Source organism: Musa acuminata, chromosome BXJ2-9 (genome assembly GCF_036884655.1).
Source record: "Musa acuminata AAA Group cultivar baxijiao chromosome BXJ2-9, Cavendish_Baxijiao_AAA, whole genome shotgun sequence".
Lineage (NCBI taxonomy): Eukaryota > Viridiplantae > Streptophyta > Magnoliopsida > Zingiberales > Musaceae > Musa > Musa acuminata.
Genome location: NC_088346.1, coordinates 8,174,544 through 8,227,719, shown reverse-complemented (window position 1 = coordinate 8,227,719; position 53,176 = coordinate 8,174,544). Strand labels below are relative to the sequence as shown.

General features: G+C 40.6%; 7 protein-coding genes across 17 annotated transcripts; all 7 read left to right on the top strand.

Annotated features, from left to right (window-relative positions):
- Window positions 1-352: 352 nt before the first annotated feature.
- Window positions 353-5,553, top strand: LOC103997692 (protein THYLAKOID FORMATION1, chloroplastic). Its single transcript, XM_009418997.3, has 5 exons — window positions 353-678; window positions 1,237-1,507; window positions 3,321-3,537; window positions 4,593-4,708; window positions 5,161-5,553. The coding sequence occupies exons 1-5, from the start codon at window positions 525-527 to the stop codon at window positions 5,258-5,260; spliced, it is 858 nt and encodes a 285-aa protein (XP_009417272.2). The 5' UTR covers window positions 353-524; the 3' UTR covers window positions 5,261-5,553.
- A 774-nt stretch (window positions 5,554-6,327) lies between these two features.
- LOC135621944 (transcription factor MYB41-like) lies at window positions 6,328-7,947 on the top strand. The gene is made up of 3 exons (XM_065123576.1): window positions 6,328-6,675; window positions 6,758-6,887; window positions 6,981-7,947. The coding sequence occupies exons 1-3, from the start codon at window positions 6,543-6,545 to the stop codon at window positions 7,711-7,713; spliced, it is 996 nt and encodes a 331-aa protein (XP_064979648.1). The 5' UTR covers window positions 6,328-6,542; the 3' UTR covers window positions 7,714-7,947.
- A 1,703-nt stretch (window positions 7,948-9,650) lies between these two features.
- Window positions 9,651-21,057, top strand: LOC103997691 (uncharacterized). 3 transcript variants are annotated; one of them, XM_065125349.1, is made up of 6 exons: window positions 9,651-10,047; window positions 10,339-11,686; window positions 12,058-12,327; window positions 14,142-14,297; window positions 16,248-16,441; window positions 19,880-21,057. In XM_065125349.1, exons 1-5 carry the CDS (start codon window positions 10,019-10,021, stop codon window positions 16,350-16,352), a joined length of 1,908 nt encoding a protein of 635 aa, XP_064981421.1. In that variant the 5' UTR covers window positions 9,651-10,018; the 3' UTR covers window positions 16,353-16,441; window positions 19,880-21,057. The 3 variants fall into 3 exon arrangements, with proteins under 3 accessions (XP_064981421.1, XP_009417270.2, XP_009417271.2); XM_009418995.3 differs by lacking the exon at window positions 19,880-21,057 and adding an exon at window positions 18,130-18,479; XM_009418996.3 differs by lacking the exon at window positions 19,880-21,057 and adding an exon at window positions 18,118-18,479.
- A 1,171-nt stretch (window positions 21,058-22,228) lies between these two features.
- Window positions 22,229-25,127, top strand: LOC103997690 (uncharacterized GPI-anchored protein At4g28100-like). 3 transcript variants are annotated; one of them, XM_018831245.2, is made up of 4 exons: window positions 22,229-23,495; window positions 24,039-24,415; window positions 24,608-24,698; window positions 24,790-25,126. In XM_018831245.2, exons 1-3 carry the CDS (start codon window positions 22,833-22,835, stop codon window positions 24,654-24,656), a joined length of 1,089 nt encoding a protein of 362 aa, XP_018686790.2. In that variant the 5' UTR covers window positions 22,229-22,832; the 3' UTR covers window positions 24,657-24,698; window positions 24,790-25,126. The 3 variants fall into 3 exon arrangements, with proteins under 3 accessions (XP_018686790.2, XP_018686789.2, XP_009417269.2); XM_018831244.2 differs by having other exon boundaries at window positions 24,608-25,127; XM_009418994.3 differs by lacking the exons at window positions 24,608-24,698; window positions 24,790-25,126 and having other exon boundaries at window positions 22,235-23,495; window positions 24,039-24,595.
- Window positions 25,128-26,047: 920 nt separating this feature from the next.
- On the top strand, window positions 26,048-33,816 carry LOC135583143 (equilibrative nucleotide transporter 3-like). 7 transcript variants are annotated; one of them, XM_009418992.3, is made up of 10 exons: window positions 26,048-26,195; window positions 28,709-28,800; window positions 28,913-29,017; window positions 29,716-29,871; window positions 29,956-30,099; window positions 30,198-30,303; window positions 31,919-32,094; window positions 32,188-32,348; window positions 33,113-33,371; window positions 33,475-33,816. In XM_009418992.3, the coding sequence occupies exons 2-10, from the start codon at window positions 28,759-28,761 to the stop codon at window positions 33,580-33,582; spliced, it is 1,257 nt and encodes a 418-aa protein (XP_009417267.2). In that variant the 5' UTR covers window positions 26,048-26,195; window positions 28,709-28,758; the 3' UTR covers window positions 33,583-33,816. The 7 variants fall into 7 exon arrangements, with proteins under 7 accessions (XP_009417267.2, XP_064981422.1, XP_064981427.1 ...); XM_065125350.1 differs by having other exon boundaries at window positions 32,179-32,348; XM_065125351.1 differs by having other exon boundaries at window positions 26,069-26,195; window positions 28,587-28,800; window positions 32,179-32,348.
- A 344-nt stretch (window positions 33,817-34,160) lies between these two features.
- Window positions 34,161-37,489, top strand: LOC135622960 (disease resistance RPP13-like protein 4). Its single transcript, XM_065125348.1, has one exon. It carries the CDS (start codon window positions 34,865-34,867, stop codon window positions 36,794-36,796), a length of 1,932 nt encoding a protein of 643 aa, XP_064981420.1. The 5' UTR covers window positions 34,161-34,864; the 3' UTR covers window positions 36,797-37,489.
- A 5,053-nt stretch (window positions 37,490-42,542) lies between these two features.
- On the top strand, window positions 42,543-44,327 carry LOC135621865 (cyclin-D6-1-like). Its single transcript, XM_065123470.1, has 6 exons — window positions 42,543-42,847; window positions 42,957-43,043; window positions 43,142-43,237; window positions 43,315-43,516; window positions 43,635-43,765; window positions 43,873-44,327. Exons 1-6 carry the CDS (start codon window positions 42,686-42,688, stop codon window positions 44,110-44,112), a joined length of 918 nt encoding a protein of 305 aa, XP_064979542.1. The 5' UTR covers window positions 42,543-42,685; the 3' UTR covers window positions 44,113-44,327.
- The last annotated feature ends 8,849 nt before the right edge of the window (window positions 44,328-53,176 follow it).

The following is a 53,176-nucleotide window of genomic DNA, read 5'->3' as shown; positions in this document are numbered from 1 at the left end:
GAGAGGGTAGACTGTGGGCTTGTTAAGCTGGAATAAAATCTTGGGCATTGAAAGGTCTTCGAGGCTTGTGTTGGTTTCATGGTCGCAGCTCAAGTGACCTTAAGACCATTTCTACCATATTATATAGTAGAATATTTAAGAAGTAATTGAAATACGTGTATTGTAGATATGAGCCGAAAATATTCACAAAGAGAAGTCAAACATTTACTGCGACGAAAAATCATTATCCGAAATGGATAAAAATGAAATTAAAATAATAATATATTTCTTGTTGGATCTTCGGAAAGAATCTGCCAAGTGGCATCATATTACTGGCTGAGATGCTTTCTCCGAAACCCGAGATAAGGCCGTTCTCTTCCTCACAACGGACGCCTCCCTGCTCGCCGTCCCCGTAATGCTGTTCTTGCCGCCGGCGACGACCATCATCCTTCCCTCGGAACCCTAGTTTGTTCTGCCCTTTCCTTTTTTTTTTTTATCTCTCCTTCGGACGTCTCGTAAGAGAGTGAGCCCTAAATAAGCCCTAGATGGCCTCCATACCATCCGTATCCTTCGCTTCGCCTTGTAGGCAAGCCGCCGAGAGGAGACTGTCCTTCGCTGGTCCTGCCCTCCGTGGATTCCGATTTGAAGCCCCTAAGTTCAGCTCCCGGATGGTAGTCCGCTGCGTGGCGGCCGCAAGCTGTGAGCTTTTTATAATTTCTTTTCGCCAACTCTGTTCTTGGTGCTTCTTATCTCGTTGCTTTCATTTCGACTAGCCCGACTCGTTTCCGTGCGCTTGAAGTTCTAATTTTCGGCATGAAGCGTCAATAATTTATATTCCTGTTTGGTACATCTCTGCCCGCTGTAATTTTAGTTTTCTTCGCGGTTTATAGATTCGAAATCTTCTTATTTCAAGAACTAGGGTTATACTTACAAGGCGTATTTTTTCTCTGTATTTATAGTTTCATTTCACTCAATCCCCAAGAAACGCTTCCAGAGCATTTGGTATGTATATCTGTGCTGTAGATTAACTATCCCGACAACCCCACCATGGGGGTTTGGCGATAGTAAAATGCACAAACATAGATGGCTGCAGAAAGCAGCTTCGTAATGGCATGTACATTAATGCTGTTGTTTTCAAAAGGAATAAAACATAACCTTCATCTTTTTTATTTCTTCCTATTCCTTTTTAGTGAAATTTGACATAAATCAGGAGGAAATGTTTGTTTGTAAGTATATGTTATTACTTTTACTGATTAGATGCGCCACCCACTGTATCCGAAACAAAATTGAATTTTCTCAAGTCATACAAGCGGCCCATTCCAAGCATATACAACACTGTATTGCAAGAGCTGCTTGTGCAGCAACATCTGATGAGATACAAAAGGACCTACCAGTATGATGCTGTCTTTGCCCTTGGCTTCGTAACTGTTTATGAACAGCTTATGGAAGGGTATCCAAACAGTGAGGATCGAGATGCCATCTTCCAGGCATATATTCAGGCATTGAAGGAGGATCCTGAGCAGTACAGGTGCTTGATTATTCCAATCTACCTGCTACCTCTTTTGTAATTATGCATGCTTTTTTAAAAATGCACAAATTCGTTTACTTTATCCAGATAACTTTAAATAAATGGTTCTATCATTTTTTATTCCCAGCAGTTAGGAATTATTGAAAGTTTTGCCTAGCCTTTACAAAAAATTTTATGGTCTTACATACCCGCAATTTTGTCAGTTCATTTGTGGAGTTACAAAAGTGAAGGGTGATTCTTTATTAGTGTTCATTTGTGGGAGCTTTATTTACTATTGCTCATTGTTCAGTCAAGAGACGTCATGGTGGTTGTGGTGTGTGGCTATTTACTATTGCTCATTGCTCATTCTTTATTAGTGTTCATTTGTGGGAGTTGCAAGCCCAATTTTGATTTGAGGATATATATATATGTATATAATGTATATATATATATATATGTATATATATATATATATATGTATATATATATATGTATATACATGTATATACATATATATACATATATATGTATATATATATACATATATATATATATGTATATATATATATACATATATATATACATTATATACATATATGTATATCCTCAAATCAAAATTGGGCTTGCAACTCCCACAAATGAACACTAATAAAGAATGATATATATATATATATATGTATATATTATCACTGTTCCTCTTTAAATTCTGTGGATACCAACATCCTTCATCATTGCGAGGCTTGTCACGTATTTTTGTCCTTGTCCGTTCAGATATGCTTTGATCATTCACCTTGTTTAAGTACTTCAACTTCAGTTTCATTTGGTCCTTGTGTCTGCTTTGACCTCATTTCCATTCTTTTGATCATAGTGTATTCTTGGTTATAGCTAAAAGATGATATGATATAAGATTATGAACAAAGGATGAAATAGACCGGAAACTGAGTGAAAGCCAGGATATTAGCGATAGGCTAATTTCAGTGTTACATTTGCCCAATAATCCACTTTGCTATCAATTGATGCAGATTGAGGCTGCTTGACTTGCTTAAGAGGCACCATAGCGTAGTAACAGTTGATTAGGGAAACTAAGGAGAATAGAATTAATTAGGAATTTTTTATGATACAAGCCACACAAAAAAGAATATGACGAAGATGACAAAAGTTGGTCACCATCTAGGCATCTATGGAATAACTTCACATTAATAATATCTGAGGCCACAATCTATTTTGCAGCTCGGTCTATTATAATTCAGGACAGAATTTTTAAACAACGAGATTGTTTTTGCCATTTTTGTGTCAGCTGAGCCTTTTCCAACAAGTTTGTCCTTTATAACACGTTCATACAATCCAAGGGTGATCAGTTTAAATGGCTACTATCCCTATTCTATTTCACACCTGACCCAACTCCAGAACAGTAATACAGTATCACCAAAAGGCCTTTAGGACTGATGTTTAAACAGGAATACCCAATTAATGCTTCTTGACAAGTTATTGAGCCTAAATACATTGCAAGAACACCTTTGGGATGGCCTGATTAATCTTTGCAACTGTGTACCTTAGCAAGCATTTTTGTCTTGCTGCTATCTGTAACTTGGTTTCCAATAAAACCATAAGCCTTGAAGACTGATTTTGTTGCAACTGATATGTGACACATATCGAGACCACAGCTTAGTTGAATGCTTCTTCATACAAGTTACTGTACCTATATGGTTAGAAGTACATTCATTGATGTATATGTGTACGAAATTGGAAGTTTGGTTAGCTTCTATCCAATATTTTATAAATTTGTACCACCAACCTTCAATAACAATGAACTTGTTGATTTTTGGTTGTGCAGAAGTGATGCCAAAAAGCTGGAGGAGTGGGCTCGTGCTCAGACTGCTAATTCATTAATAGAGTTCTCCACTAGAGAAGGAGAAGTAGAGACCATTTTGAAAGATATCTCAGAGCGGGCACTGAGTAAGGGAAACTTCAGCTACAGTCGATTCTTTGCAATTGGACTGTTCCGTCTACTTGAGCTGGCAAATGCAACTGAACCTACAGTCTTGGAAAAGGTTGTACTTTTTCCATCACATAAACTATTTATCTTTTAATTCCTGATGATTTTCTTCTTCCTTTTCTTTTTATTTCCTCTATTGAAAAAAATGTTGTAGATACCTGCTGCTTTCATACTGAACCATTTTACTTTTAGGGTCTATCGTACTGAACTGTACCGCCTGGTACGGCCGGTATGTACTGGTCTGACAGGTTGTCGGTACGCGGACCGTCTGTTACCGGTCCGAGTGAACTGTAGCACTGTAGCAGTGCTACAGTACTCGGCACACCTGGGTGTACCGCTCAGTATACCGTACCGTACCAGTACCGAGCTTAGGTCGAAATACCGGTACGGTACGGTATTGCGAACCTTGGCTTACTTCTAACCTTTTTATTTACTTCTGAAATATCTGAACATTATAAATAATTTTTTTTGGCATTTTATCCACTTCTGCATCCCTATTACTAGGAGACTATGATGACCAGTTCGAGATGTCCTCTTTATTGTTAATATTCATACTGATAGCGAAGATAGAAAGATAGTTTTATAAATTTGGAAATAATAGCATGGTCACTTCATGTTAAGAAAATTTGTCTTGCACATGGTGTAGACAGTTTGATCCATATATGACACTTAGAACTTCCACTACATCACATAATTAAATATGGTGAGGGCATTATTAATGAATGCTTCAAGACATCCATTTACAGGACCCTAAAAATATTTACTTTTAGCTTGCATGGTTATAACTTCTCGAGAAAATGAAATCACACATCCTCATGAACTAAATCTCTAATTGGTAATTTTCATTTTGTAGGACAGTTCTTCTTTTTTCCCCTGAAACATGCTGAAAAGAATGCTGATTCAATTTTGTATGTTCTTTTTGTATGCAACTTTGGTTTCTTCTTTCTGGATTCAGCTACAGTCTCAGCGACAATATATAGCTCATATGGTGCACAAGTTTATCATTGTCTAAACTTATGCAACTGCTCGGTACACTGTGTTCTGATTCATGAAAGCCTAGTTTCCCCTTGTTCTTGGGTTAGCATTGACTCATTTTTTTCTGTTTCACAGCTTTGTGCTGCACTGAATATAAATAAACGCAGTGTGGATAGAGATCTTGATGTGTATCGCAATCTTCTGTCGAAATTAGTTCAAGCAAAGGAGCTTTTGAAGGAATATGTGGACAGGTAAATGATTAGTTTTGGAAGTTGTTCTGTCTTTGTCTTCAAATTACAGATGAAGTTGGGTGAACACTGCATTAAACATCACACAATATCGAGAAGTGCTATTTGTGCACTTTGTTGATTTATTTCTGATTCATACATTTCTTTAGGATAAAACACAGCTTTTCCAGTGAAAGTAATTGTTGAAAATATAAATATCTGGTCTTAGTGAAAGTAATTGTTGAAAATATAAATATCTGGTCTTATATATGTGTCTAGAGCAAAATTTTTGATAAATAGTTAACTGGATTTCATGATATTGGCTGACTCTTGGAAATCGGGAAAGCCTAAAATATTACTAATCGAAGAATATTATATATTTGTTTGCTGTAAATCTTAGAAAGCAGAATTTAAGTTTGAAAAATGTTTGAATTATCTGAATTCTGATGTAGCTATGTCGACTGCCATTCATGCAGAGAAAAAAAGAAGAGAGAAGAAAAATCGGGAACTCAGAAAGCTAATGAGGCCATCACAAAGTGCACAGGAGATTTCCGTTCTGTGACCTTCAAGTTATGAACCATGCCAGTGATTGGTTGACAAAGCTTCAGCCTGTTCAGTACCTTTTTCCTAATTGAATCATGGAAGAAGCCTCAAGAGAATCCAGTACCTTTTTCCTAATCCTGTTGTATATGCAGCTATATTTTACATTCCGAATGTCTTATTTTGAAATAGGAGAATCCAGATTCACAAAATCTATTCGGCTGCTTTCCTTCATTTACTCGACTCCCTTGTACAATCTGCAACATTGATATTACCATCTTCAATTGTCAATCAGCATCTTGTAACAAAAGATTAATCCCTTATCAGCATACAGCATATTGGCAGTGATCTGAAACAGAAAGCTCATGTAAAACATGGCCTGCCGGGTGGGCCATCTCGGTGCATTGATCTATTAGATTTTGCGTGTTGAATGATCTCAAAAGTCTTCGCTGTTGTTACAATATGCAGCTCGTCCATGAGAAGAGGCTCACATTTGAGTCTTCCTAACGCTTTCTGCATCGCTGTGAAGTTTTGTCAAGGTGAGTAGTTCCTGTCGAGAAGTAATTGCGATTGGTGTCTATATGGTGCATTATTCTTGCAGCATGTTTCTTGTAAGAAACCTCCGAAACATTTATTTCTCTGCAAGAGACAAGGAGGTACATCATCGTGAAATCTTCCTAAGCCATGACAGCGGCCCGTTTCATCAACCTTGGTTCGTTAGGTTTGACTCTCAGATCTCTATGGTTCGACACTGCACACTTCCCGGAAAGCTCAGGGATGCTCCAATGGTCTCGCCAGTAATCCTGCTACCGTTCGTACTGGTGCAGACATCATCCCTGCTGTCATCTGTGCCACGGCTTATGTAATCGCACGAGAAAAGTAAAGCAAGACCTCCGTGACGGCGGGGAAAAGTAAAGCCCACGATGGTGGGACCAACCGCCTGTCACTTCTGCATCCCATCAGTCGGCTACGTGTCAACACGTGGTTGAAATCAGCCCATGGTGATGGCCGGATAAGGTTGGAGGTCCCCTCCTTCCTTGATGGTTGTACCCTTCGTCCCAAAACTTTTCCGGGTCTTTAAAGCCTCGAAAGGTTGGCGCCCACGAAGAGAGGTGTCGCCAGCGTGAAACACAAACGCCGGCACGGAATCCGTTAGACTTCCCTGCCCCCTCTCAGCCTTTCGTGGATCTTCCGTTCTATATAAACCATACGTACAGTTAGTCTTGTATCCGTCTGTCCATAATGAGACCAGTACTCGTCTCTCCCTGAAGGTCGAGATCGATTCCACTCGTCTGTCCCGAAATCACACTAGTTGGACATGGGGAGACCACCTTGTTGCCCCAAGAATGGATTGAAGAAGGGGGCTTGGACACCTGAAGAGGACCAGAAGCTCATCGACTACATACAGAAGCATGGGCAACGCAATTGGAGAACTGTCCCCGGTAAAGCTGGTAAGGAAACATGAGATATAAGCATCGATTACTTTCCCGAGTCTTGCATTATTGTTGAACTCACTTGCGGTCACGTGGATAGGCCTCGCAAGATGTGGCAAGAGCTGCCGTCTTCGATGGACGAACTACCTGCGGCCTGACATCAAAAGAGGGAGGTTCTCTTTTGAAGAGGAGGAGACAATCATCCAACTACATGGTATTTTGGGCAACAAGTAAGTTGTAGCCAAGTCTCTCGGATTTAGGCCTCCTGTTAGAAGAAAACCTTGACTTACGTGCTTGCTATTCTCATCTTGGATTACACACAGATGGTCGGCGATTGCTGCTCGCTTGCCGGGAAGAACAGACAATGAGATAAAGAACTACTGGAACACGCACATCAGGAGGAAGCTTCTCGGGATGGGCATCGATCCTGTGACCCACACCCCTCGCCTTCATCTCCTCGGCCCCTCTTCGCTCCACACACCGTCCTTGCTCAACCCGACGTCACAACTCGACGTCTCTGTGTTATTATGTCTCGAACCACACGTCAAAAGCGAGCTACTGATGATGGCCACCAACCTCTTATCCTTTCAATGCCAATACTCAGATATCCTTGATCGAAACCTTCAAGTGCAACAGTACCCGACAGTCCGAGTTGAAGACCAGCTAGCTTCTTTTCAAGCACAACAGCTACAATTAAACCCATCTAAGAAACTACGTTCTTCCACTGCTTCAAACGATCCATTCTTTGATGAGGCACAGCTCCATCCAACTTCAGATGTCAACCCGTTGCAAGATATCGTGATGCAACCTAATTTAGTGGCAGCAGCGGGTGTCAACTGTGGAAACTTGGATCCATGCTTCTTCCAACCGATGGTCAACACCTCCAATACATATTGGACAAACAATCATCAAAATCGTAATGCGGCCTCTGAGTTATTGACACCTTCATCGAGTCCGACCCAGTTGAACTCCTCGGTGACGTACGTGGTGAACAGTATCATCGAAGATGAGAAGGAGAGAGATTTCAGCGGCCTGTTCCAACTATCAAATCTCTGATCTCTCTTGGATGTGAGCAATTACATGCGAAGAAAAAAAAGACGGAGAACAGAAAGGAGAAACGAGAGAAATGAATGTTACTTACTCTCTTTTCTTTCCTTCTCCACCTTTTTTCTTATTCTTTATTGTGTTATACGTATTCCGACATGTCTCTGTCAGCGCTTAGAAATTCTATGTAATCAGGCTGTGCTACTTTCAGCCTCGAACCAAATGAATAAGGTGTCTTTAGCTTCAGTTTATTGCTGGAAAGGGGTGACTTCTTGTTCTCAAATACGAGTGTCACATAATTTGATTCTTCGAGGAGAAGTCCGGAAGCACCTGCACTGGTATATCAAGGCTGGCTAACTAGGTGTTGTCAGATTCACCACTCGATCTGCATGGTAATCGAGAGGAGTACAACGAGACATCCATGGTGTCATACATGCACCAGAAGACGACTCGCAAGAAATTGTCGATGAGATTTACGTGTACGTATGTATGCACTTCGTGGCCTGCATTGTGAATGAGCGCGAAAGGTATACTCTCGTCTCATTATTGCGTGAACGGTAGCGGGGACAACTATTAGGCGGCCATACAGTACGCAATTTTCCACGTACAACCAAAACAATACGTCCCACGTGAAAGATGAGGGTGTATGTTGCCAGGCGCGTGGTCTGCTATCCGTACGGCTAAGCTGTCTGCCTTTGCGACATCAGACGACGTATCGTAAATACTAAGGAAGTTTGCATAGACATGGAGGAGGAGGAGGAGGATGAATCATTATGTCCTTATCTCGAAAATTGTCGTAGGGACGTGACAACAACGTTCGAGCAAATGCCGTAAAATTCTTCGTATGCCAAAAAGTCAAATTGGAAGGGCTTCAGTGACACACAAAGTCCCAAAGGAAAGGTCAAAGCCACCCTCGTTTATTCTACAGAAGCTTTCTGCTCAAAGTCGATGCACTTCGGATTAGAACACGTCGTTCGACCAAAGAAAAATAAAGCGCCTCGTTGGAAGCCCACTGGCCAAGCAAATGAAAAGGCCATCGTCGTCCCATCTGCACGTCTCTGTAGCCAACAATGACTGGTCTATCTTGGCTGCAACTTCTGCGGACGTATTGCGATTGGGATATACGAGACCTCGCCAACAATTCTCTTTAGTCGTCGTATAGGCAAACGCATAATTTCCAGCGGTAACGGTAGGCGATATCGATTTCCTTCCAAAGATAAGTAAGTGGTGAAAGTTTAGCAGGATTTGGATCGTAATGCTGTGAAGCTCTCAACAGGCAGACAAGAAGTTGGTGGGATCATCCTAGCAGCCCATTTCTTGGTCATGTTGTGAAACGTTCTAGGCTTTGTCGCAACAAAAACGAAATCCAATTACCGGATCAGGCCTTCTCGAACATGATCCATGGGCCTTAGTCTCCATGTCAAGTCTCCATTCGGTTAAATAGGTTGCGGTCTACCAAATCTATCATAGCTTTACACTCTAAACATTGATCTTGTGGTATATACTATACCTTCAAATAAGTTATATTTGATTATTATTGGTGTGATGGTTCGTTAAGAATTATCCATTTTGGAAGGTGAATATACTCATTTTGTCCTTTCAAAATTAGTGAACTTAAAAAAAATAATTGAGGATATAAGTGATTTGACAGACTTATAAATTCTTAATTTCAAAAATTTATTACAGAATCTTATATATATATATATATATATATATATATATATATATATATATATATATATATATATATAAACCATTATATCTCTTTGGAATATGTGATTACTTTTCAATATGAAGTGAAAGATACATGAACGTTGCTTGACAGACTGATTAGGGCGGACCCCACGAGAATGAAGTGGTTCGGTCGGACCACGTAGTCTCATTCCCTCGTTTATGCTGTCGAACACCGAACCGTTTGGCCGGGCGCTGTCTGGTGGCCTAGGGCAGACATCGGAACTCTCCGGATATTGGTTGGCCCTGTGGTTTCTTGGAGGGGAATAAACCCTTCGCACGTCCCCCTCTCCCTTCCCCTACCATTACTGCTGCTGCGACCGCCACAACTTGCGTGCTATTTCTTCTTCTCACCGCCATTGAAAACCCGGCCTGGTGGGTTTTGGACGCAGTCATCCGTTCGGTGATGCGCTCTCGCCCTAGCGACCACTTCAGCCGCCGAGGACAATTCAAATGTCTCTCTGCTCCGATGATTTCTCCAACAAGTTTGGGATGTTGTCGGCCAATCTGGTAAACTCTTCCCTGTATCGGTAATCTTTCCAAATCCCGATCTCTTCTCGAGCCGTTGGGTTATGAACTATCCCCAATGTTCCGCATCCTGGCGTTTCATGGAAGGTATTCCCTCCCTCCGCTATCTTATTTTCCCGTCCCAGAACTTTCATTTATTTCTTTGGTTGATTTTGAGGTTTCAATTATGTATTGTTGCAATGGTTTTCTTGTACTTATTCTGTTTCTTTGGTAAGACAGATTTCCTTTTTTTTGTGTAACATTAAAATACTAGTTTATTTGTTCTTAGTTATTTTGAGTGGTTCAAATCGTCGACCTTGATCGCAAATGCGTTCCCGAGAAATTAGAGCATTGAATGTTGCGATTACTTGAAACGACAAACCTTTGATGATCATGTAGGTTATTGATATCTCAAGAAAATAAAAAGGCGGGGTACTTTTTCCAGTCCAATCAGAGAATTGACTTCTTAGCTTCGAGGAGTTATGGGTCGCTTAGGAAGAAAGGGCTACCTTTTCTCTTGTTCAGAGTTTTTTCGCAATTTAGGTTTCCTGTTGGAGGTAATAACGTGCTTGGACGACACAAGGGCATGGGCCACGTTAACAGAAGTAGCTCTAGCTATACGAAGAGCTTGTACACAATGTCGAGGAGTAATTATTCGGTGACCCATCATGCCAAATTGGCTTGGGAGAGGCTTAGTCTAATCTGTTCATATGACGGTCCAGCCTTATCTGTGATAAGTAAGTTAGCCTGTGCTGTGAGCTTGTCTTTCACTCGGTTTCAAGTAGTTCCTGGTGTTCTTGCATTTAGTGTTGGGGAGTTGGCATGGGCTCAGAAGGCATGGGCAGATGGCAATTTCTATAGTTCAAGAAATGGTCTTCTTATGCAAGCAGAAGCTGGCAGCCTTTACTTCTCTTCAGTAATTTTCTCTATCATAGAGGGTTTTATTTTGGTATTGCGAGCAGCGTACTTGTCGATCTTATTTTTGCCAGCTATCTTGTTAGCACCCTTTGCGGATAGTTTCGGACTTGAATTCAGGAAAAGATGGCTTCAGGTTGTCCATCGCACTCTGGAGAGAGCTGGTCCTGCATTCATAAAATGGGGTCAGTGGGCAGCAACACGCCCAGACCTCTTTCCGAAAGATCTATGCCTTGAGCTTACAAAACTTCATACAAAAGCACCTGCTCATAGTTTTGCGTACAGTAAAACCACCATCGAGAAGGCGTTTGGTCGGAAACTTTCTGAAATTTTTGAGTACTTTGAGGAAAAACCAGTAGCATCAGGAAGCATTGCACAAGTTCATCGAGCTTCTTTGAGGTTTGCCTATCCAGGTCAACAGTTGAAGAAACCCATTGAAGTTGCTGTGAAGGTTAGGCATCCTGGTGTGGGTGATTCAATAAGGAGGGATTTTATGATAATCAATCTTGTAGCCAGAATTTCAAGCCTAACTCCTGGTTTAAGCTGGTTGAGGCTGGATGAAAGTGTACGGCAATTTGCAGTTTTTATGATGTCTCAAGTTGATCTTTCTCGGGAAGCTGCTCACTTAAGCCGGTTTATCTACAATTTCCGCAGATGGAGAGATGTGTCTTTTCCTAGGCCATTATATCCACTTGTGCATCCTTCTGTTCTTGTGGAGACATTTGAACAAGGAGAAAGTGTTTCACGCTATATTGATGAGCTTGAAGGAAATACTCGGATTAAAAGAGATTTGGCACACATTGGTACACATGCACTCCTGAAGATGCTTCTGGTAAGTTTATAGCCTATTAGTTATTGTATTCTCATATTGTATGATAATATGAAAAATTGTTTTTACATATCCAAGTGCTAGTACTATATCATGCTTCCTTGTTGTTACGTGTATGGATCTGAATCAAAGCACCAGGATCTTGTAGTTGCTTTATCTGTTTCTTGTGCATTTTGCATGGTCATAAATGTACAATTTTGAAGAGAACATTAGTCAAACTATGGACACAACTTTATTCCAAGCTCATTTATATGATTTTTTTTGTCCATGTGTAAGTTGAATGCTGATGTCTGACATTGCATTTGCAGCTTTTGTCCATTAACTTTATTAGTAAAATTTCAATAGTCCAAAATTCATTTTTTTTCTTGTTTTAGGTTGACAATTTTATTCATGCGGATATGCACCCTGGAAATATCCTTGTGCGGGTACCTCACACCAAGAGGTCGAGAAAGAAGATCTTTAGACCCAAGCCTCATGTCATTTTCTTGGATGTAGGAATGACTGTTGAACTCTCTAAAAGTGACCGTGCTAATTTGTTGGAGTTCTTTAAAGCTGTATCTCTTCGAGATGGTCGTACTGCTGCAGAATGTACATTGAAATTGTCACAGCATCAAGGTTGCCCGAACCCAAAAGCCTTTATTGAGGTGATATTTCAGTTTCAGCTATCTAATTCTTTTCAGCAGATTAATTATTTTGGTCTTTTTTCCTTTTCTATTCAATATAATGTTATTGGCACTTTGATTCAGGCTCTTTTATCAAAATAGACAGGATACTGACAATGTGAAGTAAGAAGAACTTCTTCTTGATTTGTGGATCATGTCAAATGATTATCTTATGCCTACAGGTCATTTTCTTCAGGATTGAGATTGAGCTGTTTGGTTATGGATGGGTAGTTATTGTTGTTGCCATGGTGGCAATTAAAATACATGATTAATGGTAGGGCATGGGGTGGCTAGCACTTGAACTAAAGAGGCTGAGAAGAAGTTTTATAAATTAATTACATGGAGGAAATAATATCAATTTGATGCTAAGAACATAAGGGCATCCAGCGTAATGAGAAAGAGAAAGGGAAAGTAAACTGGAATGCTTATTGCATTTTGTAGGAACCCCAGTTCTGATAATTACCTACTAATAATGGGCAATTTTGGTATTTGTTTTATTTGTTTAATCATATATATTTGTCTGCGAGACTTGGGCAGTACTCTATAACCTTAATTCGAAGTCCATGGGGTTTAGGTGTGGGTCTAAATATAAAAACATTAGGACTTTTGGAACTGGGTTCTGATCTTATCTAAGAAGTCTACCTAAACACATACCTGACTTGAATTTTATCTATGTTACCTAGTTTCACCTTTGTAAATAATATATAACATTAACTTTATACTTCTACAGTCACCTTTTTAAGCATATTTTCATAATTTTTTATAGTTATATAATTGGATGATTGTGTCATAGTTATGTTCTAACAAAAATTCCTTTTTGTTTCCCAAATTATTTATGATACATTTGTCATGGTTATCTATGCTATTATGATTACTCCCAAGCTTGTCATAGTTATCTGAACTATCACTTACCTCTTAATGCTATGCAATATGGTTGCCATGGGTTTGTATTTGAGAGCATTATATTAATTCTTTCACTATTCATGCTTTTAAATCAAACTAGTTGCTGTTGATGAAATTACATGCATCACAATGCAAATTTTGGATGATAGAAAGTCTCTGTGTTTCTTTTCCTTTCATCATGTCATACTACATGGATCAAAATCTTGGTCTGGTACTAATTCCAGTTGTTCTTCTCTTAATAACTGCATTTGAGAAAAAGTACAGAGCATGAAAAACAATTGTCATACTAAATTAAATGTGAGACAGCTGTCACGTCTCAAATCTAAAAAAACGAAAAAATCCAAACCAGGGTACAAGTTTATTGCCCAGTACAGCTTGGTATCAGTCTACTTACCATCCAATGAGCCTGGTACAATGAGCTTACCAGATGGCACAATCAATTTCATACTTGACTGGTAAGTTGTACCAGTTGGTTATTGGACTAGTAAATACCGGTCTTATCAATTTTTAAATCTATGTCATGTTCCATATTACTTATAGTCAACAGAATGATGCCAATCCAATATCAGTTAGTTTTCTAATTAATCATATGGCCTATGTTAATTTGTGGGATAACTTGAATTCAGAAAAAGTTCATGTTGTCTCAGAGATAAAGTAGCACTCATGAAATTCTAGTGCATCTTACAGGCTAATGTATGAGACCATAAGATTTCCAAATGTGAGGTACAAAAGTATGATCTTTGTTAGGAAAATGCAAGTGTCGAGATAAAGAAGTATGAGCTTGAAAACTGTGAAAATAAACTTTTCCTGCCTGTCCATGTAACTAGTAAATCATCTTCTTCATTTTTGACATACTATTCATTCAATATTGACACTTTTACTTCTATCTACAGGAGTTGGAGAGGACATTCACCTTTTGGGGTACCCGTGAAGGTGATATCTTTCACCCTGTTGAATGCATGCACCAACTTCTTGAACAGGTTCGGCATCATAGAGTCAATGTTGATGGCAATGTATGCACCGTGTTGGTGACCATTCTGGTTCTTGAGGTACATTCACTTACAAAGCAGGCACATACACTATGTAACGAAATGATACTTTCCTGTCTAGCATTCATGTATTTCACATCGTATATATTAGCACCGCTTAGTTGCTTTTCTTCTGTGTTCTCTTTATTTCCTTGTGAAATACGTCAGTATGTAATTGCATTTCACATTTTGTACCAATATATCATTGTTACGTTATTTAATGGTCTCGGAATCTGCAACATCAATTTAGTCAAGAAATTTAACTCAATGTGTCAACATGTCGCTAAACTATGAAAAAGTGACATCTCATGGGTAGCAATCAAATAAGTAATGTGTAAAGAGAAGAAAAAAGGCATCGGAAAGATACATACCTATCATTATGCTGTTTATGACTACTCCATCAAGCTCGAAACCATGCATTCAATTTATCTTCAACTTAAGGTTAAAAAGTATAAAAAATGTTTTTTGGATGTGTATAGAAGTATGTGTATATGTATGTGCAACAAGAACAATTTCATCTCCAAGGACACATCCTAGTAGTTAACCCACAGTATACACAATTATGAGTTCAGAAGTTCGTGTGCTATTACAAGTGTATAGTTAGCATCTTATGTAATACTTGAATCAAAGGAGAAATTAAAAAAGTAACAACAACAATTTCATAAAGTCCTATTTCAAGCCAGTTCTATATATATATATATATATATATATAGTTAAACCAAAAGAATTGAAATCATTTCTTATTGTTTCTAGAAGGGTATTCTTAAGTCACCCTCTATCTTTTTTTGGACGATTAGTTTGAATTAGCTTATCCAGTCTAACCATGACATCGATAAGTTTCCGTTCAACATTTATCATCATGAATGATTTTTCTGATTTTATCATTTTGTTATCCCCATCTCAGTATTTTCATCGACTACATTAACTATGAAACATGTTGACATATACTCTATACATGTGTGTATATATTTGTATGCATCTATGCATACATATACATATGTATGTGGTATTAAGTAAATGGAAAATTAGTAATCATTTAACACTGGTTTGGCCTAGGCGTTGGTCTTAGTCAAGTGCCCAGGAACCTTAATCAAGCAGCTGCTTTGTGCTTGATTTAGTCAACGTCTCAATGTCTAGGGATCTAGGGAAGGAGCACTGGCTTTGTGCTAAGGAACTCTCAAGGATGCTGCTTGGGAGCTGGTGGCAAATATGTTCAGGGTGGAAGTTGCTGGCTAAATGAGACGTTGGCTGTTGGGGAGGGGATAAATGCTGCTTTGGAAGAAGGAATTCCAAAGCTGCATATTGAGATGGATGCCTGAATGTTTAGCTCGAATCTTAACCAAGCAAATCATCCTTCATGGTTTTTGACCAACTTGGTTAGTAATATTTTGTTGGCCATGGAATCCTTCGAGGAATTTATGGTAACTCATGTACCTAAGAAGCTACCCAATGTGTCCATTGGTTAGCCTCAAAGGCCAATAATTGTAAAACTGATTTCTTCTGGAAATCAAGTTTTCCCCGAGTTCCTTGATGTGCTACGCTCTGATGAACTGGGCTCTGAAGTAATATAATTTGTTTTATCTTTTGGAAAAAAGGATAAGTGCTCAGGAACCACTTTTGACAAAAATCTTGATTGTTTTCATAATGACATGATTTTTCTATTCTTTATTACTGTACATTTGTCAAGTTGCACTTACTGAGGTAGTTACTTCTCACCTTAAAAGTGTTGCCCTCTTGATGGTTTGTGTTTGTATTGTTTTTGAATTGGTTTATACTGGAAATGTGGGAGTTGAAGGGGTAATGCAGTTACTCTTTTCCTTAAGAACAAATTTGTGGTAGTCTGTCTCCTATGTGAATTCAACAATATTTTTTGTATGTATGTTTTATATGCTACAGCTCCAGATTTTAATTTGGGAAAAAAATGTTTTCAGAGTAAAATGTTTCTTAAAATTTCTATTTATATCTTTGTAGGGCTGGCAACGCAAACTAGATCCTGACTTTGACATCATGAATACACTAAAAACGTTGTTACTCAAAGAAGACTGGGCACAACCCATTGATTATTATTTTTCCTAAATAATTTTGTGTTTTGACATAAAATTCATGAAAGGAATTTATTGGGGTACATTATGCGGCAATCAACAGATTGTTCGAGTTCTTCTTGGGTATGTATTTTTGTCCCTTCTGTCTCCCCATACTTTGTAGTCATTATCTACAGTAATTATATTATTATTATTATTTTGGTTATGGACTATCTGTATTTGCAAGAGCAAACTGCTGAAGTACTAGGAAAATAGACATGTCAGCTGGTTAATTTTTTTTTTTTAATGCCATTCTTTAAATGTTCAGTTCACTGATTTCAGTACAATTATCTTTCTTCTATCATTTGATCAAATTGATGGCTGCCATATGTTATGTTGAATTATAGATGGAAAAAGTTTGTGTTTTGGGGTACTCAGTAGTCAGTAGTATCTTGAATTCACCTCATTGTAGTCAGTTTCTGATTGACATAACCTTCTCAAACATATATACGTAGTAACGTGTGCTAACTTGAAGAAGAAAACTCATTCATGGCTAATGTAGTTGTTCATCATTTGGTGAGCCTTCTAGAGCAGCACAACTGTCAGGACTTGGAAGATTGTTAATCTCAAGTCTCTAAGATGGTTAATTAATTAATTGAGCTGGTATAGGTCTATAATGTTGTTGTAGATAAGTAATCCAAGCATGTAAGTCAAAATTTGTGTTATAGCATCGAAAACTAGCCCACTTTGAGTTTGTGTCAATGTTTTTTTTTAATTTCTAATAACAGTTGTAACCGGTTATTGGTTGTCATGTTAATTGGGTAGCATGGATTCAGGTGTGGAAAAGAACTGATGTTCAGAAGTTTTAGGATGTACAATAACACTATGCAATTTTATGCTAACTTTGTGGATGAAAATTCATTTAATTGATCTGTTTCACATGATAAAGAAGCATAGGGTGAATAATGGGGTTCTTATCCTTGTAAGAAAATTAGGGTTTTGATAGACTGGAGTTGATGATGATGGAAATGAGAAAATCTGTATAGGTTCACTTAAAGGTGGAATCTACTAGTTGGAAACTCACATGTACATCTATCAGGTATCTTTCTTACCACAGTTTGGTAAACTGTCCATAGATTTGAACTTTGCATGAAAAGCACAACTTTATGATTGGCTTTTGCTTTCGGTAAAATATTTATGAATTTACAATCCCATTGGCATATGCTTTGGGAATGGTGGTCTTTGGAAGACTTCTGCACAAGTGAATAGGATTTGGTCCCTAATGTGCAATATATGTTGTTTGGTATTGATTTGGTTCCTTTCTTGTTAAATATATGTCGCTACGTATGTTAATTTAAGTAAAAAATTCACAAAGCCCGTCAGCATCTAGTAAAGTTCTGTTAATATATGTATGACTCAAGTGTGTGTTTTGGCTTAAAAGATACTTGATGGCGATTGTTTTATACCACGGGTCCATTTGACTCGAGCGATCACATATCCTATTGCACTAGTGTCCTGTGAGAATGAGGATAGAAATGTCTTTGAAGATCTGACCTGTTAATGCTAATTGTAAAGAATAATTAGCTACATGCTTTCAAGGAAAGCATCTCAGTAGCACCAAACTTGACCAATGCCTAGTGGTCATGGTTGATATCATTCTAGAAGACTGTCAGGTTGCACATTTTGGATACTAGGTTGTGTTTATTTGTTGTTTCATGGAACAACTTGCATTTGTTTTTATTGTGTAGAGCAATTACTTTGTTATAACCCATTATGTTCTCCATGCTCATCTGTCTGCTGCTCATGGGTTTATTATGTAGATCTTTTGCCAGTAATGCCCAGATTTAGTGACATGAGAGCAACTGCTGTGAAGCACCTTATAGCTTAGGTCTCCATGGACCCAGTTTTACTTATCCACAATTTTGAAGCTGTGAGGCACCTTATAATTTAGGCCTCTGTGTACCCTTTTCGGCTTATCCGCAATTCTGCAGCTGTTCAAGGACCAACAACATTTTCCAAGCATGTCAATAGATTTTAAGAATGTAATGCATATAATTTGGAAACCTGTTTTTTCGAATGGATACCTTACCTCTCTGTTGGTGGTGCCATTGTATTTCCAGCAATTGAACTGCCTACTGTAAGCCTTCATTATTTAAGTAGATCAGTGATCAGTATTCACACATTTCCATGATAGCTTAGATAACTATCATTACTTGGTTAAATGTTTTGTGCTTATTATAAATTTTAAATTATCTATGATAGAACAGAAGAGACATTTGTGTGGGTTAAAAGTTGGCAAGAAAATGCTAGCAAGATAATGTGTCACTTCAAATATGCATTTTCATTCCGAAGACTAATGCAGGAAGTACAATATATCAACAGCTCAAAATGCATGTTTTAACAGTCAAAGTCAGAAAAATCTGATTATCTTGTTGTCATTGATTTTGCTTGACTGGCTCATTGTCTTATTCATGTTGGAATATTAATTTTGTTTCTCACAGTAACTCCTAGTAGAATGGTCTCTTGGTTAAATTAGCTTAAGTTTATGAAGTTCTTTTAATTTAATATTCTGAGTTTTTAGATAGGTCCATCTCTTGTCTAAACTTGTTGTGTCAATATATGCCACCAGTGATAGAGACTTTTAGTAGTGATGGTAATGGGTTGATTGGATGTCACCTACACCTGAACCCAATTCTGATCTGAGCATTGGGTAAGGTGTAGGTCCAGGACATTGCCCATTCATCTTTTTTCCATGTTGGATCCAGAATTAGACTGAACACAGGAGACCGAGTCCATTTTGAGCATGGATCCAAAAATAAGCCCACAACATCTAGTACAATTAATAACAAATGAACCAACTTATGAGTGGATGATGTCTAATATTTTTATTCAAATAAATTAAAGAAATTATTGTGGGAAAACAAAAAATTTAAAGAAATAAGAAAAAAATGCTGCAAGAGACAGTAGTAATAACATTTAGAAGAGATGAATGTACCACAGAAGTCCATCAAAGACAGTGAAGTCAATTATACTGTTATCCTACAGAACATTAAAATATGTAGATATATTTGCCACATCCTACATAATCCATCAGACTAGTGGGTAGAATATATTAGATTTAGGTTTAGTTCGGGTCTGTTTCCAGGTCCAGGTTCAGGTCAAGGTCTCATATCATATCTGGACTCACGATCCAAATTTTCCAGTGGATCCAATGTTAGCATCAACTGCAGGTCAGATTTCTGTAACTGGGTTCAGTAGTATCTCGGATTGGGACTGCAATTTGAACAACCTTAAACTACTTTTTGATGCATAGTTCTACCTTGTTATTTGAGTTTAAACATCACACCAGTTTATCAGAATATTTGTCCAGATTAGTTTATCAACTTGTGTAAAGATAGATATCTTTTTTTTGTTGGTCTAGAGGGAATTGCATCTGGGGAACGCAATTCCATACCTTATTTGCTTGTCTTTTTGAGTTTTTCTTTCTTTCTTCTCCAAGCTTTATGTTATTCAAAAACCCCAGTAGAGTTATGGCAGGTACATGGAGTATATTGTTCAAACGATGCCTTAGTCTCTTTGCAGGGTATTCAGATATAGAACATGATGAACCGTCAAGTTTCTCTAGCCTGCTCCTCCCTATCTTCTAGGTTTTCAGTAGATTGACGTTGGTTGTTGGAGTGGATTAATTTATGAAGGATCATAAATACATGGTTTTAGTTTTAGTTTCTTAATAAGAGTAGTGCCAATTACGTTGATTTCTTATTGCGTTGTCATGTCGCTGATTAATTTGGATGGAGATCTTTTTATCATGACATCTTAGTTTGGCATCCACCTCAGTCCTTTACTTCTCAGTGCTATCTTATTCAGATATGCAGCTGATAAGGTTGGGAGTAGGGCAACGTGGGTTTCGACCTTTGCTGCTAATGATTGACTCACTATGCCTATGGTTTTCCATTGTCATCACCATATACTTTTTACTTGTTAATTTGTTTTTATCTAGTACGAGGAGGAACTCACCATCTCTTATACAGCAGAGGATACTGCATGCTAGATCTTGATCTACCACAATGCGTTCAGAGCTTGGGATGCAAAAGCGAGGTAAAAGTTTTACTTGGTATTTGATTCTGTGCATGATTGCTGTGGAGCTGTTTACTGGGACGCACACCTAATGGGTGTTTCGGACCCAACACTCTGAGGTGGTGCACCAAAACGACTGGACAAAATGATTGAGTGGATGAATGCATTGAAAAGTCGCGTCCTCCCAGCGAGTTGGTCGTGTGTAGCTTGAGGTCTTCCTGGCCTTATCAAGAGCGTCGGATGTACCTTTGTCCTCTGGAACCAGACACCACCCTGTAAGGATACACCTTGAGATGGGACCCTTTTCGACCATTTTCCATTTTCCATTCCCACTTCCACCCACCCTAAGGCTGCTGCAGCAACCAAAAACCCTTGTGGAGAAAAGAAAAAGTTTTGGATTCAACCCAGACTCTGGAGCTGAGACCACAGCACAAGTAGTGTATGGCTTCTGAGGTCTGTTCCCTTTAGTCCCACTACCCCCCCCATGATTGGAACTTTTGCACTGTATCTTGTCGTGATTCTTTCATTTTTTTCTGCTTTGTCGATCCTGTTTGGTTTTCTAAGAGGTTTACCCACCCCACCCGAGGCAACCTTTTCGACTTTCTGGTCACTCCTAAAAAGCTCGAGGCTGGGAAATGCAACCTCACTCGTAAAATAATACAATGTCATTGGGATTTGGTTGAGATGGATGATGGCCTTTTCGAGCTCTAGATTAGAGTTTTCCGTTGGCTGCTAGTACGCTTTGGTTTGGGTGTGAGACAGGATTAGGAATAAGATTCTAGTGGCTTGTCCCTCTGCCCACGCTGCCTGGCCCATCCGTTGGTTTCCCAAGCTATACTTGCTTTCTATTTGTCCTACACCAGTGAATTGTTTTGGAGGAGTCACTGCCAAACTGACACCGGTCTCTTGTCCGTAGGGCTGGGAATAGGGCAGGAGCTGGTTAAAACAAACGAATACGAAAAGTGTAGGTACAAATGGTGGGGGCTCCGAGGTGAGAGAACTTGTCTGGGTAATCTACAATAATGCTGAGGGCTGCACCATCTTCCATGTGAGGGGTCAAATCGCCATGGTGGAGTTTTTACCACAGTCAAGTCTAGCCTCACTCTATCAATCATGGTAAGCTTCATCAAATTTTTTGGTATTCCGTGTTCTGTTCATCGATCAGTAGAATCGTTTGCTACAACCTAATAACGACAAAGAGAGTGGCTGGCATCTTTTTGTTTCTGCTCCTCCTCCCTCCCTCCCTCCCTTCCAGTATAATATTAGCTTCCGAAACCCAAGCCATTCTCGTGAACCAACTTAATCTGAAGCCTTTCTCCGCATGTGACCTTGTAGGATGTCCTCAGTTCTCCTCCATCCGACTCGAAATGTCCTCCTAGTCACCCTTCACTCTGCATCCAAACTCCAGACCTTTTCCTCCCTCCAATCTAGGCTAAAAGGAGGACAGGAATCAGAGTCCTAACACTGTACCTCTCTAGTCTCCCTTCCCTTCCCTTCCCTCGAGTTATGCAGTCGCTAGCAGACGGTTAGCCTTTTACACTTACTTGTGGACTCAGATTTTTATGCTAAGTAACCTGATGTGCAGAGCCACACAGTCGTGGCTTGGAAAAACAAAGATGGTTCAGAAAATTAAATTGGTTTCTTAGTCTTTATTTATTATTTATGTAGTGCCTATCAGATAAGTTTTCCTTGGAAAAACAAGACAGCGATCATAAAGGTGGGTTTTTGCCAACTCTTTTGGAGAATGAAAAGCAATACATATACACACACACACAAGTAAATCAAGTACAGTTTTCTGAAACTTGTGGTCTGTTGGCACAGGGGACCACTGAAGCTTCAAATTTCTAGGGGAGAGTCTCGCTCGAGGCCAGTGCAGCCAATTAGCATCCTGGAGAAGAGTAATCGTCTTAATCTGAACCCGGATTTGCCTTGTTCCTCCTTTGAGCTCATCGCTTTGGAACGGAACGCTCGGTGACAGCGTTTGCTAAGCTTCATGAGCTGCGCTCTGCCATATAACTCTCACACACAATGAGAGAAGAAAAAAATAACAAAAATAGCAATAAAGAAGAGTGATCACAGTATAAACCAAACACAAAAGACACGACATACCTTCCTACCCTCACTCTCACCTATGCCTATGCTTTTTGTTTATGTGTTTCTAAACCTCTCTTTCTCTCTCTCTCTCTCTCTCTCACGCACAAACCTATTATATCCTTTCTGAAGGGAAGGAAGGAGGCGCTTTCTGCTTATAACCTCCACATGCGTACCCGTATCTTCTCCGGCTCCTACAGGAAGAAAGAAAAGCGCAGATCCCAAGACCCAAAGGAGCACACCGTCCCTCTCCTGTTGCGTTCCATAGCTGTTCCTTTCTCAGCACCGGTCACCCCCTGCTTGTTAATCGTTCGCCATAGGAGTATTTCCTCTACCTCCGTTGTTCCACAAAGGAAGCAGAAGAACAATGAGAGCGTCTGCTGTCTCGATGCAGCTCGCTCTCTTCCTCGTCTCCGTCGCCTCCCTGGCGGCTTCCCTTGCCGACGGAGTCACCCCGCAGATCTACTCCGACGAGCAACAACCTCTCACCGCCAGTGAGTTCGGCTCGACTACTGTCCCGGCCTTCCCGTTGGCTCGGACGGACAACCACAGCGCTTGCCGACTTGACCTCTCTGACGAGCTCTTTGGGGGAGTCGGGGACGCCTGTGTCCGCGGCGGCCTCGACCGGAGCCGCTGCTGCCCCGTGCTCGCCGCCTGGCTCTTCGCGGCGCATGCCCGTTCCGCCCTGGAGATCCGCCCGCCGCCTGCGGCGGAGGACGGGCTGGGTGGCGCGGACGGGCCGATGATGCCGGACGACAACCAGAAGTGCGTGGACTCGCTGCAGAGCGCGCTGGAGCGGCGTGACATCCGCCTGCCGCGGCCCAACGCCACCTGCGACACCGTGCTTTGCTACTGCGGCATCCGCCTCCACCAGATCGGGTCGCTCCGCTGTCCGACCGCCTTCAACGTCAGCGGCGGCGCCACCGTCGCCCGTAACGTCACGCCGACGGCATCTGTTCGGCAGCTCGAGCGCGACTGCCGGAATGCTTCCTACGCTGGCTGCAATCGCTGCCTCCACTCGCTGGAGAAGGTACGCTTTCCTCTCTGACTCTGTTCTGTGTGTATATGTATTCATTTTGGCCTTGATCGAACCATGCGTGTGACCCCTCCCATCGAAACGTTGGAGGACAAAGTCTCTGAAGCATCGTATGAGACCATCATGCCTCTGATTGCAGCATTCGACTCGAGCTTATCGTCTTCTCTTAATCTGATCAGTTCCCTGTAACGGAGGACTCCTTGACGATTCTTCCCCCCCTTCAAGTTGACTCTTAAAATGTACTTCATCCTTCGTTGCTTCTGCTTTCAGTTTATGCCCTGCTGAACAAAGGAATCTGCGTGGTAGCGACAGTATATGTATATACATAAATCTACCTCCCGTAGCGCAATAAATGTTCATGCGACATTATTCGACTCGTCGCACTCATTCACTTGACATTCCTTATTGTAAATCTACTTTGTCAGAGTGGTAGTAGTAAACATCAGCACCCGAGTCTATCCGACGCATGAATCCATGAAGGAGCTAAGAATCTGTAATGCAATGAATGGTCTGATGTGTTGTTACTGAATAATGCAGCTGAAGGAGACTGGTGGCGGTGTTGGGGGCGACAACGGGGATCGCGCGACGAAGATGCTGGGACGGGACTGCCAGCTGATGGGTCTGACGTGGCTGCTGGCGAGGAACAAGACGGCGTACATCCCCACCGTGTCAGCCGTCCTGCGTGCCGTGCTCTACAGCGCCCACCCACCGCAGGCCGATGGCAGTGGAGGAGGGTCCGTCTACAAGTGCAGCCCGGACCAGGAGAACATGCCCCTCGCCGTCGACTCCCTCCAATTCCCGCACCAACCTGACTCCGCCGCCGCCGCCACCACTTATCGTTCCGCCTCCCCTTCCGCCCTCGTGCTTTCCTCCGTCGTGCTGCCCATCCTGCTGCTCTCTCGTCTTCCCCTGCTGTAGGTCGTCGCCGTTGGAATACAAGATCGTATCATTGGCGTGCCCTGTTTTTTTGCGTTTTGTCCGCTGTATAGCTTATATCGCTACTTTTCCTTTCATTTCCTATGATTTTTTTTTAGCGAATTTTGCTGATTATGTATTCTCGCTAATCCGACTCTTTTCCCCCCCTGTTTTTGCCACCATCGACGCAGAACTATTTTCCAGAGGACGACGGTCAGTGCAGTCAACAATCATACATAAACTGTAATGTGCGGTGCCGAGCAAACCAAAATTGGCGATTAGGTGAGGTTGATGATAGAATATGACGTTGTCAGAGAGCATTCATGGTGGTGGAATCGGCTGCCTAAACCATGCGTGAATTGACGCGAACCAGATACTGGTGCTGCTACGTTGATCTCTCTGCAACTTAGCAGAAATCGAACCGCGGAGTGTTGTCATGGACGTGTTTTGGGGCCATGAGGGCGCCGGCTTCGTCAGCCACCGCGGGCAACGTCTCAGCCGTCTCCCGTAGCATCCGCGCGACACGAAGCGGTCATTCTCGTCTTTTCTTAACGGCTGCTCCCTTTCCATTGGCAATTACCGCTTAAACTCGAGGTTTTCATTTCATTTTACCAAATATTGGGGCTTATTTTATAAACATTTATTTTTCAAATTTGAAATATGATATTAATATGCCAAAAGACATACTAAATTGATCCGAAATTTAATTGCATATATAGTTGGTTGGAGGATGGTCAGAAAAAAAAATTGAGAATTTGTAGAGATTTATTGTTGTTTTATAAGCATGTGAAATTATGTTTTAAATTATTTAGTCATTTTGAAAATTAATGTAAAAAATAATATTGTATTGAATTTGATGTTCCATTTTTTTTACATTGTTTCTCACCATTTGGTATATATTTTAAATTAGTGAAAACCTATAACTAATTATATGATTTGGTGAAGAAAATTTGACACCTGACACAGATTTACCCAATTATATTTGTTTTTGAAAAGCATTGTTATTTGAACTTTTTGAGTGTTTCTATGCATTGAAAAATCTATCTAAAACAATATGAACTGCATTTAATGTTTCTATATTTTCCAAATTCATCTTAGAACCTTATTTATTATCCTCCAAAATTTTATTATTTATTATTTTCTTTATCTTGATCGTCTTCATCTTTTGAAATTATTCTGATATTTAATTCCTTGAACTGCTGCTTCTTTTTCAATCCCATCAACGAAAAAAAAAAGAACAAACAAAAATCAAATGACAAAAAAATTAAAGAAAGATAAGATTGATATGGTAAACAAAAAAAAGGACAGGAAAAATGATTTTTTTTCGATAATTTACATATATATATATATATATATATATATATATTCGTTGTCAATATTACAATAAATTTTATTTGAATCACGTTGACTAAGAAACAGTGCGGGGAGAGAAAGAGTGTGTGGAGGTAAAGCGGGAGGGACCTCTGCAAGAGGAGTTCTTACCGTCGTTCGCACGTGACGCGTGAGTGTACCTGCATTTTAATTGGAGCAGCGTTGGTCTCGAGTGGGACGAAACGGTGTTCGCCACTTCCTCCAGTAACAACGAAGGTAGTCGTTTGGGTATGACACAAACGGGCGAATAAATATTTTAGTTCCCCACCTTCTTGGCTGGGTGGAGGTCAATCAAATCGAAGTGGGGAATGCTCCGATTCCCGTCACGGTTCTTCTTTTGTGCCCCCCAATAACATATGCAGGACTTCAATCGGTCGTCCACGGGGAATCTTCTTCGGCTCCAAAAAGGTTCGATGACCCAATCGCCTCTCGTGAGAGTATCTCTCAGTCGAGACTTCGATTGGCTACTTTAGAATCATTTGTTTCTTGTCCATTTTCCTTCGAGCGCCGTTTTCCTTTTGCTTGAATGCTTGGTGGCTGCATATACGCTGTGCATTTGTTCTAGTGTTTGGTAAATTTTTCCTGCGCCGGGAAGTACTAAGCTCTGTAATTGGTCGAATCCATGTTATGTTGGTGCTTTGCAAAGTTCAGCATACGTAAGCCATGCCATAAAGTATAATCGCCTTGGCACTATCGCTGTGAAATCTTTGATGATATTATCCGGTTGTTCTTTTGTGGATTTTCCTTGAGATTTTTTTTTTTTTGTTTCTGTAGAATGGATCTTAAAATTTTGATTGGGGTCAATCCCTTGATCCAATTTCTTTACCTGCCTGTGGAGTTTCTTTTTCCTCTGTCTTATATAACCCTTTTTTCTATTTGTCATAGCAATTGCTCTTCTGCACTCTGTAAGAACTGGACGCAACTGTTGCCACTCTTCTTTGTGAGGCTTTAATTTTCCTACTTTCCTGGAAACTAAGAATATGATGTGGTTATGGCCATTTGATCTAATATCGAAGGCCTAATCGGGTAGCGTTTCTGAATTTATGGTGTGAAATAATTAGGAATTCAGGATTGCGGCTTTGTTATGAAGAAATCTAGGTGTTCCATGGAATCAGTATCAGATTTATTGTATGAAACGGCAAATAGAATTATGAACATATAAGCGGAGATGGAGATTGAATATTTTCATGTTGTCCTATGCTTTCCCGGTCTTCTTATGCTTTTTGCAAGGAAATTTTATTCGAGTGGTTAGTACTAATTTCGAGAACCAAAAAGGAGATTGGAACAGCTCCAACAAGATTTGGTTGGTGTCCTTAGATCCTTAGGAGTGCCTGCTTTCAGCTTCCTCTCAAGATCGTTTGCCTTCTTTTTGAGCATTTAGTTCCATTGTATTTGATCTTGTTCGCTTGCAGACCTATTTTTGCATGTCTCTGAGATGATAATTGTGCGTTTTCTTTAATGTACCTTCTCCACAGGCTGTTACAATGTTGCTATAGCCTTGAGAATATGGTGATTGTACATAGTCTCCTTCCTTCCTTCTTTTCTTTCTGTGAGAAAGAGTTTTGGTAGTTTCCTTGGTGCTGCCATAGTTTGAATATCTTGGACTCATTTTAGTTCTTTTGATGTGAATTTCTTGCTGATTCATGCATTCTAATCTTCTCAAGAAATCTTCCTCTAGTTGGCCTAGAGTGAGTAATTCATCATATTTTGCCTTTTGCTCTTAGACTGCTTATAATTTCTCATTACAGAAGTTGTTGAATTAATTTTTTTTTTAGAATATGTAGTATTTTCCGAAGTACTTTTTTTATCTCTTTAATTCTCCTTGTTTACATGCATGTGTATGTGAAGAAATGTTTTTTCTATTTAGTTGTATTTTTTTCATTAACATTCCATTATGGGGGTTTCAACAACACAAGAGTACGGAAAATTGAAATCATCAGCTCCCTGAAGGAGATAAATTGAAATCTCCTGCTATAGTTAGCAAGCTTGTGAGCCAAAACATTACCCTCTCTTGGTATAAAACGAAAATTAATCATATTAACCCTTGTAGCTAGCATCCAGATGTCTTGTATGAAAAACTTTAGTTTCCCAGGTGTAGGAGAACGTCCTGGCATATATTTGATTACTTATTTGGAATTTGAGAGGAACATCACGTTCCTTAGCTGTTCCCTATGAGCTCTCTTCAACCATTAAACAATTGCAATGCATTTCACCTGCTTAGCCTCTAGCTCTGCAAGGAGAGGCACCAACAACATTGATTTGTCCTCTTTCATTCTTCAGAATGTACGCTATACCTGCAACATCAGAGAGAAGAGGAAATAGATCCATCACAATGTAGAGAATACCTTCTATTCTATCAGTTATGTATCTCCTGGAATTTTCTCCCCCTCTAGAGACCACAGAATGCCCCTTATATCAGTATAATCTTTTGTGCATGCAAGAGATTTATACCAAATAAAGGATGGCTTGTCCGGGTACTTGCCAAAAAGGGAATTGTTCCGGTTAAGCCATATAAACCATAAGGAAGTTAGCAGTCAAACTACTTAATTGACAAGCACTACAGTTTTCGATTCATGTCCTACGAGCCAGTCCCAGAGGCACCATGCATCAAATAGTTCAAAAGAGAGATTGAGCTTCCTTTTTAATTTAATTGTATTATTGCTTATCACATTATGAATAGGTTTATAAGAGTAATACTTGGAGCATCTCTCATTGTTATTACCCTCTGAATTCTATTCACTTTACACTGTCATTTTTATTTGGTTGTGCATGTTACTCACAAACTGCTTGACACTGTAGTGGAATTAACAAGTAGAAAATGACGGATGTTAAGGAAAATTTTCTCTTTCCTCAAGTTATTTGCTAAACTCATCTTGCTGCTGACTGAGGGAGACTAAAGATGCTAATGGCTATATCCTCAGGAAGTGTTCTGTGTTGTTTAATTGGTAGAACTAGTTGAACAATACCAAGAATGAGTCAGCAGGCTGAAACTGGAGAAGCGATTAGAAATGAGGTTATCATTCTTTGTCTGACATTTTTTCTGCTAAAGCTATAGTTATTTGGATTTTGATGAACTAGTTGGTCATCTTACGATGTCTTTCTCATCTGTTTGTATTAATGAACAGGGAAAGTATATGGCAATTCTTGTATGCTGGTTACTAGGAAATGGATGCCTTTTTTCATGGAATAGTATGCTGACGATTGAAGATTACTATGTTTACCTCTTTCCGGTATGTACTCTCTAGCATCACTTTGGATACACTGCTATAATTTTTGCTTTCATTTGACATTAAACTTAAGGGGGAATTTGCATGCCCTAAGAAATGGAAATGTAAATTCTACATGTTTCTGCTACCAAATCCAAAATTCTGCTTTTTTTCGCGCTATTGGCTTGGTTGAAGCCCCTTTCTTCTTCTTCTTCTTCTTTTTTATGCTTCTATTATCTTAGGAATCGGTTATCCATGGTGAAGATTTACTTACTTTGCCTTCATATTTTAAAATTATTATACTACTTAAAAGTAATGCCTTTCTGTTTTATAAAACAAAATTTTCAGCTATTCTCATAGTGTACTATTAAAAGAGTTGTCATGCAAGCTCATAAAATAAGGTATATCAGCACCAACGAAGATTTATTGAAAATCAGTAGTTTTGAATCCTAGCCTAGATTAAGAGTTCATGTTGGAGTGGTTGAATGCTAGAGCCTGTTATTTAGACACTCCTGTAATTTGTACCCCCAAAAGTTTGAAATATGCCACTAAAACTCTTGTAGAAGCCAAATCCTGTAAATTCTGAATGCAACTTGCTTCACATTTTTTCTCATGCCTTAGATTTACATGTAATTGCATTCACTTTGGATTGTGTTGAAGAAACTTTAAAAATGACTAATTAGTTTAATTGTGGTCTAACTTAATTAACTCCAAAATCACAGAGCTACCACCCAACTAGAGTACTTACTCTTGTTTACCAACCTTTCGCCCTTGGAACTATTGCAATACTTGCGTATCACGAAGCAAAGATTAACACCAGAAGGCGCAACCTTGCTGGATATTCTCTCTTTTTCTTAAGTTCGTTAGCTCTAATTGTGGTAAGTATTGACGTATTTGTTCAAAATGACGAAACACATTTCACTGTTTGTTAATGTTCACAATGGAACAAGCCTCCATTATAGTTGGATGTGGCAACATCTGGAAAAGGAGGTATTGGAGTCTTTTTCGGTGTATGTGTTGTAAGTGGAGCATTTGGAGTTGCCGATGCACATGTTCAAGGAGGGATGGTTGGTGATCTATCCCTAATGTCCCCTGTGCTTATTCAAGTAAGACGTTTATGACAATCATTTTACAGTTCAAATTATTCTTTTAAGTCAAACAATTATATGGCACACTAGTGTTAATGTTTTTTTTGTAAATGCAGTCCTTCTTGGCTGGGCTGGCAGCTTCAGGAGCTTTAACATCTGCTCTTAGGTTAATCACAAAAGCAGCTTTTGAGAACTCCCAGGATGGTCTTCGAAAGGGTGCAAGTACGTAATATATGATATTTAACAAATCTGCAATCTACACATAAGTTGATACAATTATCTAACTAATTGGATTTTTTTTTTTACAAAACCATATAGATCATATTGTTTCAGGAAGCTAACCTTTTATTTTTTATTTGAGAAGATCTAGAAATTTCAACCTGTTATATCTGATTGCTAAGTAATTATAGCCAGCCTATGAAGATTAAAAGTGATGTTTTGATTCTGTTCAAGTCTGAACCTTGACTCAACAATTCATCTTTTCATGTATCATGGGTTTGCTATTTTACTGCCTCTCCTGTATTCCTTCTCATGTAAGAACAAAATCAATCTTTTCATGTCCTTTCTAATAGTTCGTTGAAACTTATGTCTGCTCTCCACATCTATATTCTTATTAAAAAAGAAAAAAAAAATTATATTAAGTTAACAACCTATACAAACCAAACCATGCTCCTCGAAGTACAAATATGACTACAACTCTAGAGGTCATTCATTTTTTTGTAATCTAGTAGACTTAGAAGTTTTAGCATATATTGCTAACCAATGAGAACATTTATTTCCATCTCTCTATACATAAGAAATTTTATGTTCTTGGAATAGTTCAATGTAACCAAAAATAATTCTGACACTGGTCATGATAAGCCAGGGATGGTGCTCTCCGTTTAAAATCTTGACCAGTAGCTCCGTATCAGATTCAATCTCCAACCTTCGTATGCCTTCCTGCTGTGCACTATGAACCTCTTCCTGATTGTCATAAGTTCATTGTACAAGCAGCTCTCATCAGGAATGTGTGTGCATACAATCAAAAGGCATCTTCCACTGCTTGATGTAATTAAAAAGCTGGCTCCACCTTCCTTGTCCTACACATTAAATACCTCAACAAGATTAAGTTTGTACTACCTTTCTTTGTGGCTTCTTCTGTTCAATTAGAATGTAACACGCCTCCTTTCAGATGTTGCAGAAATTTACAGCTCATAACTTAAGCTATAATTTTATAAATTATGGAAGGACTAATCCTCACCTCATTGAAAACCAGATCATCTATTTTCTTCTGTTTTTTGCTTTTCCAATATCTGCTGAACGAAAGATTTTACTTAGTGAATCTTCGACTTAGTGCACTCCTATTTCCTTCTTGTGCGCCATGTGTAAGCAAAAGCTTACATATATGCTTCAATCTTCAGAAAAATATTTTCTTCTTATGATTTGTTGACAACTGAATTATACCAATGGCTTGGTCATCATGACCAACTAGTGATCTTTTTGTTATTAGTTACACTAATAGGAGTTTTACATACAATTCTAACAAAGTTCCTGGCAGATCACGTCATGTTTACTGAAAAAAAACATTATTGTATTTCACTTTATTATTCTCAGATTATCTTCCTGCTGACCACCATTTTCCCTCGGAAGCAGATGCCTAGCAGATAATGGCAATGAAATGCTACTTGCTATTATACCCTTAATAAGAGCACCAATAATAGCACTTTGAATTCCATTATAATATTGTTGAATGTTTCTCATAGTTGTTATGGCTTTACGAAATAAAATTATAAAAGGTTAATTAAGAATTTTCTTAGATGTTGTGATGCTGAATTTCCTGATGAACTTGTACCTGCAGTGATGTTCTTTGCAATTTCATGTTTTTTCGAGCTTCTCTGTGTTTTTCTATATGCAATTGTCTTCCCCAAACTGCCAATTGTGAAGTTTTACCGAGCAAAGGCAGCTTCTGAAGGGTCAATGACTGTCTCTGCTGACCTTGCTGCCGGCGGAATACAAACACACTATGCCCAAGGGGTAAGGGTCTAGCGGATATTTTCCAGAGCCTGCAATATGTTGTGCATAAACTAGCTTGTTAAAAGTAATTTACATCTTCTAAAGCTTTTGCAGGTTGAGGAGGATCCAAAACTTGATGAACGCTTGAACAACAGACAGTTACTTTTGCAAAATATCGATTATGCTGTCGACATTTTTCTGATATATGTTTTGACGTTGTCCATTTTTCCTGGATTCCTGTCAGAGGATACGGGCTCCCACAGCTTGGGCTCATGGTAAGTATTCCTCAATAATTTTTCTAACTAATTTGTTGTTCACCTGTTGTTTCCCAACATGCATATAAACACGAAGTAGGAAAGAAAAGCCTATCATTAAAGCTCATTGTTTCATAAACACATGCTAACCAGGCAAGGCACGGGTAAGCAATAAAGTGGAGAAACTTTTTTGTTCATTTTAATGGTATGTTCCTATGACATTTTTAATAAACATCAAATTCTTTTTACTAGATGCTAAAATTTCCTCGGTCCAAGTTGGTACCTCTCTTGAATTTCAGAATGATATGCTTCTATTCTCTATCATCAGATCTTTCAAATTTTAAAAATTAAGGTTCACCAAGTCTTTATTGCGGTTCAATGGAGAGAAAAAAAAAAACTCAATGGCTTTGCGGTAATGAAGAGGGAGTTATCAAGAAGCTAATCACCCAACACATAAATATGAGAAATTATGCTTTTCTAACTTTACTTTTTAGATAATCCAAACAATCAAATACGGAAATTTGTAGTTTGAAATTCGAACTCACGATTATGTAAATAGTTTACATCCAGGTCTTCCCTTAGAAAATTGTGCTTGTGAAAGCAGTTCTGCATGTATGTCTTTTTTATTATCTTTTCTTTCATAATGTTGCTCTCACAAACATCAAACATAAGGATGTTCCGTCAGTTTTCTGTCTCTACAAATTTAGAGATCACCAGCTTCAATTGAAAGTCTAAGAATGTCAGATACATCTCAGTTTGTTGAGCAATTGTTGTCTGTAATTCAGGTATGCACTTGTTCTGATTGCGATGTATAACGTGTGGGACCTCATTGGGAGATATATACCTCTTTTGAAGCGGTTCAAGCTTGCATCTAGGAAATGTCTCATGGCTGCAATTCTTTCACGTTTCATACTCATTCCAGCTTTCTACTTCACAGCAAAATATGGAGATCAAGGCTGGATGATCGTGTTAACATCATTCTTAGGACTTAGCAATGGTTATCTGACAGTCTGTGTTCTTACTGCTGCACCTAAAGGATACAAGGTTAGTTTGTGAGGCTTTGGCATCATAACTATGTTTCCTTTGTAAAGAGAGCTCTAAGTATTCCTTTCAAGCAGAAGTGTGAGTGGTTTTCTCTTCTTAACAGGGACCAGAGCAAAATGCTTTAGGGAACTTGCTTGTACTATGTCTTCTAGCAGGTATATTTGCAGGGGTGACACTCGATTGGCTGTGGCTGATTGGCAAAGGCTGGTGAAACCGCACTGGTAACACTAATACTTTTGGAGATTATGGCAAATGTACTTGTATATGTAAAAATTCTTCTCCTCCATTCATTTAGAAGCTGCTTAGTTCCTGAATGTTTGTTTGTTTGTGTTTTTTTTTGTCTGTGTGTGTCTATGAACGGTTTACAGTTTGGAGGTTTGTGATTTCAAAGCCTCCTTGGTAGAATAATAATCATCTCCCACACAGTTGGAGATTGAATGTTAAACTGTGCAGTTCATATGTCAAGTGCCAATGTAAGTGTTTCCTTCCATAATCATGACACTATGCCCTCGAGCGTTCCTGAATGCAATTTTGGTGGCCCACACGAAGTGTTATACCTAATGTTTCTTTCTAACAGGTAATTGTCCAAAAATACTGATTTACTGTCTATAATTTTCTCAAGTACTTATGCAGACCTGTTGAGATTTTTATATTCACATATAGACAGACACAATGCGAAACATGTTTGTCCCATCAAACATGAAAGACTTCACTTCCTTTACCATGAAAAGGAGCTTCCATAACAGAGTCGTCATGGGATATGATAAATGCTTTCTAGCATGCACTTCATCTTCTATTTCTGTAACGAGAGATGTGAAACCATATCAAATTTAGCTGCTTTTCTATCACTGGACTCATATAGCTGTACCCTCTGCACTAAACTCGCTAGCAGGGAGCAAATAGGCCAACTAGAAAACAAGACTGATCCATATCGAAGCCAAGGTTGATCTGTAAGCATCAACTGCTCAGAACAATTGCTCTCTCATTTCATTCCGGGTTTCTTTTGTTTCACCTATTTATTTATTCACATATTTATATCAATTAAATTGTGGACACAGGCTTCACCCTACGTCGGAGTATGGACCAATCAGCGGATTCCGGGGATTTGATGCCACACCGTTGCTTCATTGCCCAGTTCGATGGAGCTAGAAAATGACATCGACGTGACGCGGCGTGGCTGTGGTCGAGTGGAAGTTTCCTATTTGGTTCGGTCGTGGCACCAAAGTCCAACGGGGGGTTTACTTCCGCGAAGATGCACTCGTAAGTCAGAGGCCACCAGATGATAAGTCTGCTGAGCCTTTTGACCCACATGTGATGACCGAAATGAACTGGCAAGTGCGCTACCAGGAACTTTCTCTGCCAAATGGGGGGAGTTAGATCAACAAGCTCTCCTTTCTCTCCCTTCGAACTCGAGATAAAGGAAAGAGATCTTTCCGTGTATCCGTAGTGCTGTTAGTCATCACCAACTCCACATCCTCACTCGCTGATCGAGGATGTCGAAGGAAGGAATTATTGAGGTCGTGGTTTCCCCATTGTTGAAGCATCTGGAGAATGCCAGGCGCCGTGTTCTGGAAGTCGAGGGAAGTGATGCAATCTCGGAGATCATCTCACTGTTTGACAACATCGGAAGCGATATTCGAGACATGGAGGATGTCTTCCGGCGAGCAGAGCGATGGGAAAAGGACGTGGTACGCGATTTTGGAGTGGTTGCTCGACTAGTCGACGACATCTTGGAAGAAGATTGCACCCTCCCCAAGTTCCAATCCAAGCTTCGAGTCATCGATGCGGAGATCTCCGACCTGAGAGGCCGCGTGACTCCACCGCTCCAACTACCTCCCGTCGAGAGTTCAGCTGCGGCATCGTCTGGGAGTCTTCCTTCGATGTTCAGCTCCCTGCAAGCATCCCAAGAGTGGCGACGGCTGGAATTGGATAAGAAGATCTTTGAAAGCAGCACCATCTCTAATCTTCTGGTGAGCTACGAGAACCTCGACCTTCAGTTGAAGTTATGCTTGCTCTGCTTCTCTATTTTCCCAGAGAATGCACTCCTAAAGAAAAGGCTTATGATCTACTGGTGGATCGGGGAGGGACTAGTAACCCCGAAGAGGGGGAAGACTGCCGAGGAGATCGGAGAGGATTGCTTGAGGAAGCTAATCATGAATGGAATGGTCGAGCCAGTATTCAGGAAACGGAGCTCGGCCATAGAGTACTGCAAGGTGCATCCATGGACGAGACGAATGCTTATTTCTGTGGCCAGGAGAAATCAGTTCTTTGACTTCGACTCGGAAGGAGTTCCTCGGTCAGACTTCTCTGTGAGCCGTCATGCTTGCTTGGTGACCGCCAGGGGAGGGGATTCGCAGCAAACCCTCTCGAGGGGCCAATCCAATGCCAGTGAATTGATTGCGCTGTTCAACGTCGACGAGCAATATCTGAGACTCGACAAGAGCTGGTTCTCAGAGATGAGGAAGATCAAAGTGCTGCAACTCGGAAGGTGGCAGAGACAAGCGAAGCACCATATCGAGGTGGAGAGCACGGAGTTCTTGGAAGGACTGGGGGGGTTCAAGCACTTGAGTTACCTCTCCTTCCAAGGCATTTCCAGAATCACAGAGCTGCCGGCATCCATTGGCAAGGTCTCCAATTTGAGGATCTTGGATCTCCGGGCGTGCCACAACTTGGAGAAACTGACATCAGGGATCACAAACCTGAAGAAACTGACCCATTTGGATGTGTCGGAGTGTCACCTGCTAGAGTTCATCCCCAAGGGGATCAGCTCACTGTCACAGCTCCAAGTGCTGAAGGGATTCGTCGTCGGTGACTCGAGAAGCAAGCACCCGTGTCGACTCAACGAGCTGGCCAAATTGGAGAAACTGAGGAAGCTGAGTATGATCATAGGGAACAAGGTGACAGTGACAGAGGATGAGCTTGGCGATCTGAAAAGCTGCAGAGCCCTTCGCTCGTTAACCATAACATGGATCGTATTGCCACCTAAGAAGGCAGTTTCGAGGCTAACAAGGATGGCGACTATGACAATGACATCACTCTCCCTTCCCGTTGGTCTTGAGAAGCTCGATCTTCGATGCTTTCCGGGTAAGCTGGCACCAGAATGGTTGAATCCTTCTGCGTTGAGGAGCTTGAAGAAGCTGTACCTCAGAGGAGGGACGCTGAAGAGCCTTGGGCTGGAAAGATTCCCACCGACTTGGAATGTGGAGGTGCTACGTCTCAAGTTTCTAAGTGAATTGGAGGTGGAATGGTCTCAAATACGAGCAAGCTTTCCAGGCCTCGTTTACTTGGAGATCTTCCAATGCAGCAGACTTCGATCCTTCCCATGCGATGAAGATGGAGTGTGGGTGAAACGTGGTAGGCAGACATCTAGTCCGGCAGCACGAGGACTTGAAGAGGATGACCAAAGGTATCAGATGGGCAGTTAATGGCCTCTATCATTTCTTCCTTTATTTCTTAGTTTTTAACTTTTTTACTTATTAATCAATTGAGCTACTGAATCGAGGGATAAAACGAATCACAAGGATCACTAGGTGAATATTAAAAGGAGATTGACCTCTATTATTCTATTATATTTTGATCATGTTAAGGTAGATTTTGGATGTTTGATGGGTTGAAGATTCAAAGTTAATCTGGGTTCGGGATCAAAACTTATCACAAGTCTCAATGTCGAGGATAGTCAAATTTAATCAAGTTTTCTGTAAAAATTATGTCAAGAATATGCTTGACAAGGGCTAGTTGGATGCTTAAACTAATAAGTGGGTTTAGAGGATGTGAAGAAATATCTCTTTAGAGAGTCCTTTTATATATATATAAGGCTTTTTTATATTAATTTTTAATAACGAATAAGAGTAAGTAAATACTTGTTTGGTATGATAATTGTGTAGGATCATTGGACATTACTTGAATGTAAAGAGTTTGGTCAAACTAAAGTATTACGATTGGCGTAGTTATATGTTATATTAATTTGGTGGGGTATTCGATCGACATGTTGGGCTAACAAGATATCTTAAATGATTTGCACTAGTGATGACCTAATATTCAATCATACATGATAGATCGTCCTATCGTATATCCCTCCATTATGTTTTGGCACGTGTTAAAATATAGTGTTTCAATTATTGGATGATCTAACCATATTACATTTGATGAGACTTTGTTGTAGATCTTCATAGTTGATGGTAGTTGCTAGAAGCCAAAAGATGCTTTGGTGGCTCAATTTGACCATACTACGAGATAACAAATGCCTCATGATAGAATTTGATTATATCAAGAGATAACACATGCTTCGTAACTATATTTGACCACATCAAAAGATAGCCGTCATTTCATAACCAAATTTGATTGCATGAGAAGACAATAAATACTTCATAATCGAATTCAACTACGTTACAAGATAATAAATATTTTATGGTCAGATTTAACCACATTAAGAGATAATATATACTTCACAATCGGATTCTATTGCACCAAGAGATAACAGCACTTGATGGATGTTTTTGATCACATTAGGAGATAACAAACACTTGGATTCAATAACATTGGGAAATAACATATTTCTTGGTCAGATTCGATTACATTAGAGAGATCATAGACACTTCATGGTCACCATATTAATAGATAACATATGTTTTATAACTAAACTTTATGATTAATTTTGATTATGTTAGTCAATGAGCTAATCTATAAGTGTGATCTATGATTTGTATGGGTTCGAGTTCAATAATTCATCGATTAAATATCATCTTTCGAATAAAAGTTTTGGTGGAGGAGAGGATTCTTGCAAAAAAAATCAAGCATAAAATTGAAAGAAAATAACCTCTATTATTTATAAAGTTAAAGCTCTAACATTGAGACTTAAAACAATGGAATTAGAAGCATGAAAGAAAGCTTACGAGTGTGTGAAAATATAAGTTGTTTTCGGACAGCACCTTGGTGCTCTCAACAGTTTGCGATTATTGTCGATCTCCTTCTCTCTTTACTATTGGAACCTCCTTCTAAGATTTAGGTAGCATGCAATAGCATTGAGGTTTCGATAGCTAAATGAAGAAGCTCTAGGTTGTTGGAACATGGGGAAGAATGGCTACAATCGGAAGAAGTTGGCTGCCATGGTGCAAAATTATTTCCTCTTTGCTTCTCACTATTCTGAGGCTACAAAACTGAGGTATGCTAACTCTTTATTAAAGGCTTTCTTGATTTTATAGGGAGAGAGGTGCTCTAAGCCCGTAAGGTTTAAGAACTTTCATTGTTGGGCATTCTTGTTGGCCACACACCCTCTTGCTTGGTGGTTGTCCCATTTGAACGAGGGCTATACTAATCCAAGTCCTATTAGGATGTGAATTAAAGTGAGAGAATTCTTGGCTTTGTTTGATCGAATAAGGCTAAATGGTGTTTAGATTATGGCTCCCCTAATTAGATGATTTATGTCTTATTAAATCTTATTTTGAAGTTAGAGAATTCTTAGCTTTAGCAACTTCTTCGAAGAATCATCTTGCTATACTTGGTTTCTATCTTTTGCATCCAATTTGGAAGATAAGTTTGACGCCTTATTGAATGGTAATGAACTGCTTCTCGATGATAGTATTCTCTTCAATGGGCTTCTCTTAGTCGATCATCAAGTCTTCAACAAATGGCAATACCTTGCTTGACTCATCATCTAGCATCGAAGGCTCAAACGATTTTAAGTTTTCAACACTTACAATTGAGTATATCTCAATATAGGGCAACAACTTAAGTTGGTATATCATCTCCAATCCACTTCAAGACTTTGAATATTCTATATCATATAGACATTAGCTCCTTTCCTTTTCCTATAAGTCATTCTTTTCCAAGATATAACCATATAAGGTCTCATTCGAACCATGGTATACTGTTAGCACCAAGTCCGATATGACCGAAGACTGATGTAGGATTAGCCCAGTCCTGCAAACCCGTTCGAGAATGAACGTGGACCTTAAAAAGGAAGAACCCCAGTCCTCCAAGCAATCAACGTGGACGTATAAAAGGGAAGGCCAGTCCACGAAGCCCGTTCGGGCCTGCTTCGCATAGCAAACAGAAGCCTGTGTCCAAGAATTGGACTGATGTAGCAGTCTTCTAGGGTCAACACACAGGTCCAGTTTTACGTCTATTGTAGCGTCGTCTGACTCCGTGCATCTCTGCTCGTGTGCGACTCATTCGATGGTCCGTAGACTGGCGTAGCGTAATAATTTTGCTGCCTGCATGGGGGAAGGCGTGACAGCATGCACCTCCATACACTCATGGCTGCGACGTTGAAGCAGACTACTCCTTCCCACAACCCCTGCAACATAAATAATGGCTTCCCCTCCAACCCATACATCATTCCCCGCGTGCAAAGCCTTGCTCCGTTTGACCGCCAGATTTTGCCCTGCCACACCCATCTGCTAAGGACCTATCACTCTTCATGACGAACTTTGAACCAGAGAAGAAAGAGAACGAGAGAGAGAGAGAGAGAGAACCAGAGTCACACAGACAAAGCAACAGAACCAAAAGCTTCCTCCCTTCCCCCTCCTACATTTGAGTGGAGGTGTAGAATTTTTTTTTTCTCTTTGCCCTCTTCCTCGAGGACACATTAGCTTTACTGTTTCTTTTGCACCCATGCGTTCGGCAGTCCCAAGGGGGAGCAACTGCTTCAGGTAATTGATATAGTAGAATTTGGCCTCGTTGCCTCTTGATCGTACCAATTGTAAAAAGGAAAGAGAAATGAGATGGTATTTCATAATTTGCTCCACCTCATGTTCGCAGTTTTGCTGGTGAGCTATTCTAGCATCTTGTGATGTAATATGCACAAATTAAGAGCACAGTAGAAACTACGTTTTTTCATGTCATGATTTTTATTTTCCGACAAAAAAGAAAGCAGCTTAAATTAAAATAAGAACGATAATGATCACTTTGTAACAACGAACATTGAAATGATTGATTAGTTCTTTTTCATGTATCATTTTCGTTGGGATTTGTTTGAGATCATGGGAAGATAAAAGGGACTCAAGAACACAGGAAAGCATTTAGAAGGTTCACCGGGGTACAGATGTTTGCCGTCGTTGAAACAGTAATAGATGATGCGTCTTCTCAGCGGGACACCCGTGAAATCATCAACTCAGAGAACACATCATAATTTCCACTTGGCATCCTCGAAGTCAACAAAGTGTTGGATGATACGTGCAGACAATATGTGCAAGAACATGCACATGCCCTCAAACTTTTTCCAATCTAAATAGTTTTCATTCTTCCCCTACAAGAATCGTTAGGTCAGATGAATCCTCCCTCGGATGACTAACTCGCTCAAATATTATGAAAACCGTAGACGAATTCCTGATATTGATTTTGACTTTCGAAACTCAAAGATGGTGTTGCAATTGCAAACATCTATTTGCCTCTAATATCCATGCACATTTATCATCTTGGCGTCTTCTTGTGTGCAGCCTTCACATAGGCTTCTATGACATCCTAACGATGACCCGACGGAGATCTCGCTTATTGATTAAGATCCACAGATCGAAATGAACAGCACAAACCATGTTCAGCATCTCTCAACTGAGATATCTGTGTCCTTGTGCCAATTTTACCATTTCCAGTGAAACCATGCGTCCCAACTGCATTGAAATGGGATCATCCATCTACAAAATCGAATTAGGACGCAATTGACTTCGACTCGGCCACCAGTCGACACAGCACGCCTAGGATTACCGGCACGCGACGGGGCCCGAGGAACAGAGGACGTACGCGGGCGGTCGTCTGGGCATATAAATTAGAGGTGACTTGGGTTACTGTGATGGAGACTGGCGCTCGGACATACGGAAAGTGTCAGGTGGCTTCGGCCGGGCATCAGCATGAACTGCGGTGTAGGGCTTCGGAGGAGTGCACGGTGATCTTTGCATGGATAGTTTACATGGTCCAAGATGGAGCTTGGAAAATTTCGGGAGATAAAAAAATGGAGGTGAAAATTTACGAGGTGCACCCATGTGAGAGGATCTCTGTGCCCATTGTGTACTACCACGCTCTCTCTCTCTCCACATTCATTTCCTAGCACCGAGAAGATGGAGGAAAATAGTCTTCCGATAAGCCTATTTTTGAGTGGAGAAGAAAAAGGAGAGTAGTGCAGCTGGATGGAAAGATACTGGGAGTAAAGAATTAGGGTCTCGTCTAATAAAAGTGTTGACCGGGATGCTGGAGTCGGGACACCGACCCGTAATCCAAGTCAAAACGGAGTCTGCAAGGAACAGCTCCCATCTTCTCGTCTCATCCGAGATTCTCATCTGTTGACTCGAGTGATCATGGCACTCCCGGTGAGAATACGCGGACCGTGCTTCTCAAGCCAGTTCTCCTCCTTGTCCTGCCTCACATGTATACTCGTGAACCATCTCGATCAATTACACCTATAGATATACTCTGGTGTCGATAGAATTATCTTTACTACACCAGCTAAGAATGCTACAGATTAAGAATACATTGAAAAGGGAGCTATGCTGTCCAAAACAACTAACCATGCGATCTCTCAGTACGAACAGCCGAGAAAGAGCGAGTGTAGCCGCCAATCATCACCCATGTCTGGATAAACTCCTACCAAACTTGTCCAACATAATCCTAATCAATGAGGTTCTCTGATACCAAAATCTCAAGCAGCGAGATATAAGAAATCTCCATGAGCGAGAAGAAAAAGGAGAGACGATTGGAGAAGAGAAATCAACATCCGCCAAAGCAGAGGTTAGACCACCAAAGCCTCTGTTGCTGTTGTTTCTGCTGCTGCTGCTGCTGCTGCCGCCGCTGCCGCCGCTGCCGCTGCGCCTGCGGTCCCAAGCAACCCCACCCTTTTAGGCCCCACACGACAGCGACACCTGTACCCTTTTCCCGGCATCTCTCATTTCCGCTCCCCTCTCCCCTTCCCTTCCGATACCAACCCTGTTGCATTCTCCCATCACTACGTTTCTTTGCTTTTCCTTAACATAAAGAAAGGCTTACTAATCACCTTCACATTCCCTTCCTCTGCGGTCCACAGCAGCTTATATAAGGAAAACAACAACAATAATAATGATAGTACTGTTAAGAATCTATAATCAGAAAATTGGAGAGGGTGTGTTGGAAGAAGAGCGAAGTGGAAGTCTCTCTCTACAGTCCTTTCACCTATAAAGCAAGCACACCCCACACCCTTTTCGCTCTCTCTCTCTCTCTCTCTCTCATGCGTTCCTTATAGTACGCTGTAATGGCTTCCTCTCGCCTGTTCTCATCATAAAAACTCTACCTTTACCTTCCCTGACTCCCCTGCGATCGGTAAGACATACAATACTACTCGAAGAGGAGCAATGGAGTTCGATCTTGAGAACCCGCTGACGAGTTCCGAAGACGAGCACCAGGGCTGGGGCTCCATCTCGGCGCTCTTCGCCGCGGAGTCCGACCACATGATCTCCACCGTCGGTCTCATCGATCTCTCCTCCCGGAGAGACGCCGTGTCTTTGGTCCTCCAGGTAAGGCTAGACATTGAATTCGTGATAGGAAGGCGATGAAGAAAGAGGCATCTTGTTTTTGTTACCGTCGCTCTGCTTCAATCATTGCGGCGTTTGTCTCCGTTGGCAGGCGCAGTTCGATTGCAATCTGGATCCCTTCGTCGCTTACCTCGCAATCAACTACATCGATCGGTTCCTATCCAAGCGCAAAATCCAGGTATGAATCGCAACAATCGAATAAACAGGAAAAGGTAAGGAATCGAATCTTTCGAGGAATACATGATCTAACAGACCTCATATCTCTGGTTGCTGCAGAGAGAGAAGCCGTGGATCATCCAGTTGCTCTCTATCGCCTGCCTCTCCCTTGCCTCCAAGATGAAGAAGACCAACTTCATGCTCACGAATTTCCAGGTACTCGAACATCGTTTTGTTTTACAAGATTTTAAGGTCAAATCGGTCGATTTCACTGTTTCATTTGGATTTCCTAGGGAAAGGAAGGATTCATATTCGACGCTCAAACGATCCGGAGGATGGAGCTTCTGGTGCTTGGGACTTTGGATTGGAGGATGCGATCCGTCACCCCTTTTTCCTTCCTAAGTTTCTTCATCTCCTTCTTCTCGCCGGCTCGACCCCCTCTCCTTCAAGCCCTCAAAGCCCATGCCACCCAAATCCTTCTCAAAGCTAAAAACGGTAATCAAATCATTCTTCCACATAAATCGTACCCTAAAATATCGACTTTTTTCGTACATTTACCATTTTTACGTGAAGAAATTTGTGCAATTACTTGAATTAAAAAAAAATCATTCAGAGATCAAGATGCTGGAGTTCAAACCTTCGGTGGTGGCTGCATCCTCACTGCTCTCCGCTGCCTACGAAATCTTCCCCATCCAGTTCCCGGCCTTCCGCGCCGCCGTCTCCTCCTGCAACTTCGTAAATGAAGTACTCCCCCCACCCCCACCCCCACCTTTGTTTCCTTTTTTTTCGTCAATTTATCGTAGTTATAATTCTTTTCCAATTAAATGTATTTGCTGATTGTTTTTCCAAAGGAGAAGTTGTGGGAGTGCAGCATCGTGATAGGAGCCGCGACAGCAACGGCGATGGACGGCTGCGATGATTCGGCCGGGATGGGCGAAGGGTCAAGCCCCGAGACGCCAGTTACCGTCCTCGGCCGCCACTCCTCGAGCTCCGAGAGCGAGACCGCCGTTGGATCCTCATCGGACGGCCGGGAGCTCAAGAAGCGCCGGACCACTTCCACCCTCCGCGCCTCCTGCGATCACAGCGGATAAAAGAACAAATAACGGGGTAAACGCATAATATTTTGAGCGAGAGGGATTAAAACCAAAAAAAGATACCCTTTCGTGTGCCGCTTCTTCTGTCAATCGAAGTCATCGAGTGGTGCGTGGATGGATGGGTTCAGAAAACAAAAACAACGTAATTGTTGTTAATTCTCTGTTTTCTCTATCATATATATATTTATTATAAAATATGGAATTGGAATAAATCAAGTTTTTCTGTTCTTTGGCAAAAAAAAAAAAAAAAAAAAGACAGAAATGGTTAAAGGTCAACGAAGTCGCCCGACACGATGCGTGTCCGTCTAGGAGGAAACAAACAGTGGCGGGGTTCCGACGCGAGGTCGGACGAGTATCCGTGAGGCCGACGCTTGTGGTGGGAGTAAAACCCGTGTATCTCGAAGAAGAGGGCTACGTACATGCATCCATGCTGTTCCCGTGCATGATTCAAGCATGCATGGGCTTGTTGTAGTATACGTATGACGCATCCGACATTCTGTGTTATTAGGCGTCGTCGCTAGTGATTTTACAGCAGCACACACAACACATTTTTAGGTTTATTTCTTCGTAAGATTGCTTTTTTAAGTATGTGTTGGATGGCACCAACAACCACGTATACATATTACTGTTCGGTATGGGATTCCTGATGGAAAACTGCGTGAACATTGTTGATCCAACAGTAGTGTTCGGTGGGGTGTAGGCTGAGCTGATATCTCCAAAGGTCTCACGTACGTATGTAGTACGTTGTTGTCCATCTGATAACGAAGTGCTGGCAATCTGCTCGATCAAGGTGTGACCAGAACAACACCAAACCGCATGATGTTGCTGCCTGATTAATTAATGCATGAGTTCTTCAGATCTTCGATGTGGAGACGCTTAAGGACACGGTACAATGTTTTAGAAAATGTGTTATCCAAACAGAGAAAAAAGCGAGAGAAATCAAGTGAGGTGGAGGGACCATGCTATCATCCATAGTCATGCCAATTAATCCTAATGATAACAATAATAATAATGATAATTATGATCATAAATATTCAGGGACCAAACTAGGCTGACGGACTGACATGACACGTGTTTGGCAAGAGAGAAGTTGAGCGAAACCAGAGAATCAAGGTGGAGCACTAAATATTACAAGACATAGGGTGGTGTTCACGAGGGACGCTTGTGACGCCTGAGCAGGTTTGGACAGAAAAAGTACGTAGTAATCTTTGTCAACATGACCTAAACGAGTCTTAACCTCATTCAGTCATTTTATTTGGTGGTTTTCCATATAGTTGATCTTCAAACTTCGTGGATCCAATACTAATTCATGATTACAACCTGCCATATGGTAAAAACAAATACGGCAGTGGGTAAGATGGATTATAGCCATCCGCGTCCTCGCAATGGTACGACGGCGAGCGGAGCGGCCAACCACACAAGATTAATAGGCGGTAAGGTCACGTGCCTGCACGAGAAACAAGAATCTAAACAGTGCTAGTACGACGACTGACATGTCCCCTTGCGGGAAGGACGTCCTCTGAGATATCAAATTCCTCGGTAACACATAATCACGCAAATTAAATGCCCCCCCCCACCACTGCACCACACAGCTTCGGGCGTCCTCTTTACCCTCTGTTGCAGCTTTATTTCTTATGATGATGGCAATGACTTTTGATCTACTCCTTCTCCTTCTACTGTCGACAAGAGAAACAAAATAAAATAAATACTGGTAATTGTACTATGTGTATGGGGTGCTGCTCTGAGCTTGCTCAGCCAGGTAAGTAATTACACGCGAATTGACTTCGAATCCTAACAAGTTAAGAGATGGCCGGGAGATGGAATCTTTTGTACGTCCGTTATCTCTGAACTCTGACCACCTTTAACAGTAGGTTCTCTGAGAAAATATACATGTAGGAGATGTTCCAGTCAAAGAGTCCGAAGAATACTACTATTGTATTCCTTCCTACAGTTGATCCAACCACCCGTTCCTTTTCCCTGAACATGCATAGCTGAGTCGATCGTATCAAGGAGAAGCCTCATCTTTGTGGCGACGCGCGTGGGCTGATTCAGCTTATCTAGTGTAATCCCCTCTATAGATAGATCATCGCAGTCATGAGCACCTGCCGAGTGGACGTTGGCTTGTGGCGTGCAGTAGTAAAGCTTAGACAAGAGTGGTAATCTGCATGTTGAGGTCGATCGATGCGGTGTGTTCGATCAGCAAGGCAACGCAGCAAATAAAACACCATCTCCTTGGAGCCGACAATGCATTCATGTTAACATGTTTGACCTGCCTCAACCTTACGGTTTGCTCCCCAGCAGCAGCTTCTGGTGATCTTTAATGCGCCGAGACCTTCGACACTGTATTCCTTCTTATGAATTTTGCACCACATCGTCCCACAATACTCATGTTGCAAAAGGGAGGAGAATTTCAAAAATAAGAAAATCAAAGATTAATGATAAAAAAAATATAGCAATCCTAACAACAACTCATAGGTGGCACGGAAGAGGATATAAAAACTTGAGCAGCCTTTTAGTTAATGTTCCGGTTGCTTCAATAGTGAGCCAGTACAAGATTACTCCCAGAGGTGGTCAACGGAACTCGAGGGAGTGGGGGATCTCAAATTTAATGCAGGGACCCATATGTGTATGGGGTGGCAGCTGTGGCTTTGTCATCCTGCAGCGCGCCACAAGGTATCAATCAATATGCACGAAGAGCAGTTGAGATCTGGCGTTTGTGCTCCACAACACACCTTAAGCAACGCTACAATCCTTCGATCTTGAGAGATCCAACACAGTCGTCGTGATATACAGAAACGTGTGTTCGTGTAGAAGATGATTCGACCATGCTTACAGGCATGGTGGTATCGTAATTGCCGTCGTTGTCGTATCAGCTACTCACTGTCCCTCCCTCGTATGTTTGCGTTTTTTATTCTGAACATGGCGTCGGTAAAACTGTCCACTCATTTTTCTCGATAGTTATATATCCCAGCAAAGAAGAAGACGACCCCGTCTTTGGCGGATTGTTTTACTAGATGTGCTTGAAAGAAAGGAAAGCCCCGGCTTGGGCTTCCTCCTGTCCCTTTGCATCTATCTATCTTCTTGTGACCCCGAGGGTCCCTCCGCCAACCCCTCAGTTTCGTAACTAACCTTTGTCCTTCCATGTCTTAATTCCAACGGGACATCGTCTGCCAACCTAAGCTGTTGCTGATGCCCAGTACCCGCTCACGGCTCAGTAGGCGCCACTTCTGACAGTGTGACAATGATATCAAGGAGCATATGCGACGAGCTACTAAATTTTGATTGTGATTCACGATCGTACATTGATATTTAACTATTAGCATACTGTCACTGAACTATGAACACGCATATATGTCGCCTCCAGGGATGTCGAATCTCAGAACAAAATATAACGTCATGACCAAACGCTGGAGAGTCAATGGATCAGTCTGTTGGATTCTCGGCAAAATGCTATAGAATGAAAGAGAGCTAAATTAATCCAGACAAAGATGTTTGACCTTGTCGTTCCTCGATGGCATTTCTTGCATGGGGTCGTTGGCCATTGAAGGATTTCTCAAAAGACAGACGAACTTGGCACTAGCTCTTGTTGTCGTCCCCCACTGGCCATCGAAGGGTCTCGAGCTACTGTCGTGATCTCCCTGCTCGTCAAAAGCAAGGTAACATGTGAATCCAGGTTTTCACTTCGACAAACGCATGCGTCTTGGAGATGAAACAAATGTTAAAAAAGGTTGACATCTCTCTCAAGGCAAGCAATGTCCTACTGTCAGACCATTGTAGCTGAATCTACACTCTTCTTAGATGCTCAGTGCACTCATGTGACACACAAAGCTCAAGCTGCTTGTTTTATGCGTATGTCATGCTAACATGGCAATCATAGATGAACGAGAAGGCCAACATTATTCAGCTACTTAATGTTCGTTGGCTGCCTGTCGTTCCAGACCAAATAGTCCAATCATATGCTACAGCCTTCTAGCACATGTAATTGTCAGAGATTCTAGCAATGTTACATTCGATCAACTTTCCACTATTATCCTAAGAACTTACCGTGCCAGAGAGGAGATGCTCAGGTCCACATTGTATTTGCGGCAGTCGTATATCAGGACAATGTGATTTGTCCAGATGTATGAGGCTCTTCCTCTAGCCTACAACAGAGCTTTTCGGTTCCACTGTGTGAACCACAGATATATGCATGGTAAGAAAAAATGACAGTGAGAACATTCGGTTTATTAGAAGAGGAAGTGTTTGGCACTGACACACCTGAGCTGGTCCTGCTTATAACTATTGAAAGGCCCTCAGTATAGTTACTGAGATACAGTTTAATGGACGTGCACAACAATACTCATGATTGCTATGTGTGTTGATGGATCTTATATAGGCCTAGACCTGTTATCCAGAATGGGCCTTTATGTTCTTGGATTCAATGAACAACTTATGAACATGGAGATGCAAGTATCATGCTGACAATAGCAGATCAGTGCATGTATGTAGTATGTAAATGACTCTTTTCATTCTGTATTATAAGGAACTTTCAGTTTCAGATTTTTTGGCAACAGAGAGGAAGACAAGGAAAGGCAGAGATGCATGCAAGTCGTGCTGCGAGAGAAATTGGGAGCGCTGCAAACTCGGAGTCTTACCCTTTTTACCTAATCAAGTGTCGGCACAAATCTCAAAATCTAACGGTGTGTTGTACGGTGAATAAAGGTTAGATCTTTTCTTTTATGCTATGACCATAGCACTACGCTTCCTAATTTTTCTATGGTATGACACAGACGAATGCCATAAATTAATGAATTAATAATGGCCTGAGTTACGAAAAAACATAAAAGAAGGGGTCAAATTGCTCTTTAAGACAATCAGTCAGTCAAATTAGCTTGTCATACGATATCCAATTTGCGCGTACACGCGCGTCGGATTCAAATCAGCTTTCGTCTCTGAAGTCGTTATCTGTTGCCCGCAATCACGGTCGAGCCAGGGAACACACTATTCTTCTGTCGTTATGGGTGTGGTTCAAGTACCGGAGACGGACGTGGTGTTTCCTGGCTCGTTCAAGACAGGGAAAATGCGGCACGCGAAATCAGACGGATCTCTACCTGATCGGTTCGGATCCAACATCGATCGGTATCCGGACCCGTTCGATGAATCGAATTAATAGCCGTTTCCCCCCCCTGGAGAGCAGCCGCTGACGTTCGAGTGCCTTTATATTAGGAATTTGAGGGAAGGCCGGTTCATTTTGCTTCCACCCACCACTAACCTATCTCGCTCCTTTTCGATCCTATTCTTCGGCGAATGTGGTGTCCTTCCCTTCTCTTCGCTTCCTAGGTATCAATTCTGTAGTCATGCTATATTTCTGCGTTTTCGTCTTGTTCTTCATATTGAATACCATCAGGGTTCTCGGATTCATTCCCAAAGTAAGATGATATAGTATAAATCATTCGTCTTTTAGGCGGAGCCCGATATTGCGATGCAAATGTATATCTAAATCTGAAATGCTTATACTATAGATGATTTTATTTGGAAGTTATGAAACCGGAGTTGGGGATTCAGTATTTGGTCTGTGATCAATCTGTTCTTGGTCCTCCAGAACAGTGAATATAATGCAATAATGGATTTATTTGTCAAGTGAAAATCTAACATGGCTTTTTCGGTTAATCTGTCTTCAAGTTTTCCGTTTCATATTAAATCCAATCTCAATATATTTGGAGAAATGGTATCACTGTTTTCCATTTGTCGTTTTTGTCTAATATACATTGGTAAGACCAACAAATATATAGTTTTCTCTCTTGCATACAGTTCATTTCTGGGCCCAAACTTTTAAATGGGGTATCAGCATTGCAAGATATTGCTGATTTCCTGAAGCCACCTGAAAAGATCTCTTATCCTCATCAAGCTGGTATGTGAAAAGGCATCTGATAACAAGTCGCTTGAGTTCTTGTTCGTCTACTTAAAGAAATTTTCGCATTTTATTTAAGAAAAACTTTTGCATCTTATCACACAGTGATTACATTCTGTAAGTTCTGACATGAAATCTTCGTATTTCTCTGGTATCCAGTTGTTACATGCACTGGATTTATCTGATACAGGTACTGGACATTGATCACACTGATATTTCCTTTTATAGATAACATTTTGACACCTCTGTTAGTGTATTGTAGCTTGCATATCTTGGTAGATAACCACAATACAAGGTATTTGTTTTGTAGAGGTTTCAGGTGCGTTGCTCTTTTCTACTTATCATAATTTGCCTCTCTACTGGTTTTCAACACTTAGAACTAGGGAAAACGCTTCATCAAAATCAGGAAAAGGTTCTCTACTGAGAATACGATTACATACCTATCAAATTTAGAATTTGACCCAATACAAATTGAAATACCCTCTCCATCTCCAATAAGTTTCTTAGCCTTTTAGCATCGACAACAGATCCTATTTCTAGATTTTGATATAGGTCTAATTTAGCCAACAGACCTTGTAGATTATTGCAGTAATCTACGATGTTTGATGTACCCTGCGTTGTCTTTTGAATTTACCTTTTGATTTGAAATATCTGAGAAGTAGGTTTTATTGACAGCATCCCAGATATCTCTCATCATAGGAAGAAGAATGTATGTCTTGCTGATTTCTAGTTGTATGGAATGAAGCAGCCACAATATGTTCCCGACCTCCCAAGTTTTGTATGAAGCATCTTCCGATGTCTGTGTCTTTGTAGTCTCATTAACATATTTGAACTTCTCTTTACTCATTAGAGAGATCTTAATTGATTGGGACCATTCCAAAAGAAAAATTCAAAGATCTGGATAGTATGACTGTCAAATTAAAGGAAATATTTTGTGCGAATAGGTTTAGAAAGATTAGCAATAAACTTAGGAGTTTTAGACATGACCAAAAACAAAGAGAGTCATTAGAGAGGACCGATTATAAAGACCGAGAGAAAGAAACAAATTTGTCGTATACTATAGTCGGTAGAGAAAAAAAATTCAGAACCTAACCTTGATCTAATACCATGAGTAGGACAAAAGGAGAGAATTTCACTTGCTTGAATAGAGAAATTATATATAGTTGAAAAAAAAGGAAAGAACTACCTAAATAGAAAGAAAGAACTACCTAAATAGATCTATGTATTAATAATATATAGATATAGCCTTATAAGATTATATAATTAGGAAGAAATCAATAATTATATTCTAATCTATCATGTCAGTAAATTTTGATAGATCTTAACAATTTAAATCACAGCAAATCTTAACAGATCTCAACACATACTATGTTGAGTTCCCCCCCCCAACTTGGTCATATGGTCGTAAGATTTGGCGGCAACCAAACCTGTGTTCATGGTTTACCAGTTAGTTCTGTTTCTATTTATTGCACATAAACAAAGAAGAAAGTTTCATAACAGCTTAAATGAATGCAAAATGTTGGATTGATTGCTAAAGTAAAGACCGACGAGTCAACTGCTAATGTAATACCTAAACTAATGAACTCTGCTGTTGATACCGTACTCCTGTTGTGTTGATGTTGCAGAAGAACTAGAACCTTGTCAGTGTAATCCTCACGACGGCTGGAATCGGCCTTTATCAACTTACTTGCAAAATACGGTATGCTAAGTTTGGTTTTGCTAATTCTGTGCACAGAATGTAAGATTTGCTATACGAATGACTTATAGGATTCTTTTTTTATTTTGGCATGACGCTTTAGATGCTCGTGTTATTGCTCATCGGTTTACAGTATCAGACAAAAAAAAGAAAATGCTTTCTGACCATACGAGTCTATTAAAGTACAATCGTAAGTGATTGTTTGATGAAACAAATGTACTGAACTTTGATGACATAACAATAGTTACTATGGTTTTCATGAGTACAAGTCGAACTGATTACACCTACCATGCTAAATAAACGTGAAAGACAACCGAGTGATGGAAATTGTAATCGTGGAACTTCAAAATGCATAAACATATTTTTCAGCTGCTTCATTTGTGGTGCTAATTGTTTCCATCTGCAATCTATTCCATCTGAACTTTGATGACTGCTTCATTTGTTAACTCTTTGTTAGCTAAATCTTGCAATCAAGTTTTGTCTTAATTATGTTCTCTTTAGATTTGGTTGGACCAACAAGTACTTAATCTGATCTTACTTTTCAGGGAATATTACTTCAGTGAGGCACAAGAGGCACCTGTCCAAGAATGATCAGCCAGGTATCTTCGATGTTGGAGGAATAAATTGCTCATTTGACCATGATGTAAGCTAACAGTTCTAGTCTTCCAATCATCGTGCTTAAATGTGCAAGCAGGGAAACTACTATGAAAATAAGGTATTGCTGAATGCTGTGAAAACGCATAAAGGAAATTATGTCGTGGTTTCTCTTTTTATGAAGTTTATTTTGGCTTATTTTTGGGTCAAGACAGACGTATCATCAAGTACTTTGTTCCCAGAACGAGACGAACTTGATTTCTCAACGTCACAAGGAAGAAGAAAAGGATAAGACAAGACAGCGATTTCGCAGGATGATCATCATAAGCAGCTAATTCTTCTCTTTAACAGTTCATAGCCTGTTCTTCCGACTGCCTGCGTCTTCTGTTCTTCTACTCGTGGCGCCAAAGCTGTAGTCCCATTAAAGATTAACGAGTCTTGATGCGCCGTTCTTATCATCCATGTGGCGTCTGACGTGGACAGAAAGCAAGAACGCACCATGGTTCTGGCGGTGCTTCAAACTTGTCACATCATGATTTTGTCCGACACCATGTACTACAGTATTAGCCAGGTGGGTATTCATATGTTAGAGTCCTTCCCACGGCGATGGAATCGAGCGAACTGGTCTTGTAGACGCCGTGGGAAGAGGGCAGGCCGGCACGATTGTGATGTTGGAATGAGATCACGAGTCGCTCGGACGCTACTGTCGTTATTTTGGGTCGTCCGAGTGGGGAGGACTCTGTTCCATGCATCGATCACTCGCCACCGACTCGGTCGAGCGGCCACTCGTGCGTCTCCCATGGAGATCGAGCAAAAATGGAAACTCGAGGATCGCATCCTTTCAACCCAGAAGACCAAAATACCCTCCTCCCGAGACCCTC

Coding starts and splice junctions, on each gene's coding strand:
- LOC103997690 (XM_018831244.2), top strand. CDS start 22,833: ATGAGAGCGTCTGCTGTCTCGATGCAGCTCGCTCTCTTCCTCGTCTCC. Junction 23,496..24,038: donor GCCTCCACTCGCTGGAGAAG/GTACGCTTTCCT, acceptor TGAATAATGCAG/CTGAAGGAGACTGGTGGCGG. Junction 24,416..24,607: donor CTCTCTCGTCTTCCCCTGCT/GTAGGTCGTCGC, acceptor CCATCGACGCAG/AACTATTTTCCAGAGGACGA.
- LOC135583143 (XM_065125350.1), top strand. CDS start 28,759: ATGAGTCAGCAGGCTGAAACTGGAGAAGCGATTAGAAATGAG. Junction 29,872..29,955: donor GTTCGTTAGCTCTAATTGTG/GTAAGTATTGAC, acceptor CCTCCATTATAG/TTGGATGTGGCAACATCTGG. Junction 33,372..33,474: donor CTGCACCTAAAGGATACAAG/GTTAGTTTGTGA, acceptor TCTTCTTAACAG/GGACCAGAGCAAAATGCTTT.
- LOC103997691 (XM_065125349.1), top strand. CDS start 10,019: ATGTTCCGCATCCTGGCGTTTCATGGAAG. Junction 10,048..10,338: donor ATCCTGGCGTTTCATGGAAG/GTATTCCCTCCC, acceptor ATGATCATGTAG/GTTATTGATATCTCAAGAAA. Junction 11,687..12,057: donor CACTCCTGAAGATGCTTCTG/GTAAGTTTATAG, acceptor TTCTTGTTTTAG/GTTGACAATTTTATTCATGC.
- LOC135621865 (XM_065123470.1), top strand. CDS start 42,686: ATGGAGTTCGATCTTGAGAACCCGCTGACGAGTTCCGAAGACGAGCAC. Junction 42,848..42,956: donor CCGTGTCTTTGGTCCTCCAG/GTAAGGCTAGAC, acceptor CTCCGTTGGCAG/GCGCAGTTCGATTGCAATCT. Junction 43,766..43,872: donor CCTGCAACTTCGTAAATGAA/GTACTCCCCCCA, acceptor GTTTTTCCAAAG/GAGAAGTTGTGGGAGTGCAG.
- LOC103997692 (XM_009418997.3), top strand. CDS start 525: ATGGCCTCCATACCATCCGTATCCTTCGCTTCGCCTTGTAGGCAAGCC. Junction 679..1,236: donor CTGCGTGGCGGCCGCAAGCT/GTGAGCTTTTTA, acceptor TTTACTGATTAG/ATGCGCCACCCACTGTATCC. Junction 1,508..3,320: donor GAGGATCCTGAGCAGTACAG/GTGCTTGATTAT, acceptor TTGGTTGTGCAG/AAGTGATGCCAAAAAGCTGG.
- LOC135621944 (XM_065123576.1), top strand. CDS start 6,543: ATGGGGAGACCACCTTGTTGCCCCAAGAATGGATTGAAGAAGGGGGCT. Junction 6,676..6,757: donor AACTGTCCCCGGTAAAGCTG/GTAAGGAAACAT, acceptor TCACGTGGATAG/GCCTCGCAAGATGTGGCAAG. Junction 6,888..6,980: donor CATGGTATTTTGGGCAACAA/GTAAGTTGTAGC, acceptor GATTACACACAG/ATGGTCGGCGATTGCTGCTC.
- LOC135622960 (XM_065125348.1), top strand. CDS start 34,865: ATGTCGAAGGAAGGAATTATTGAGGTCGTGGTTTCCCCATTGTTGAAG.